Source organism: Bidens hawaiensis, unplaced genomic scaffold, assembly GCF_021521415.1.
Source record: "Bidens hawaiensis isolate Kalapana, Puna unplaced genomic scaffold, B.hawaiensis_p1.1 tig00058091_1, whole genome shotgun sequence".
Lineage (NCBI taxonomy): Eukaryota > Viridiplantae > Streptophyta > Magnoliopsida > Asterales > Asteraceae > Bidens > Bidens hawaiensis.
The window spans coordinates 1,002-73,090 of NW_027500495.1; the positions used below are offsets into that span (position 1 = coordinate 1,002).

General features: G+C 37.3%; 2 protein-coding genes and 5 pseudogenes across 7 annotated transcripts in view; 2 read left to right on the top strand and 5 right to left on the bottom strand.

Annotated features, from left to right (window-relative positions):
* Nucleotides 1-300: 300 nt before the first annotated feature.
* On the bottom strand, nucleotides 301-5,288 carry LOC143602175 (DNA replication licensing factor MCM4-like; annotated as a pseudogene). The gene is made up of 16 exons (XR_013147786.1): nucleotides 5,171-5,288; nucleotides 4,468-5,040; nucleotides 4,266-4,394; nucleotides 3,373-3,454; nucleotides 3,152-3,284; nucleotides 2,957-3,028; nucleotides 2,559-2,870; nucleotides 2,275-2,485; nucleotides 2,087-2,185; nucleotides 1,846-2,006; nucleotides 1,670-1,766; nucleotides 1,423-1,583; nucleotides 1,168-1,326; nucleotides 946-1,083; nucleotides 464-517; nucleotides 301-374 (listed from the first exon to the last, which is right to left on the bottom strand). The product of XR_013147786.1 is annotated as a DNA replication licensing factor MCM4-like (transcript).
* An 8,959-nt stretch (nucleotides 5,289-14,247) lies between these two features.
* On the top strand, nucleotides 14,248-17,205 carry LOC143602176 (nuclear transcription factor Y subunit A-5-like). Of its 2 annotated transcripts, XM_077079378.1 has the most exons (5): nucleotides 14,248-14,361; nucleotides 15,704-15,855; nucleotides 16,029-16,192; nucleotides 16,277-16,444; nucleotides 16,921-17,205. In XM_077079378.1, exons 2-5 carry the CDS (start codon nucleotides 15,711-15,713, stop codon nucleotides 17,143-17,145), a joined length of 702 nt encoding a protein of 233 aa, XP_076935493.1. In that variant the 5' UTR covers nucleotides 14,248-14,361; nucleotides 15,704-15,710; the 3' UTR covers nucleotides 17,146-17,205. The 2 variants fall into 2 exon arrangements, with proteins under 2 accessions (XP_076935493.1, XP_076935494.1); XM_077079379.1 differs by lacking the exon at nucleotides 14,248-14,361 and having other exon boundaries at nucleotides 15,668-15,855.
* A 331-nt stretch (nucleotides 17,206-17,536) lies between these two features.
* LOC143602171 (protein PLASTID MOVEMENT IMPAIRED 1-RELATED 1-like) lies at nucleotides 17,537-20,828 on the bottom strand (annotated as a pseudogene). The gene is made up of 2 exons (XR_013147784.1): nucleotides 18,835-20,828; nucleotides 17,537-18,681 (listed from the first exon to the last, which is right to left on the bottom strand). The product of XR_013147784.1 is annotated as a protein PLASTID MOVEMENT IMPAIRED 1-RELATED 1-like (transcript).
* A 3,029-nt stretch (nucleotides 20,829-23,857) lies between these two features.
* LOC143602172 (myosin-17-like) lies at nucleotides 23,858-34,008 on the bottom strand (annotated as a pseudogene). The gene is made up of 36 exons (XR_013147785.1): nucleotides 33,851-34,008; nucleotides 33,179-33,322; nucleotides 32,951-33,096; nucleotides 32,697-32,853; nucleotides 32,550-32,608; nucleotides 32,286-32,445; nucleotides 32,008-32,157; nucleotides 31,795-31,931; nucleotides 31,563-31,709; nucleotides 31,372-31,473; nucleotides 31,236-31,293; nucleotides 31,061-31,162; nucleotides 30,936-30,973; nucleotides 30,703-30,829; nucleotides 30,453-30,623; nucleotides 30,231-30,362; nucleotides 30,034-30,143; nucleotides 29,894-29,954; nucleotides 29,474-29,651; nucleotides 28,780-28,985; nucleotides 28,580-28,699; nucleotides 27,708-27,806; nucleotides 27,396-27,617; nucleotides 27,164-27,303; nucleotides 26,903-27,014; nucleotides 26,745-26,807; nucleotides 26,601-26,672; nucleotides 26,337-26,507; nucleotides 26,115-26,270; nucleotides 25,817-26,026; nucleotides 25,372-25,670; nucleotides 25,137-25,236; nucleotides 24,952-25,065; nucleotides 24,781-24,861; nucleotides 24,533-24,615; nucleotides 23,858-24,444 (listed from the first exon to the last, which is right to left on the bottom strand). The product of XR_013147785.1 is annotated as a myosin-17-like (transcript).
* A 3,911-nt stretch (nucleotides 34,009-37,919) lies between these two features.
* On the bottom strand, nucleotides 37,920-40,955 carry LOC143602178 (WD repeat-containing protein VIP3-like; annotated as a pseudogene). The gene is made up of 2 exons (XR_013147787.1): nucleotides 40,606-40,955; nucleotides 37,920-38,961 (listed from the first exon to the last, which is right to left on the bottom strand). The product of XR_013147787.1 is annotated as a WD repeat-containing protein VIP3-like (transcript).
* A 28,445-nt stretch (nucleotides 40,956-69,400) lies between these two features.
* Nucleotides 69,401-70,981, top strand: LOC143602173 (monolignol oxidoreductase AtBBE-like 15 pseudogene; annotated as a pseudogene).
* A 65-nt stretch (nucleotides 70,982-71,046) lies between these two features.
* Nucleotides 71,047-72,089, bottom strand: part of LOC143602174 (uncharacterized) — a 6,151-nt gene continuing 5,108 nt past the window's right edge. Inside the window, exons 13-14 of the mRNA XM_077079377.1 lie at nucleotides 71,917-72,089; nucleotides 71,047-71,850 (exon numbers count right to left, since the gene is read on the bottom strand). The exon at nucleotides 71,917-72,089 is cut by the window's right edge and continues 44 nt beyond it. Of these exons, the coding sequence (XP_076935492.1) occupies nucleotides 71,294-71,850; nucleotides 71,917-72,089 (730 nt within the window). The 3' untranslated portion in view covers nucleotides 71,047-71,293. The remainder of the gene's footprint in view (nucleotides 71,851-71,916) is intronic.

The following is a 72,089-nucleotide window of genomic DNA, read 5'->3' on the forward strand; positions in this document are numbered from 1 at the left end:
ATTTTTTATAAAATTCAAGGTGTTACAATACTACACCTTTAAAAAAACTGTCCTTGTAAACATACTGAGGTTAAACCGTGCCAGCAAATCCGAACACCTTTCATCTCATATAGAATCATTTCTAACTAGCATCACACATTAATAACATTTTTAACAAGAATTGCAGATGGTGCATAAAAAATTCACTAACATCACGCATATAACGTCAAAGCGTTCGTTCCGCATATATATAACCCAAAAGTACACAATGTCGCAATACTCAGTCTTGATGTTAATAAGCATACAATCTCTAAAATTTGCTCATACTCTCGTTACACTATCACCGCAAACATCCACAACAACTCGCTTGCAAGAGTACCAAGTGCATTTCGCAACTGACATCAAAAATAAAAATAAAATTAATAAAAAGCTTAAAAAAGATGTTCAAAATAGTTCAGGTAAAGAAAAAGGGAGGGAAACTTACATCGTTAAGATGTAACTCAGCAATCTTGCTACGCTGCTTCAACTCTTCAAGCAGCTGTAGAGTAATTATGGTTTTCATATTAATACTACTTAATAACAAAAATATGCTTAACTGAAATATAAATCAATCAATCAATCAATCATACCCAGTAAAATCCACCGACAGCAGAGCTATAGGTAGGGTCTGGGGAGGGTGGGATGTAGGCACACCGTACCTCTATCCAAAGGAATAAAGAGGTGGCTTCCAGAGAGACCCTGGCTCTAAGAACATGTGTATGTGAAAAAAAAAAAAAAAAAAAAAAAGTTTAACAGTTATATAAAAAAAAACTACTACTAATTTTAATAATATTAATAATAAGGTCGCAGTTTAAACCGCAATATAAAAGCTAATAATAATAATAATAAAATATTTAAGGGAATTACCATATGATGAACTGAAATATAAATACATATAAAAAATATAAAAAATAAAAAACCGCGCACCTCAACCATACGAATAGAGGGGACCTCCTTGTTGCAGCCTTTCCATAATAATGTTGCGAGCCAACGCAACCAAATTGTCCCTTTTCATTCTTTCGCTTGAAGAGACACCAGTAGTTATGAGGTCCATGTCAATGGTTCCTGTTAAGAAAACATATATATCAGTTATACTAACTAACTGACTGACTAATACGTATTTTGTTTATCTTGTTTGAATGCTTTTACCAGTGGCAGGATCGGTTGCAGACTGCTGCAATGCAACTTCCAGAAGCCTAAAGCCTCGACAACATCTTTTTTTTCAACCTCTTCTGAGAAGCGAATTCGGGCCAGGGCCTCACTGAGGCGCATAACACTCTCAAGTTGTCTAGGAGTAGCCGTAATCACCTGTTGATTCAAAGTTTAGCAAACTTTAACGACTTTTTATGATTCGGCCCGTTTTGAAAAAAAAGGATAAAGAAAACTGTAATAAAGTATAACAACCTTTTTACTACTTCCGGGAAAATTTCCTCTTCGTCTCATTGTAACATAGCCGTTTTCAACTCGTCAGAAGCTTCGTCAGACAACCGTGGATGTATGTTTTTTCTTGCGTAACTTAAATAAGCAATCAAAGTCGGAAGGTCAACGACAGTCTGCTCGGAACTCTGCAACCAAAAGTCCAAATTTCAGCACTCAATGATATTTACTTCACCATAATAATAATAATAATAATAATAATAATAAAAGAAACCTCTGGATCTTCAAAATGTAATGCAACTATTGTTTCGCAAGACGCCTATCAGTTCTGCTCGTCAGCTTTGTCAAGAATCAAATATATCAAATCGAACCTGGAATTTTAAACAGAAATCTAGTTATCACATAGTCATGTCATGCACATAAAATATTAAAATTACAAGTAGAACTAACCTAGAGAGCAACGTAGGAGGAAGATGTATGTTGTCGATCACAGACAAACGAGGATTATAACGAGAACCACTTGATTTGCACACGCCAAAACTGAAGTTCTTGCATTTAAAGAAGCAATAATCCCTGCTTTTTGCTATTGACACGGTTTGTTGTTCCATAACCTATAAAAGCCATTATACATAAAAAAATTAACATACATTAAAAGAACAAACTTGTTACTAGCGAGTGAATATAAAAATACCTCGTGTAGCATACTCCTTGCATTTTCGGACATTTTATCAAACTCATCGATACAACAGATGCCTCTGTCACTAAGAACCAAGGCCCCACTCTCCAAAACCTAACATAACAATCAACACATTAGTTTAAAAATTGTAGTAAAAATAATAGAGCTTATGTACCGAAACTCTGTTATTTATAAATACTTACGGTTTCACCAGTTTCGGGATCTTTGGCGACATAAGCAGTCAAACCAACAGCCGAGCTGCCCCTTCCACTGGTGTAGATACCACGGGTGCTAATTTGTGTATGTACTGAAGAAGCTGAGATTACTTGTACCGGGATCACCAACTAGAAGAATATTAATGTCTCCCCTGAAGGTAGCCCCGGATTCCAGTGTCAACGCACTCCCACCAAACAGCTACATTACACGTCAGTCAGTCGGTCAGTCACTGTTTTGTTAATACTGCCTAACATATTTTCAAACTAGTTACCTGACAAAGCAGTCCTCTCTTCACATCATCCAACTCCCATATGTTTGGTGCCAACGACCTCGTAAGTATGCCGTAAATATCAGGCTCTTCTGATAGTTTTTTCAATTTTTCCACCTGCAGTTGCATATAATGATATAAACATATGAGCAATATGCAAATCATAAATCAGCAGCAGCTAATAATAATATAATAAATAAATGCCTGCTCTTCATAGTCTATTGGTGTTTCTTGAGTATTTTCAGCGTCCATTGGATCTTCTACATTCATTCTTGACTTGTCCGTCTTCTTTATATGAAGACAATCGATGTAAGTCTGAAAAAAAGAAATAAACAAATAAGTTATCAAAAAAATAATATCGATTACATCAGGCTAAAATTCAAAAAACAAGAAAATTTTACCTTGAATAAAGATTTTACAGTCCTCTGAGTTTGACCAACTCTCACCGACATAGCTCTATATATCCCAGTAATCTTTTCAACAAAAACAATAAATAAATCAGTAATGACTAAACTACCCTTATAAACTTAAACGATTAACTCCAACAGTCACGATAGTTAAAAATTAAAATATTATGTCTTAATGCAAAAGCCTACCTCAACTCTGTCACCAGGTTTTGCTGCATCCACCAATTTGTCATGCATCAGCAAGCTCACGGTATGAGGCGTACCGCCTTCCGGGATTTCATCAGGTGTCTCCTGAACTCTTACAATTTGTTTGTCCACAAACCTGCATTATTAAAGTCTTGGCATAAATAAATAATATATATGCTTAAAAGTAACAGATGGTTGCAACATAAATAAATAGATGGATGTACCTGCATCTGTTGTGAACTAATGTCATTGAGTTCTTTGTTTTACATTCTTCCTTCAAACACATAGTCGGTTCATTAATTCGCCCTGGTAACAACAATTAATTTCAGATAATGCAGGTCATAAATAGTAATGTTAAGACCTCTAAATCAATAAATGTAGTTTTTTAATTTTTAAAAACTTAATATTGCTACCCAACCAACAAAGGTTAACGCGCTCTTTTGAGAAAAACACTGCTCTTTAAATTTTAAGAAGAGTTTATTGAATGATTAATGAAATTATTAAAAAAAACATTACACCCAAAACCACACACATATACATAGTGCGGTTTTGCATTTTTGAGAGCGTTATTTGTGTTTCAGAGTGTTGTGACTACCGAAAACAACCAATACCTATATATGCTAACATGTGGGGTTAAAATGGTCCAAACCGGTTCCTAAACTAAAACTCCAAATCTATGGTTACAAACCGGTTCGATTTTCAAGTCATTCGTTTAACCAGTTTTTCCCCTTTCTACACACAACTATACTAATTTATCAAACTTAGTACTGCTATCCAACAAAACGTTAACACGCTGTTTCAAGAAAAAACAGCTGCTCTATTACTTTCAAGTAGATCATTTTATTATATGATTAATAAAATTATTAAAAACATTACACCAAAAACATACGTAAATGAGTGCGGTTTTGCATTTTTTGAGAAACAACCAATACCTGTTTATACTAGCATATAGGGTTAAAATGGTCCGAAAAAGTGCCAAACTAAGTTCAAACGGTCATATAACTGTCAAAAATCGATTTCAACAGGGTTGATTTCCTAGCCCGATCGTTTAACCAGTTTTTTTACCATTTTTACAGAAAACTAAACTAATTTATCAAACAAAGAGCATTAACATTACCTCTGTCTACATCAATTGGATCCGAGAAATGCCCACACACATGGCATCTAAATATCGCTTCCCTAATTTCCGGGATAAGCGAACTGCATCGAATAACCATCCCTTTCAACGACACCATCTTCTCAATATCTAACAATGCACAAAAATAATGTTAAAAATGAATACTTTTTAACAACTATAAAATAAACTAAAAGCTACCCACCAGATGGATTCAAATTCCTCATTGAAGTCGAGTTCTTGAGATTAAAAATCCGAACTTGAACATGCTTATCGAACAATGGCGCGATTTTACCAACGACTTTCATAAGCACAATGTCAAAGATAGCTAAAACTTCTAAAGGGTACCTAACCATCTTAGCATACAAATCATTATCATACTCAAACACATCATTCGCATCGACATCCAACGACTCTCCGTCCATCTCAATCACAAGATTAATCGCCTTCATGTACTTCCCATCATCGTGAGACGGGTGGTCTCGAAAGTTTCGTAAGAACATTACGATTGCCGCGTTGACGTCTTGCACGCTGATGCTTGTGCCCCACACGAATGTCGATGGGCCGTCGGGTTCCCCGCCTTCGGACGATGAAGGCGGAGGCGAGGAAGGCGGTGGGGGGCTGGTGTTGGCGCCTCCGGGTGTCGAGGCGAAGCGGGAATGGGACTGAGGCGTGTCGACACGGCGACCGCGCTTTCGGGTGCTGCTGGGGACATTGTTTGGGGAGGAAAATGTGTTTCCGATTGGGGATGAAATTAAATCATCAGGAGATAATGGATCTGTAAAATTAACACAAACAAGAACGATATTATTATTATTATTAGGGTAAAATCATTGGTTGAAGAAATGATTAATCGCTAGTAAAAATTGGTACATGTAAAACCCTAGTTACAGAAATGGAAATTATACCTGCAGCGACAGGTGTAGTGGGAGTATTGCGGGTGCTGCGGCGAGGAGTATTAGCGGCGGCGGTGGGAGTATTCCGGCCGGAGGTGGGTGTATTAACCATCTTGATGCTGAGAGACTGTGTGTGTGGTGAACAGCAAGCAGATGGATTATTATTATTATTATTATTATGAGACAGACACAAGAGATCGTCTTTTGGCGGGTAAATGGGGTCTCCTTTTGGCGGGAAAGAGGGGTTGTAGTTGGCGCCAAACACACACACATATATAATGGGTTTGGCCCAACTTATTGTGTTGTTGTTAAACGTTAAACTGTCATGGGTTGGCCCAACTTAATCAGGAATGGCCGGTCGATCATGGGATTGGGGGTAGAGATGTTCAACGAAACCGGTTCCTGGAACCGAACCGGTGAACCTGAACCGGACCCGAACAGGTTCCTACCCGTTTTTTATAGGAACCGGACCCTATCTGATTCAACCCGATGATCCGTGACCGGTTCTTGCATTTCTGAGTGGGGACGGGTAGGAACCGGAACCGAACCGGAACCGGTTCTGGAACCGAACCATCAGGAACCGGTTCCTAACCGGTTCTAGCCGCTGGATCGAATATAGCCGTTGGAAATCGTTTTTTTTTGGCCGTTTTTTGACCGTTGGGGTCAAAAATAGCCGTTTTTGGCTCCCCCAAGCACCCCACTACTAGTATAAATAGGTATTTGGTGTCATGGGTTCATCACAACACTCAAAACGCAAACCCGAACGCAAAAAAATACAAAAAAACGCTATTACAACGTTTTGAGTTCTCTAATCTCTTGTTTTCTCTTCTTCTATATTCATATTTGTTGTTATGGCTGCCTCACAATCATCGGTTGGTCAAGGTTCCAACGCCGAACCAAGTTTCGTTCGTATTGTACCTCATAATCGTAATCAAGAGATTTGGTGCAATTGGGATTTGGTTGAATTTAGTGACCATTCATTGAAGGCTCGGTGCAAGTTTTGTGGGATTTATTTAAACCCACTTTCGAATTCAAATTTGAATAAACACATCGAAAAACCGTATTGCAAGGCGTTGAAAAAGAACGTCGATTCGCAACAAACGCAAATGGATAGTGAAGACGGAATATTTACATACCAAATTGATTCGAGAAGCTTTGCCGTTTAGCCACTTTGACAACCCTCGCTTAACCGCCATGATTCGAGATACGCTTCAACCACAATACACTCACGTAAGTCGTCATACTCTTAAACGTTATTGTTTAAAATTGTGGAAGAAGGCCAAAGAGGTACTAATTGCATATCTTGAAAATATAAATACGGGAATAAACTTAACTAGTGATGTTTGGTCGGCTCCACATGGTCTACCCGAATCTTATCTTTGTGTCACCGCTCATTGGGTAGACCCGTCATCGTGGGAAATGATGAAACGCACCATTGCTTTCGAACTCTTTGAGTATCCACATACGGGAGATAATTTGTTTGAAATTTTAGATTATGTTATAAAAACTTATAAACTAGAAAATAAAACGCCCCATTGCTTTCCCACTGATGAGTATTCCTCAGTGGCAGTCTTCAGTAGTTGTGATCAGTGGCAACATTCAGTAGTTGTCATCAGTGGCAACCTTCTGTAGTTATCATCAGTGGCAACCTTCAGTAGTTGTCAACTTGTCATCAGTGGCAACCTTCAGTAGTTGTCTTCAGTGGCAACCTTCAGTAGTTGTCTTCAGTGGCAAACATCTTCAGTAGTTGTCTTTTCTTCATCAGTTAATTGTTTATTTTTATGTTAATTGTTTTTTTTATTTTTCATGTTATACAAATACAAATCGTAGTTTAGAATCCAAATCGCAAACGAAAAACGAAAAAAAAAAAATTTACACTGTAACCGGTTACGGTACAGGAACCGGGTTAGGAACCGGTAAGAACCGGTTAAATAGGTTAGGGGTCCGAGGGTGGGAGAACCGGTTCGGTTCCCTAACCGGTTCGAGCCTGAAACCGGTTTAAAATGGGGTTTTGAATATAGGAACCGGTTAGGAACCGGTTCCGGTTCCTAGTCCCAAACCGTTTTGAACATGCCTAATTGGGGGTAGAGGTGCATAAATCGGGTTTTTTCTAATACCGGGTTCGGGTATGAACCAGTTCGGGTATTGAAAAATCGGGTATTGAGAGAAATTGGGTAGGACTCGGGTAGGGTATTGGGGAGAAAAACTCAACCCTATGTACCCGGGTAGGGTATGATCGGGTTCGGGTATTGAAACCGGGTACGACCGGGTATTAATACCAGGTTTTGAATTTATGGGTTTTGAATTTATAATTTTTTTATACATTTTTAAATTTGTTTAAAATTTAAATTTGCTTTGTAATTTATAAAAATAATTAAACTATATTACAAAAACCGTAAATCCACTTAAGTACAAATTATTTACTTAATAGTATGTATATTTAAAAAACTTAAATATAAAAGTTGTGAAGTAAACATAAATATATACTATAAAAACTCAGGTATTATTTCGGGTATTCGAAAATTGGTATCGGGTTTCGGGTATAACCAGGTATGGGTATAGGGTATGACCGGTTCCAGGTATTTACAGGTATAAATCGGGTATGGTTCCGGGTACGGGTATTGAACTCAAAATGCATACCCTATCATACCCTGCGGGTAGGGTCGGTTCTGGGTTCGGGTATAGAATACCCGGGTATTAAAATAACCGGTTCCGGGTATTTTTTTCGGGTCCGGTTCCGGGTACGGGTTTTTTGTGCACCTCTAATTGGGGGTGGACGATAGAGATGCACAAAAAACCTGAAAATAGTTTTTTTTTCCAATACCCGAAAATAGGGTATTCTAATACCCGGTTTTTGAATATCCGGTTTCATATCCAGACCCGAACCCAATCCGGATATTACCAATACCCGATTTTTCAATACCCGGTCATAACCGAACCCAATTTCATACCCGAAACCGGATATTTGAGAAACCCAATTTGTGCACCTCAGTTGGACGGACTGTAGTTGTAGACATGCACAAACCGGTTATTGGTCAACAATCAATTACCTGGTTAATCGGGTTGGGTACTATCCAATTTTCAACCACAAAAACCCTAACCACTATAACCTGTTTCGGATATAACCGAACCAGTTAATCGAAAATTAACCGAGTAAAAATAAACGTTTAAAAAAATAATAATTTAAAAACAGCAATTAGTAACCGGTTTTTCATTTGGACCGAGAACCGGTTAACAAACACAGTTTGGCACCGCTAGTGCCCCGTGTGACTACATCGTTCGTTTGATAGGGAGAAACGAGGTCAAGTGACTCGTTTTAAGAGTCTTACATATTCAATGATATGGCAAACAAATATTATATTGGTCGTATGAGGACCATATCGTACAACTTATGTGATTTTTTGTCATACAAGCATATGTGATCACTGACAAAGTGATACAAATCGTCAATTTTTTACACTATCATATTGTTCTTATAATATCATGTTGTTATATCATTGTCTACAAGATAAGAATGAAAAATTAGTTAGACAAAGCCACTTTAAAACAAGAAAGAAAGATTAAAGGATAAACACAATTTTCGACCTCCACTATGCCGCATTTGTATATTAAAGGATAAAATCATTTGGAACATTTGGAGCATTATAATAATGGAGCCAATGAATATTATTATTTAGGATTTCCCAATTTCTTTTTTAAATTACTCACATTTTTTTTCAAAGAAATGCAAAATTTAATAAAAAGTTTAATTACCCAATACTTCAACATTAATTAAGTTGTGCACTATAATCATTTTCATGACTTTTTCTTTAGTAGTGATTAGAAAAATAGACTGCCTTTAAATAAAATAATATAAACCATAGAAAAAAAAACAATGTGTTGCCATATAAAATTTTAACTTATAAAGTGAAGAGAGCAATGAATCGAATATGAGTAGGAAATAAGTTTCTTTAACTCCTCTTTTTTTAGAAAATTAAATGTATTTATGTTCCTCCAAATATGGAAACATTACATGATGTCAAAACACACACTTATAATTACATAAATATGTTCCTTCAAAAACACACCATTGTAAGTCAAGGCACTACACCATTGAGCGGGCCATTTTTAAGAACCCCTTAAAATTTTGGGACCTGAGACGAGTAAAAGACGGACCTTTAAAATCGCGTTCTCAATTATGTAATAGATAATTTGATTACCAATAAGACTGCCTTTAAAAAGACCAAAACAAATAATAATAAATATGTTGCTAAAATGATTCACACACACACACACACACACATATATAGGGGAGGGTTATACTAAAAAGAAGTAGTTTCCTATGAAGACTAGGAATAAATCATAGCCCTTGGATAATATCTGTAACATCCCGAAATTCTAAGAATAAATAACTAATATATTATTTATTTAAAATGGAAAAGTTTACTTGAGTTAATAGAAAAACAGTAAAATGATAAAGATGGAAGGACAAGTAGGCTAATTAGATATAATTAATTATGGACCAAAAAGGAAAGATGGGCCTAAGGTCCATGGGCTTAAGAGAGTATAAATACCCCTTAAAACCCTAATCCTTTCCATTTTCATTCATCTCTACACCATAGCCTACACCATCAAAACACACACTTAACCCAATTTCCGTTTTTGAGAAAACCACCCACAAAGACACAAAGATTCCCGAATATCTAGCCGACGGATCGGTCTCAAATTTTAACCGAGTGTTTATGGTATATAAATGAAGATTCCCACCGATTAGATCTTCGATCAAAGGTCGGGAAGTACGTCTTTTATTAGCAAAACCGTAGCAGCTCAACATGAAGATTTCCGGCCACTGTTTCACTATTACGGCGACTGTAGCGGCCGTTTCCGGCAAAGTTGAGCTGCTGGGTTTGTAGATCGGGACGAGACGATTCCGTGGCCGCTTGAATCACTCAAATCGGAGTTCGTTTGATATGGTTTTGGGCATCTCGAGTGATATTAGACAAAAACTTCAAATGTACGTTTTTGTTAAAAATGTTTACTTTTCATGACCGGATTTATAAGAAAATTGGTAGGATGATAGATCGGGTCTAGATAAATCGTAAAGTTACGAATTGAAGATTAAAATAGACTTAACGAACTCATGCTTATGAACGGATCGTTTAAACGTTTTAAGCTTAAAGATCCAAACTTTATGCGTTTTCGGGCCGAGTCTTATCCGAAAATGACCATGGGAATTATTAACATCGTATCAAAGGATTTCACGTTAAAACTGAGATGTTTATGGGTTCAAAACCAAACCCGAAACTGATACTGTACAACTTCGCCTGCAAGCAAGTTCGCTTGCAAGCAAGTTCGCCTACTGATCAACTTCGCAGTATAAGTTCGCTACTGTAGATAAGTTCGCTTTAATGATAAGTTCGCTTAAAGGATAAGTTCGCTTAATGTTAAGTTCGTTTAATGTTAAGTTCGCTTAACACTAAGTTCGCTTAATACTAAGTTCGCTTAATACTAAGTTCGCTTAAATGATAAGTTCGCTTAAAGGATAAGCTCGCTTAATGTTAAGTTCGTTTAATGTTAAGTTCGCTTAACACTAAGTTCGCTTAACACTAAGTTCGCTTAATACTAAGTTCGCTTAAAAGATAAGTTCGCTTAAATGATAAGTTCGCTTAAAGGATAAGTTCGCTTAATGTTAAGTTCGTTTAATGTTAAGTTCGTTTAATGTTAAGTTCGCTTAACACTAAGTTCGCTTAATACTAAGTTTGCTTAATACTAAGTTCGCTTAATACTAAGTTCGCTTAAAACTAAGTTAAAGTAATCTGATACGACAGGACGAGTTTTGATACGTATAACTTATATACAGTTAGCCGATCTCAGTTAAAGAAGGGGATAACGATTAACGGTGAACGCGACGGGATCCAGGTGAGTTTCTAGCCCCATTTATGTGTTATGTTTTCGGGGCTGTGTGCATACTCAATATGTTTGTTAATACGCTTATCCTAAGAGATAAGTGTATGCCTTATGTGAATAATGTGAAATGTATGAATGATTGCTTGATGGTACGTGAACGATCTTCGGATATTGCACGTACTGTCAGGTTGTAATGCTATGTATAAGGTAAGTATGATATGTATGCTTGTGTGTATGAACGTGATAAAGTTAATAAAAGAAGGAAATGATGGTTGTATGGTTACGAAAAGGGTACCGAGCCCTAATAATACTCGAGGTATGATGTATGGTTGTATGGTAACGAAGAGGGAATCGAACCCTACTAATATTCGAGAACTAGGGAACCGAACCCTACTAATACTCGAGGAAAGAGGGTACCGAGCCCTAATAATACTCGAGGAAGGAGGGTACCGAGCCCTAATAATACTCGAGGAATGTAGGGCGTAATGCTCTTTATAACGTAAGATACGAAAGTAAGTTAGTACAAAAGAAAGTATGAAAGTATGAAAGAATATAAGTTTATGGTATTGTATAATGTATGATTAACTAGAACTCACTCAGCGTAGCTGACTTTTAGTATGCACGCAGGTGAGTAGGATGAGGCAGCTCGCTTGAGGAAACACGTGCCACTGAATAAGAGGCTGGCATCGGAAGACTCAAGACGTTTAAGTCTAATGTTTTGTTTATTTTGAAAGACAATATGTTGTTTTAAGACAAGATGTGTTTTTTTATGAAAGCTTTTATATTCCGCGAATGTTTTAATTAACTCTGATATTTAGAACTGCGTTTATGAGTAAATCCAACACGAAAGTAGGGCTACCGGTAACGGGGTCTTACAATATCAATCAATGGTTGAGATTTAAAATTACTAAAAACCGTCATAGTTTCATAGAATTACTCTTTTACCACTATAACCGACATAGTTTATTATAATTGTTCTTTCACCATATGTTGTAATACCATTTGTCAAAAATCTATTGGTTCTTATCAATCATAGGAAACTCTTTCTTTTTATTAAATATATATATATATATATATATATATATATATATATATATATATATATATATATATATATATATATAAGAAGACTAATTGTGGGATTAAACTCAGTGACATTTGTTTCCATAGTCTATAACACTTTTTATTCAACAAAAGAATTGTTTTGTAGGCTTTTGGGTCCGTCGTTCTCCCTTGGACTGGGAATGCCCTTGAGCCCTCGAACTCCCGCTACGCTCACATCATCAACGCTCCACAGACCAACAAGATGATATGATTGGATGATGACAAAAGTTTATTTAATATCGGAGACATCAAAAGTATACTTAGTTATTACAACTTTGTAAACCGAACATCTCATATGATCATTTTTCACGTCCCAGTTTAAAAATACAAAATTACGAAATTATTCACCTCTTTAAAAGTCAGGTGCAAGTTAAAATTCTTGCAAGGGTTAGAGATTTTAGATAAAAAAAAATGTTATTAAAAGAAAATTAAATAAATAAATAGTTATATTAATGTTCGGACTTTGGTATTTATAAACTAGCTATGCACATTCTTGAAAAGGAAAAAGAAAAGGAAATGAAAAACATTGGGTATTTCATTTTTGGAGTTTATTTTGTTTTCTCCAACCACACATATGAATTCTTTCTTTTATTAAAAGTAAAAGTAACTTTCAAGGATGTTGAAATCTGAACCACCATGCTTAACTATAAAGTTGTAGTAGATAACACATTAAAAATTCTAATTCCTCACGTTTATTTTCATAATTTTAAAAATTACTTTAATATTTACGTCCTGATTAGACTGACTTTGAAAAGAAATTATGAGTCGAGCTATTAACTATTAACTATGGTGTTCATGTAAACTAAACCATACCAGCATAGTTGGCTGACGGACCAGCCAAAACTATCATTTCTAATGTTTTTAAGATAATTGAAGTTAAGCTTAAAAAAATACCAAAAAAAAAAACTAAGGACAAAAAAGTTGTTGAAATTAATAATATATACGCATTTTAATTAAAAGTACTTATAACGTATCATAATTGTTAGATTCATATATGTGAAAACTTTTATCTTAGTTTTATTATAAATATATAAACTTGAAATTTATTTATTAACATGTTAGACAGATTATTTTACATGTACTATTTCAAACCGTAAACCTTAAACCTTAAACCAAGTTATAAATTTAGTTACTTACTCCTATCTCCAAGATTTAGCTCTAGTTGAAGATGCGTTTTTATTTTTTGTTAAAGATATGTAAAGTGTAAACAACAATAATGTTGTTGTATTGTACACGACTGCTTGTCGTTATTATTACACAAAAGAATTGTGGTGGGACCACCCATAATGAGAAATGAGAATAGAAGCAAATTACAAAATGAGTAGAGTCAAGTGAAGGTGTTTGTCTTTATTTTTTTTTATAATTATTATTATGGTGTAAGTTTTTATTAATCCACATTTTCATCTTCTGGTCATTGTTGGCCCTGACTAATAAATTAGTTGATAACGATTACACCTTTAATCATAAACACACTATTATTATTGTTATTATAAACATGGTGTATTAGTTTTTATTAAATTCATCTAGCATCTTTTGATTGTTGTCAGTCATAACTAACAAATTGGCTGATAACAATCACACATTTTATTATTTTTGTTCCAAACAGTCCGTGACTAACATAATTCTAACGTCGTTAGTTGCACGTCGACGGAAAAACGTTTTTGGCTAGAAAACTCAATATTTTCATCCCAAACATATTTGTAACCTTAGATCGGACCTTTAGGAACCTGTTTCCAGTAAAATGCCCAATTATTGTGGTCAGTTGGTCACTTGAACCATAGAGCCATCTCCGGAATCAGTTGGTGTGCTCAAGTGGTGCTGGTTTGTTGGTAGTGAGTCAGTTGTGTTTAAGTGGTGTTTTTCGGAAAAAAAATGTGAGTTTTTCGGTCAAAAGCGTTCTTCCAGCGACCTGCAAGCTGTTAGTCACGAACCGAAGAGAACGAATTCGACAAAAAATGAGATCGTTATATACCAATTCGTTAGTTGAAAGTTTGAAACCGACAACGACCAAAAAATAATATTTCAAAATAATAAAACCAATACATCTTATTATTATTATTATTAAAAAGTAGCCAAAATGTGTTTTGGTAAAGTGAAAATAATAATATGATTTGAGAGTGAGTTTCAAGGGGGGAGACATACCCAATTTAACCCAACACCAAATCCTTTTGTTTCTTGCTTACTTCCTTATTCTTCAACCCAACACAACACAGGTCTGTTCTTTTACTTTAATCTTTACTATCTGTCTTTGGTTTGGTTTCTTTCTATATTATGTATGTATGTTTATTTTAACTTGTTTCTTGAGGTATGTTGGTTTATTATATTTTTCTTGTATCAAATCAATGCATGTTGCATTGAGTTAATAACTCTAGATTATATTTCTTGGGATTATTTTTCATGAGTTTATGTTTTGTTATTGATCTTGAAGAGGTAGGTCCCAGCAGAGCCCAGTTGGACCCACAGGACCCACCTTGAAGAGAGACGTCTGCGCAGAACCAACTGGATCCGCAGGACCCACCATGCTCAGAGACGTGACGTCCTTACGCGCAGTACGCAAGCTGTTCCCGCAGGAAATGCCTCCCAATGGTGAAGTACTCCGCCTGTTCCCGCAGCTGCGGATACAAGCCATCAGGGAAGGCCACCCGCGCAGCAAGGCTACACGCACAAGGCACTTAGCTCTCAATAATTCAGTAGTCACCTGAAGGAATGAGCAAAGCCGGGAACAATCCCGCACAAAGGCGGGAGGGGGAATACTCCCGCCCAAATGAGCCAGTCCGTACGATACTGGAAGATCTTTTGTACTGTACCTGACGAGGTATGGGCAAAAGATCTGACCAGAGATACGACAGCCCATTGACAACAGTATGGCGAGCAGCATGCTCTTGTACTGTATGTCACTATTAGCCGCTACCTACTCACCAACTCCTGTCATACCACGTGCATAGCCTGCAGTTGGTGGAAAAGGAATAGTACACAGCAGGCCTGGTCACTGTCAGCCGCTGCCTACCCACCAACTGCCAGCATGGCACGTGCATAGGCCACAGTTGGTAGAACAGGAATACTATTCAGCCGGCTATACCCTCTTGGAAACCTACCTTCGGCTATAAATACCCCAAATGGTATGATCATCTCACCTTATCTTGTATCTTACATCTTATACCTGATATATGCTCTAGCAATCTCTTAATATACATTTATATTCAAGAGCAATCTAGTCTGATTCTCACGCCGGATGGTGGTCACAAGGAGGTACCCCCCCCTTCTCAGTGACGAGCTCACGGTGTCTGTTTTGCAGGTTATCAGAAGAACCATCTTTGCCGGATCTAACCCCACGTGGGAAACATCTATTTAACCCCCAGATTATCCGTAATCTTCCCGGGGTAACGTAGTGTTTCTTCAGATCTGAATCTTGATATGTATTGGGGTCATGTTCATGGTATAGATTCATTGGACCAAACTTATGTTTCATTGCTTTATAATCTTGATTGATTTCTATAGTAATTTAGGAATAATAATAATAATAAAGATATTATTTTTTTCCCAAAAATTTTATAGTTTGAAGATGGTTCATGTACCTTATGTCTTTGAGGATGCAACCGAGCTGACTCGACAAATTCACAATGAAGATTCATCTACCTGTCTTTATAATGATGATACTGATATGGTTTCACAAGCAGTTGTTGACTCACAAAATCAGTGCATCTCAGGTAGTTGACTTTTCATCAAGATTTGACTTTTTCAACCAGTCATATGGCGAATTCGCCCGAATTTGACAAGTCTGATGTTGTCTTTTGACTTTCCATAAAAAAGTCAATGATAATATGATATGATGTTTTAATCTGAAATGTTAATATAATAATGCGTTTATAATATCTTGAAGATGAAAGCTACAAGCTTGAAGAAGCGGTTCAAATGAAGCCCATCTTATTCATGGGAAATTCAAGTTTCGGCGTCGGTAATCATCATCGAGTCGAAAAGAACAGCCCGATGGTTGCTGATCATTACTTAAATGGCCTTTATGCTGCATATGGATCACTCCCTATGGTAAGTTCCTCTATGCTTTGCTGCAACAAATCAGATACTGCCACGTGTCAATCAGGCTTATATGATGAAATTGTTATTGATCAGATACAACCTCATTTGGTACAAATAGCTCCTGCGCGAGTTCCCCTACCGCTTGATCTATCAGAAGACGGTCCTATTTACGTGAATGCAAAACAGTATCATGGTATTCTCAGAAGAAGACAAATCCGTGCTAAGCTTGAAGCTCAAAACAAACTGGTCAAAAACCGAAAGGTAGGTACTAGAATTTAAGCAAACGGACCCAGTATAATCCCACTCAATGCTTACTCATATTATGTCTCTAAGCTTGCGTCTCTAAGCTCTTACTCATATTATGTCTCTAAGCTTGCGTCTCTAAGCTCGTGGAAGCTTAGAGACATAATATGGCTGGGCCAGAGGATTTTGAATAATAATTTGGATGGGCCGGACTCAATACATATAATTTTTTCGTAAAAATTAAACTACTAAATGAAAATGCTAAGTGGGCTGCAGCCCGTCTTGGCCCGCACTAAGATCCGCCAATGCCACTCATAGCAGAGCTATTGATAGCATCTGGCGTCCAAAATTTTTTTATTTTTTTTATTATACTTTTTTTTTGTCGTTTTCTTATTGTGTAAAATATAGTAGCGTATAATATAGTATAGTATGGTATAGAATCTAATTTTGATAAATGAAGTGTGGTGGTGATGTTTGTATGTGTGAATTTGCAGCCTTACCTTCATGAATCTCGACATAAGCATGCGTTGAACCGAGTTAGAGGGTCTGGCGGGCGATTTATTCCAACTAAAAAAACACAGCGGTCAAAAGCTAACTGTCGCTTCTTGAACTCGCATTGTTGTTCAGATTCTCATTCATCTGGAAATGAGCATATGATGATGAATCATGGATTCCCGTGGGGGATAAGAGGGTTCGGGGATCATAATCGTGGCCAGTGAGAAATGTGTTCTTATTCGGCGGGCAACTCATCCTTGGCTTTGTTACTGGTTAAGTTTCGGTGTTCGATTCATGTTCATGGAGCTTACATTTTTACCATTTCTGTTTTCTAAATAATGTATGTTGCTTTACTTTTGACTTGCATAAATTGTTGGTATGCTTTTGGAGTTTTAATTTAAAATTATGATGAAACTTTATTAAAACTATCATTTTAAATAGCCTTATTAATTCTTAACTTGAATCACAAACATAAGAATATCTTTAAAATATATATAAATTAGTTTCTTGGAGAAAAAAAAAATACATCACACACATTAACAATTGCCTTTAAAACCTTTTCAACATCATATTATAATTTCTGCACATTAAACTATCAAAAGGTTCATTCATTCATGGTATTCAGTCTTCATTCTTCAACATCGCTTTATATGAAACCCGCCCCGCTTAACAACTTAACTGTTTCATTCGGAATAATAACATTCGGGTTCCTTACGGGTGGATCCACTTTCCCCTTATTACCCTTTAATGAAATACTCCACAAACTACCAGAAGACTTATCACCACCAGCTTTTGACTTCATAAGTGGATGTTTTGCATTCTTCTTTCCCATTCCGTTCGCAACCAACCACCGCGACCCCGACTGCTGCTGTTTACTGTTTGAACCCCAAAACCCCTTCTTGTTTGACCCCGGTTCAGGTTCGGTTTTCACACCTGCAACATGAACCTCTGTGATCTTGAACTGAGGGACCAAAACACTCTCTTCAACTTCTTTTTCTTCAATAAGAGTTTCTTTCTTTTCGTCCGGTTTTTCTTTGTGCGCCTCTTCTTTTTCTTCGGGTTTATTCCAAAATGAATAAACCGAGCTGTAAACTTTCGGTTTTGGCGGGACGAAAACCCGTTCGACTTGCACAAGAGCAAGCATCGGAGTACCAACGGGTTCAAAGTTTCTTAACGGGTCACGAAGCTGAACCATTAACGCCACAGTGAAGTTATTCCCTAAAAGCCCACCTTTTCTTGACCCCTTTTTACCTATTCTAGCACGCATTAAATCACTCGCGTGATGTGCAGCAAGAATTTTCGAAGTTCTTTCACTGATTTCATCTCCATCGTCGATTTCACCAGAATCCAATCTCATCCATTCATCAAGAGTAACAGATAAGCCCATTATTCCATCAACATCATCATCCTTACTACCACCATCATTCCTGTTCTTAACATTCAACAACTGCAATCCTCCGGTTCCTTCCAAACCCAAAGAGCCGTCAAAATTTACTCTTTTACCCTCGAGCGCCGAGATTTCACCAATGGACTGCGGGCTTATATTTGAAGGTGCTTCCTTGTCAGACATGCCAGACTGTATTCTTAACCCCTCAACCGATAAAGCTTCAATCTTGTTCATTGCCAATGGAGCAAGATCCTCCAATGATACATATTCTTGGTCCACCTCACCCAAATCATATTTCTTTGACCCGCGACCCGTTTTTCGTTCATTCGAGTGATCCACTCCAAGAATCGGTTCTTGCTGTATCGAATCTTGCCTGCACAACAGAAATTTAATGAATAACATGTGCAAGTTGGATAAAGGGTCCAAATTGGTACTTTTTGTTACTTATTGTCTTCAAATCTTTATCCTTTATTTTTGTAACATAAGAATCGAAAAACGTCATTTTATATGAAAATTTGTGAAATACCTGTATGAGGCCTCCAAAGACGGTGTGGAGTCCCAAGCTATTTGTTGAATGGTTTTTCCAGATATATCTTCTAAAGGCATGAGTTTATTTGCTTGCATTGAAAGCTTTTCGATACCAACCGAAGCCAAACACTGTAAAACATCCATTATTCCCGAACCCATTTCTGCAGGTACAACAACTGGACTAGAAACCTGCATAATCAAGTTCCCGCCACTTTTAGCATTGTTAAAAATCTCAGGGTTCATGGACCGTAAGAACCCTCCATTACTGGTCTGGACAAACGGGCCTAACCCTTCGCCAAATGGAGGAAGTTCAACCGGTCCTTCAAGAGACGGGTCAACCGGACCACCCGGCCCATTTGATGGTGAACCCTGAAAAACGTTCTCGTTTAGACCCCACTCGCTCATCAAAGATTTTATTTCCATTTCTTCCAAGATTGATGCTTTTGATATGTTATGTGGTGGTTCTTCAGGCGTGTGACCTAACAACATATCAACATCGTCATCATCAAGATTGAAGTTAAACAACGAAGAACCGTTAGCCATGGAATCCTTCTCGAATTGTCTTAGTAACCGCTCACGTGGCGAGTTTGACTCGCTTTCAGAAGTCAAACTAAAGGGACTGTGTTCTATCCCAAGCATGTTTAAAAAATCATCAGCGACAACCTCGGTAGCATAATCTAATTTGATTGATTTTCCTTTCGCTTTATAACAGGTTTCAACCTCAAAGCTTTCAGTTTCTTTTAAGCATTCACTTTCTTCTTGAGAATCAGATTCTTCTTTCAAGTCAACCACATTATTCAAGGCTAACTCCAACTCTTGCAAGAGTAACTCTTTATCGTCAAATTCTTGTTCTTTGGTATTGCTTTCAGTTACAACACATTCTTCTGTTTGACTTTCAGATTCTTTGACCACAAAAGATTCAAAAACCATCAAAACCTTTTAAAACAATTTCTTTATCTTGTTCTTCATTTTCTTTTGCGGCAACTTCAATTCCCTTCTCCATGACAGAAAACTCACTGATAATATTATCATAATCTTGCGTTGGGGCTTCGGGAGGTGTAGTTTGAACGTCTCGTTTAGTTTCATAGTCAACGGAAATAATTGACTTTTCTTCTTCGAATTTCTTATACAACATACTAACCGATGCAGAGAGTTCTGACTTCGACACTGGTAAAACCTCATGAAGGTCCTTTACGTCATCCACAGAATGAGAATTAACAGGAAGAATTTCACCTCGTTTGAGTTGACTTTGACCGGACGAACTGACCGAAGATCTGGCCGTCTCAGCACCATTGCCAACTACTGAATAACCAAAACTGACATTCATAGTTGCGCCTTTTGCCTTTCCCGACAACCTATAAGTAGTAGTCCATTTTCCCGAGCTTTTTTCGTCCTCTAGCTCCTCCAACGTAAGCGGGAGCAACCTGGTGAGGTCAACCCTGTGTTTTCCTAAGTCAACCTCAGGGACACCAAACAGAGATGCATACAACAGAAAGTGTTTGGCCTCGTACTTCGCCGAGTGATGGGGCCCACTTCTACTACCATAAACCAAGCAAGTATTGGTCAAAAGCTCCTCAAATTCAGCCACACCTTGCAGAACCACCGCGGGTCGAGTGGTCAACTCACCGTCCCGTCTTTTCCACTTCACGCAGAGTGTAAGATTATCGAAACTCGGAGGCAACCCTTCAATTGAATGGACTTGAAGGGAAAAACAACAGTTGAACCGTTTGTTTCGAACATGTGTAAAAGATTTCAAAGTGTTCCAACTCCAAATCGACTTTTTGTCCTTTAGGAACCGGTCTTCGTTACTGTTGACTTTGGATTTTGACTTCGTGTCAGGAAACAGTGGCTTTATGACTGCTTTTGATCGACTACTAGCCGTAGAATTCACGATTCTCGGCTGCGTTTTATCATCATATAAAGCTTTAGTCAAGGCATCTATATCATTCAAAAACACCCCCTTTCCACCTGTCTTCTTGGACATCCTCTTCACAGTCTAAACAATTTAAGAAATGTCAAAATTAGGCAAGTATAACACTAGGGCTGTCAACATCAGACACGGACCTATTAACACGACACGAAATGACAAGTTTTGTATGTGTTTGTGCAATTTCTGGCATGGACCTGTTGATTTAAACACAAAATGAGACGGAGTTAAACAAGTTTGGATTTGGACTTAACAGGTCGACATGTTTAAGACCCGCTTAAATTTGTGTCTAAACAGGTTATACTTGTTTAATGACCTGCTTATATTTTTAAACTTTTTTTTAAGAAAATAGAATGTATATGCCATACTTAGTGAATGTTATGATTTAACTTAAAACTTTTATGGATTTTTGTTTCAAATATGTTAATAATTACGCATAAATATATGAACTTTTAACAGCTTCTGTTTCACTGCATCGCGTCCTTAAACAGGTCGCTAAACAGTTAATGGAATGGAATTTGAAAATTAGACAAACGCTAACAGTAGGGCTGCCAATTTATGACACGGACATGTTAACACGACAAGAAACGGCACCTAAGAATCCTAGGTGGAAGTAATTATAATTAGATTAACAAGAAGACACAATGAACATCCAATTCGCTTAAATCTGAAATACAAATACAAGACAAGTTATTCCAAAACACGTACTGATTGTAGATTCAAATAATATGTGAAGTAATTAAATAAGTAGTAGTAATATTATATAAAAATGAAGGAAGAAGATGAAATGAATGAACAAGTAGAGTAGAGTACAGTTAAGTTAGTTACCTCGGTTAATCCGTCAAAACCCTAGCTAGACTGAAACTTGAACAAGATTGCTTTCTTGTAATAATAATAATATTATTGCATGTGTTGTGTTGTGTTGTGTTGTGAGAGAAGATTGAATTTGTTAGCTACCGATTTCTGAAACGCAAACCCTATCTATTTCTACGAGTTGACATTTTTATTATTATTATTCATTTCAAAATTCAAAACATGATGAAAGACAACATGTCTGAAACACATTTGTCTTCTCTGTCACTTGGTAAATTATTATTTACATACACTACAATTTCCTTCTTCTACTCTCAACCTTATTACATTATTAGCATTATTATTAACTACCGACGATGTGTTCGTCGTGCAGACACGACTAGGCATGTACGCCTTCTTTCCCGTTGAGGTCGTGCCCGATGAAGTCCGGGACGAGCCAACCAATCCAAACGTTTCAACACAAATCAAACATCTCGATCTTCAAATATTTGGTCTGTGACATTAGGCTCGTTAAACTTTCTTCTTTTTTTTTAAAACAAAAAAAAAACTTAGAAAAATAATCAAAAATACACATAAATGAATTAATAAGTTACAAACAAGCCGAACTTGGGCTTGAAATTGAAAAAGCAATTCAAGCCAAACTCAAGCTTTAGAAAAAGAGATCGAGATTCCGTAAAGTAAAAACAGGACGAGTTTGAGCTCGATTTGGCTCGTTTACACTCCTATTTAATAAGGACTTCACCTGAACAAACACCTTCAAAAAATCATTGGCTATAGTAAATGAATGTATATTAGTTTAGATGAATGATTATGAACAATCATCTATATTGTTTTCTCTCAGCCTCACACATATATATACAAACACACGAGATCTACCGGTTCATGTATGCTCACTAAGCCTTAAACCGTGTTTGTGCCACTTTTCAGAAAATATAACTCAAAAGTTAGATACCGTTAAAGGGTTGTAGATAATTCATAATTGAGACGAAATTGAAACCATAGTAACTAGAAAAATCAAATTAACTTCTATACTAGAAAAGTAATTTTAGACAGATCATAGGGACTGAAACTGTACTTATTTTATTAAAATATTATCACACCAATTGTGACCTCAACATCAAACCATAAGCCCAAATATGGCCCACTTTGTAAATATTTAAATTTAGAGCGCACAATAATTTTGCGAGGTGGGTTGCTTGATAAAATAAAAAACTATTATTTTATATTATTTAATTATTCACGTGACACGTAAAAGTTAGATACGTTAAATATGTCAACATATTTCATTATCTTCTTTTCAAAAGATAAAAAAATAGGCACACAAGCTAATAGTGATATACTCATTTGTGTATTAAATATATTCACATTTGCATTCTTTTCGCATGCGAATAATGTTACAATGTTACATTCAGATGGTATCATGTACGATACTGAAACTGGGTACCATCGATTTCGACTCGGTACCAACTATTTAAGATCGAGAAATTCAAAATCGGTCCTAACCTCATCACTAATGTCTAATGTATAGATATATTTCTTCAAGTATGAATTAAATTGTGTATATTTAAATTCAAGAAAATCACACATTTGCTCAATATTGGGCCTTTGTTTTAATCAATGACTGTTTCCTTTTATTCCTAAGTTTAAATGATTCTTCAAACAAAATTGTTATCAAAATATAATAGTAAACTTTTCTTCTAAGTTTTTAGGCGTGTTTTAGTTTTTAAGAAAAAACTAAATATTTTGAAACAAGTGCTAAAAATTATTTACTAGTTCATCAATTATTTTAGTTATTATTATATTAAATAGTTTAAAAAAAGCCCAATAAATAGTTGCAAACACGAGCCCACCCGGCCCAATGGTAGGAGGCTTAGGTTTTTCAATAAAGACCCAAGTTTGATTCCTACTTGTGACACGATAGATATTGACAATGAAGGATTTAAACTAGGTTTTGCAAGGTTGTCAGTTCGAATCCCGAGCCCACTCGGGTTCTAGTCCCACCGTGTGTTACGCGTGTTACGCTTGAGAGTTATGTTTTTGTGTTTACGATTGTCAAGTAAACAGCCGACGGTATGATTTCATGAGAGAACACTCAAGCCAAACTCCGAAGCCAACGTAGACCCGATTAAAACAACATAGTCTACCCAGAGCGGGACAATAGAGCTCTCCAAATTGGAGAGTTTGGTGGGTTAACACACAAGAAAGTCGCCGTTTAAAAAAAATAATAAGAAAAAATATAGTTGCAAACCACCATACATATATAAAAACTGCTTCTCTAAAGCATGAAAAAATCAGCCCATGTTAAATTTCACATGAATATAACATGCTTTCTAGTAGTAAAAAAATAAGAAATAAGAATATGACAATGTAAATTTAACACAAAAGTAGACATTTAAGGGAAGGTGTCATATACAGTATACAAAATGCAGCTATACAGTTTTCTTGACACTACCACAAATTGTAACCTAACAATTTGCAACTAAACATACAACCCTTAAATCCACCCTCCCTAATATTACTTACCATAATTCTTTTCAACAACATCACACTTTTGGCAATATATTATCATTTGCCAACTGACAGACATCTAATGAATAAAAATCACCCCTTTTTAAACCAACCCGAAGGCTCAAAACGGGGCACAAAATAAACTGCACACCGACGTAAATAAAACAAAAAAAAATATTGTATTCACAGGTATGCATGCAGCCGTAACGGCATCAAAAGAAACTTCTTTTCTTCTATCATTCTGTCCGTTGATGTAAAAATACGAAACCTGAGTTTTCACGGATCAGCGGTGGAGGTTCGATATCACTTATTTCCACTTGTGGCATAGATTTCGATATATCATCCACAGAGAACGGTATGCTGCATTAATAATTCAAATAGATTTTATATAACAAACTTTAATGTGAATATTGATATTGTGAAAAAAAAAACTGATCTCAAAATTTACCTGGAGTCGTCATCCAACAAAAACGAACTGCTGACGGCATTATTCGAGTCCTCTGTCATCATAACTCTCATACTTGAAATAACCTAATTACAAAAATAACCCTTAGAGAAGGATGCTAGAATAATAATAATAATAATAATAATAATAATAATAATAATAATAATAATAATAATAATAATAATAATTAGCTCAACAACAAAGAAAATAAAAGACCAATAAAATAAAGATTCTCGAGCAAAGCAACTTACTTCTGAAGAAACACTGTGTGTACCGTATTTGTCATCCCAATACATGGTGCTAATTCTGTATAACTGTTGTATGCTAAGCACCTACACAAACCAAACACGAGGTTTTAAAATAACAGAAGAAAGAAAAATTAGCTATTTACTTGAAATATAGAAAGTTAAATATTTTCTTACAGGACAAAGCTCATTGGTTATTTCATTCAAGGTCTTCTTGGGCTTTTGATGAATAACTAAAAATCCAACAGCTTGTCGAATATGCTTCAATTCGTCCCAAGCAGTGCCTGCATACTAAATCAAAGTATATTTTAGTAAAAATAACTCAATATGATATTAAATTTCCACTCGGGATAATTGCTTACTTCCTCAGTTGCATAGCAACACCATTGTTCAAGCTCAGCCAACCCTGATTTTACATATTCACCGTTACTGAATGAGCAGCACTCACGTCTCAACAGAAGACTTTCATCAAACATAAAAAAAATGTTAGCAAGGATAATCTTAAAATGAGGTTGAGTACTAAAATAAAAGTAATAAACTCTGTATCTGTATGTTGGTTTCTATTTTACATGGTGATTTAATGTTCACTTAATTTACCTGTTAAATAACTGAACATTGATAAAGGAGAAAATCTGTGTGAATACTTTGCGCACCAAAAATGGAGGCACCTATAAGTATACACAAGACATAAATATGTTTCCAAGAATAAACAAGTGTAAGGATACTATTGTTTTTAATTTTTAGGGTTTAAAGCTTACATAATTTGCTTTCATCGTCTTCAAGTAATTATCAAGGCTTTTAACAATACTCTGCCAATGAGCAATCAATGCTTGTTGAGCAACAGCATTAGCTTGTGAACGGCCTTTAACTAAACTTGCACGAGATGTCCTTGGAGCCTGCATTAAGTAGACTTGCATACATTAGGCCCAAAAACATAACTAATAGTCTGCTACTATTATTATTATTATTATTATTATTATTATCTGATAATATTTTTTGGATGAATAATTAAACACAAATCACATAAAAATGAAGAATTTACCTGAATACATAATCCAAGCAATGGAGATATTTCCTTCTTCAAATTGTCACGTATCATTCCGTATATCTTCTCAAGAAACGCAGTAAGTTGTTGTTTAAACAACAAAGCCGGATATTTAGCCTCCACCTGGCGTAAGTCATCAAGTTTACCAAGAACTCTACCATTAAGAAACGAAAGGCCACCCGCACTTTGAGGAGATGCCCGTAACCCCTGAAATTTATATGAGTTTTAAACTTTATTATAAAAGAAATATTATCAACCATATTGAAATAAGTATTATATATTTTAGTCGTCATACTTGGGACATCCTTCCAAAAAGAGAAGCTGACGATGACCGTCGCCTTTGCGGTGTCATATGAGCTGCTCCACTTGCTTTAAGTGTGTGTTGAAGTAATGTCAGTAATGTGGATGTGTTACATAACCAGTAGCCTAACACATCATTACTATCTTGGACCTTTATCACACAAAATTCAAAATCAGTTCCAAACCACAATTTGGTAAAAATATAAAAAATATTCACCTCTATAGCTGAAGCAATGGTTTGGATTATACGATCAAAAACGGTAGTCCTTTCTACTTCAAATGACCTCCAATGAAGAAGACTTTTGTATATCAAAACAGCTGCAACAGGTTTGCCACTTGAAAACCCTAGATCTTGAGTGATGCACTTGATAAGTACATCCTGGTTTTCCTGAAGACAAAAATTAAGAAATCAAGTCGTTAGAAAACATAATAATATTAAAAGAGCATAAATGTTGCATAATCCATGATCATAGTCACTTACTTGTTGCTTTTCATTAAGGGACTTTTGCGGTTTCTCCTCAGACTCGGGCTCTCTTGAAACATGATTTGTCTCCTGAAAAACATAACAAAACATAAACGAATATTCAATTTTTTGCAATTTATTATTTTCAAGCAAATTAAATACCCTTACAGGTGTAGCCACCACCCTTGTTTCTCCATTTTGAATGTTTCCATTTTCTGGAGTTCTCTGTAGATTGATAAAAAAAATTAATAATGCCCATAAATCGAGCAAACTGAAAAGGTAAACTTGAAATTTGTATTCAAATTTGTTACGTGTGTTACCAGAATAATCACTGTTCTTGACCTTGCAGATTTTCCGGTAGGTGACATGGTCAATGCTTGCTGGCGAAGTACTTGATTTTCAGATTCGATATTCAAAAGCTTCTCTTCAAGCCTAAATAAAAATATTGTCTCATTACCAACAATCAAGCGTGTCAATTGCACAAAATTCAAACGCACATTAAAAATGAAACCTTTATTCTTATTCATGAAAGTGTAAACTTAAAATCCACTTTAAATATCAATACTATTATGATCACAAACCTTTGATTAGATTCTTGAAGCTGATATGCTCGTTTCTCCGCATCTTCAAACCTTTTCATTAAATCATTATTCCTAGAATTAGCTTCTACCAAAGACTTTCTAGCCTCTTCAATCTCCTGTTTTTGATTTAGCATCAAGGCCTGCACAAATTTACAGATCAAGTCAGCCACCACCACTGAAATAATTATTATCATTGTTTTATTCACGTTTTACTACAATCTAAAAAATCTACCTTAAAACTTTCCACCTCAGCAGTCAAGGTGTCAATCTTTTTGGTGTCTTGAATCATGACAGGTGTCTCCTTAACAACTGGAGGAGCTTCTTCAATGGCTTTCCGTGCTGCCTCGCGCTCTTTAACTACTTTAGCATTTGCTTCATCTATTTGGATTTGCATCAAACGTAAAGCCTCCTGAAACTTCGCAGTTTCTTGAGCTTTTGTCTCTTCTAATTCAGTCTGTTTGTTAAGTCAGGGTTTTAATTAGAAAAAATACTAATTTATGAAAGCAAGGGCAAGAAGACCGATTAAGTAAAAATATTAAATTACCCTTAGACGTTTCTCCAGCTGTAGACGCCATGTAAGTTCTTCGACACGCTTTTCAAGTTTGTCCTTCGCCTCTTTAAGAGCACCTGTTTCCCTTGCAGCCTGAAAAGTATATCAATTAGTCACCAACTGTAAATAAATAAATAAATATATATATATATATAGGGTTTGGATCAAATACAAATGAAATTAACGTGCTAAATGTGAGAATCAAGTAGAGTAATTATATATACAAGTAGAGTAAACATAATTACTCTACTTGTATATATAATTATTCTACTTGATTCTCATGTTTAGGACGTTAATTTCATTTATACGTTAACCTTCCCCTATATATATATATATATATATATATGTTGAGCAAAATTGCATAAAACAGGAAAAAAAACATGTTTTCCCCAAATTTAGCAACAATCTTTAAAGTAGGCCCGTAAACTTCGAATTGCATTTTATCACCAATTTAGGAACCAACCTCATTTTAACTGACTATGTGGCACTGGTTGATGCCATGCAGCCGCCAAATCAGATGTCACATACGCAAAAAATGCTTATTTAAAAGCTAGTTAAAAATAAATGAATTTACACGGTTGAGAAAATGATCTTTTAACATGTTTACATAAAAATGACTACTAAATGTGACATCCGATGCCATATCGCATAATAGATTAATTAAAAAAAAAAGATGCCACGTTAGAAACTTTCGGAAAATAAATAAAATGATGCTACTATGTGTTGAACATGTCATTCATTTGCTACAATCAATAATAATATGTAAGTTGTCTAGCTAAAATCCGTAATAAACTGAAAGTTGGTTTCCATTTTGCGCCTATTTTTTATACCAGAAAAGATAAGCTTTTCATTAAGGAATTAAATACCAATTTGAGTTCCCGAAGCTCTTTCCTAGCAACTCTTCGCCTCCAACCACACTGAGTATACAAAGCAGCCTTTTTAAGACTCTTGTAATAAGAATGTGCTTTGTAACAACGATAGTGAGCCTGCAAATGCCATCATAAATAAACTTCAAATCCATAATATCATTAGTAATAAATTATAAAAACCATGCTGATAATGAAACCTGTATATGTATTGCAGCCTTGGTTTGCTTGCGGTGTCTAAATTCATCTCTAGCAGTCATTGCTCTTAATCCTGTTTGTAGTTTAACTGCAGATGCCCTAAGAGCTTGGTACGAGTCTTTAGCAACAAAACACCTGAAATCCTTTTGAATCTTTACTGCTGCTGCTTCTCTTCTCAATAGTTCGAATTGTTTACAAGCTGATAAAGCTGAAGAGATCAAAGAAAAGATCAATCAAACTCTGATACAACTTCAGGATAAATTTTTTTTTAAAAAAATGAGAGCAATTTCGTATATATCCCTCTAAATTATATAAGCACATAATATAATCAGTTAACTAATGATACTTTGTTTCACTGACTAAATTAAGAGAACATTACAGCTTGATGATTCACAGCATCATGTTGAAAACCTATTTGTTTATCTAGTGAAATAGACTGTTATAAGTAACTGGTGTTATTTTATTTATTATGGAATTCAAGTAAATATGATACTTTAGTGTTCTGTAAGGATATATATGATAATGATGAAATCTAGGAATATCTATATGCATAAAATATATGTGTGTGCATGAAATTTTGAAGTTTTAAAATATATATATATACATATGTATATATAGATATGTGTGTACAAATATATATACATATATAAATGTGTGTGTGTGTGTCATACACATTTTGTTGTGAATAAGAGATACCTCGCCAGCAAGCCTGCAACTGAATAGCAGCTTTGCGTATTGATATATATTCCTTGCGTGCAATATAAGTACGCATTTGCCTTTGAATGATTCTAGCTGCATTCCCAAGAACCTCAGCCCTCCTAGCATCCAGCTCAGCCATTTGCCCAGCACGTAAAAACACCTTTGTTTTTCCGATCTGCAAAGATAGTTACAATTAGAAAACAATGCAAATTAAAAACACCAATTGTTGCCGTATATTAGTCATTGTACTTCTTTTATGAGCATTTGAGGCAATAAAAATGGCATCTTGTCCTGTTTTTGTCCCATATATGGTCACATGAAAATACCGTATAACAACCCTAATAGGCTAATAGGATAAATACAATGACTAAAACATGACACAAGTGAGAGTATGTTATAATAGGGTGAAGCTGTTACCTGGTAGCCCTTTAACCCCATTTTATCCAACAACATCTGGCATGCAACTTTCTCATCATAGCTACATGATAAAAAATGTTTAGAAATCATAACTGGAAAATGAAATTAAACAAAACAAAAAAAAACCTATAAAGCCATACTTTCCATCCAGGACATCCGGATAAAGAACACCAAAACGAAGAAGAAACTCATCAAATGTTCGCCTCGTGGGATAACCAGCACAACTGATCCTAATCGCCTCAAGTACACCCTACATTAAAAAGTACAATTTAACCGATAACTAAATTCATATAAAATTTTACTTGAAGATTAAGCACAAACAATCTTGAAAACTTACACCACACCGTAATTGTTGCATAATGTTTAAATTCTCAAAAATAGCAGGCTTGAGAACACTGTTCGGTTTCACACATCTAATGTAATGAGGTTCCATTGTACTCAAGGTTTCCATTAAAGACTGAAGTTGCAGCTGCAATTAGTAGACACACATTCATCTTTCATCAGATGCCTACTATGCAAGTGTTAAATTCGCAAACAAAGATCAAAACGCAAATTATACCTTAAATCGAGAACCAATGGAGGAAAATTTGGATGATTTGGACGACTCTACAGGAAGTGGAGGAAATAAACCAACAACAAAAGGGCATTTTGAAGCAGTTAATAAATCTTGATGTTCAGCCACCACATAATCCTTGTTTTTGTCTAAAAATTGGTCAGCTAAATAAGTCACCTACATAGAGAACACTTGCATATTAGGTGGCATTTGGTTTAGTTTGTTATCACTGAAAATTAAAAATTAAGCAACATACCTCCCCTGCATAATGAGATATTGTAAAACCAGTGCGCGAAAGTTAAGGCTTGATGAAGCGTTTGTTTTTTGGAAATGTTTGGTACAGCTTCTGAGCAAATGTTTCATGAGTAGACTTTGGAAACATGCTGCATTATTGTAAGAACACATTTTTTATTTCTGTATATAACCTTTGTTTTAATTTCTAACTATATAAAAACAGTAGAAAAATGATATAAAAATATAAGGTCATACCAGGCTTCATCCAGAAGTGAGATAATTCCTCCGGGTTTCTGCGATAAATTTTCTTAGTTTTATTTTCATTACAAGTATTTATGTATAAATGACGAGTATATATGAACAAGGATGATGTACAACACCTTCTCAATAAGATCCAACACATCTTGGTTGTCAACAAACTCTATATAACTCCAGTTTATCGCTTCCTTTGTGTACTCTTCTTGTTCCATTTTGAACACATGCTGCAACATAAATCAACATAAAATAAGCGTAAATTTCTTATGTAATTCACTAGTGTGATCTATAATATCTAACCTGGTTGAAATGTTGTTGCAGTTTTTCATTTGTGAAGTTGATGCAGAACTGCTCAAAACTATATCAAACAAACCTATCATCAGCATTAAAACATTCAAAATTCCAAGCCTTAGGTTTAACTGAATCCAATACCTACCTGTTATGCTTAAAACTCTCAAACCCATATATATCAAGAACGCCAATTAGTGATTCTGAGTTCGGATCTTGACCAATTGAACTGTTTATTTTCTCCACAATCCTACAAGATTTAGATTACAGAGCTAAATATTATATTCTTAGAAAGTAAATAAAAAATCCATGTAATAACATATAATGATCCATTTTTACCAGTCAAACAAACGAGAGTAGATTGTTTTAGCTAAAGCATCCCTACTACCAAGTGCAGCTTCAGGATCAAGAGTTCTTGTAATCACTTCTTCCGGCGTCACCATTACACGTTTAATCAAGGCATCCTCTAAACTTTTAGCATCACACCTTTTCACAGAGGATGGTAAATTCAAATTCAATTTGCAAGAAATTATGAGCTAATATATCATTAAAAAATCAAAATTAAACCCACATAAGCAATTCAGTTGTCACATTCAGATGAAACCTAGATTTCTCATCTTTAAGCACCGAAGAGTCAATTTCCTTTCCTTTTGCAAACTCAATATTACCAAGATGAAGAATTGCAGCCACAACCCTAAAAATTGCATCCTGAAAGATTCTAGAAATGTAAGAAACCGAAAACATAATAATAATAAATCAATATTTTCTTAGAAAAAGCATTAACTTGTTCTTCTTCACCGATTCCAACAATGTCCATCGCCCTTCTTGTAGCAAGATACTCATGAGCATCACTAACACCTTCAAGCTCGAATGATTTTGACTGGTTCAAGTAATGGTATGATTGTGGGCTTTCTAATTTAAACTTCTCTCTGTCCTGCAAATATAATAAAAATGCTCCAGTAAGCATCAAGTTCTTGAATTTAATGAACTGTGGGGAGCATTTTCGTAATTTCGCCAAACCACTAGGACCATGACCATCTATGTAATTTACTCATAGTATACCTCAGGTGGTGCTGCACAAAGAAGATAAAAACAATAGTAGTTTCTTTCAGGATCTGATATCTGGCAAACACGGGATCTCTCGAGCAGATAAGTTCTAATAGCTGCCCCTGATATCCTCCCACTTTTATCAAACTGTATCTCCACAAATTTACCAAAACGACTATTTTGCACATGCCAAAGTCAACACAGTCAAAGTTAGTTTCATAAAAATAAATATTTGAATATTACAACACAACATTTGGAAGTTGTAGAGCAATCATGCACCTCGAATTGTTGTTCCTGACAGTTTTTGCATTGCCAAACGCTTCTAGTACCGGATTCGACTGCAAAGTAATACATTGGTATTTGTTCATAACATTTCAAGAACCAGACTCAAGATGTCAAGGGTAAAAAAGTAAATTTAAATCTTACTTCCAAGACTTGCTGTTCAACCGTGCGTCCTTCCACACCAGATCTACCACCTAAATGTGCAAGATATCTCATGAGCATCTTTGTTGTCTCAGTTTTACCAGCACCACTTTCTCCACTGACCAATATCGAATTACTTTTTCCTTCATTTATCATCGCCCTATATAGTAAAAATGAAATATATTAGCTCTGGCAAGAGTTAAAGGAACATTGAGTAAACTAAATTAGATAATAATAATAGTAATAATAATAGATACCTATATGCAACATCTGCTACAGCAAAAACATGGGGACTAAGTTCACCAAATCCTGCGCCTTTATATTGCTCCATCATGTGTGTATCATACAAGTGCGTCAATCTTTGAAATGGATTTATAGCAATCAGAATATTTCCAGTATACGTCTACAAAAGGTAAACTACTGTTAGCAATCCAACAATTCTTCTTTTTCAAGATAAATTTTTTATTTTAAGTGTGAAATCTCACATAGATCTCGTTAAGCTCATATCTGGTTGCCAAATTTTGTAAAACTCCTGGTTCATGTAAATATGAAAGGCGTGTCATGTCATCTACACCTCCAGGGGAAGCTTCAGTATCTTTTGGGAACACTTTTGAAACATTTGTAACAATCTGCAATCAAATTAAGTCAAGCCCAAGTCAATTAAGTCCAAAAGACGTAAAAACCACTATAATTATGATTGATTACGTACATATACATAGAAATTAAGACAGAACAAAAACCAACTTATGCATCTTGAACGACCTTAGAACCAAAGTTGCATTTGATGTGACATAGCTTATCATTTTAGTGTATACGTATATGCCATGTGGTATCTGATTTGGCATTTATTATTTAGTTCCAGATGTAAGTTTTTAAAAGTAGAAAAGTAACTTACAAAGACGTAATACATAAATTTTCTAAATATGTTTCACACAAGCATTTGTTGCATATGTGTCAATGGATGTTGCAGCAGGATCAGCTAAAATAAGGTTGGTTGCTAAAACTGATACTAACGTGTAACTAAGTTCATATTTTGCACCCAACTTAAAGTTGGTTAGTAAAATAAATAAAACTACGTAAATTTCTTTTCTACTTCATGAAGTTTGCTCTGGCTATAATGTAAATAAACTTCTAAGTTTTTATCACAAGAAACTCACCGTCTTTCCCTTGGTTGTAAGTACATGAAGCTCTTGCCCATTAATACGGGTCACTTCCCCATCAATCCATGCTAAAACAGGGTCCTCAACCCATACATGTGACCCCACAATAATATTAACCGGTGCCGCCTGCAAGTATTTTATTTCATTTCGTTACAAACAAAAAAGAATGTTATAGTAATTTAAGTACAACACTTGTAGTTAACCATTGTTAAAAAAACATTCATGTAATTTAAACAATCCCTACGAATTTTGAGTCAAATCAGCTTAATTGACTTTCAAAGTCAAAACACTAGAATATGATGGAATGTATGAAATATGAATAGTATCTTCCAAATTCCAATGTAGTAAATAGTTGTAGTAATGTAATATATCATTTAGTAAAGGTAAGTATGTAACCTTAGTTCCCTAAACAAACTTTGTGGTATATTCAATTTCATAAGAAAATGTGCAGACAATGTTAATTTCTTCTCATCGGTGACTTGTTGATTCATTGTTTCACCAATAACGGAGAAAATAATAATAAGTTGCAAGCCAGATAACTATTATGCCCAAATTAAGCTCCCTAAACATAGGCATGACCAATTAACTACATCAAATAAGTATGTTCCATGGTTACATTTTAACCTATATAACTAAGATAATACCTAGGGTTTATGTCAGATAATAATTATGTTCAATGATTAAAGTTAACCTACATAACTTTGCAATATATTGAATAATTTCAGAAGACAGAGTTGATGTGCTACAAAACCCTAGATTCATTCATTCTACTTCAACTAGCCCCTCAAGCTAATCTCTAAACAAACATCAACTATAATTAGCAGCAAATTACTTTTAACTTAAATCCAAACCTAATTTAACAGCGAAGAAACAAAAGATTCAAACAAACATGTTGAAACTCTGTTGAACAGATTTGACTTCAAATTCAAACAAACAAAATGAGCTAACTAACGATTTAATTTAATAATAAGAAAAAAGTGCAGACAATGTTAACTTCATCTCATCGGTGACTTGTCGATTATTTATTTCACCAATAACAGAGAAATAATAATAATTATTAAGGTTCGTAAACATAGGCATGACCAATTTACTAGATGAAATAATTAACCTATACAAGTAAGGCAACATAACATCTAGGGTTTATATGAAATTATAATGATGTTGAATGGTTAAAGAAAGTTAAGCTACTACATAATAAGTAATAAGAAGTATCTGGTATATATATATATTGAAACATAATTAGAATGAGGTAGAATAGAAAACCCTAGATGTCATTCATTCATTCATTCATTCATTCTACTTCAATTTCAATTAGCTAGCTAGCCTCTAAGGTAACCTAAGCTCTAAACAAACATCAAATTCTAAAATCAACAGCAAATTATTATTATTAAAAGTAAAATAAATGGAGAAGCTAAGTTAACCTAATTAAGAGCGAAGAAAGCAAAGATGCTGAAACTTGGTTGAACAGATTTGACTTCAATAACAAACAAACAAATAAATAACAAAACGAAGTAACTAACCATTAATCAATTAATAACGATGAATAGAGAGCTGAATCGATCTCCTTCTCATCAATAACCAGGAGACCAAACCACACGCCGGCCGCTAACGCAGATCGGAAAATAATAATAATAATAATAATAATAATAATAATAATAATAATAATAATAATAATCAACAACAACTAGAGTATGAATATGATGTTGTAATAATGACTGATTTGTAGTAGCTGTAGTTTTTGGATGGAATATATATCTTCTGTCTATCTATATGTGTCTGTGTCTCTGAAATGAGGTGAGGTAGGAAATAGGAATGAATTAAATAATTTTCAGTTAGTATGCAAGTATCTCCAAATGTGTATTTATTGGCCATTACTCGTGTCTTGTGATTCTCAACCATGAACTCCTCGTATACATAGAGGGCCATCCATAGGCAAAAGGTTATGGTGGCAGATATGTATCGAACTAGATTGGCACCGCATGACATTCTTAATGGTATAAAGGCGAATAACAATGCAAATTCATCATCGCTAAGGACCATGTACAACTTATTTATTAGTTACAAGTTTGCCCACTAATGTTTTTTTTTTACTTTTTACCTAGGGTGAAAAGTTTCAAATCACTCTACTTCAACTTACTTACAAAAGTGTTTTTGTTACAACTTATTAGTTAGCCGCAACCGATAAACATCCCGCCGTGTACACACCGCAACGCGCGAGAGCTTTTCGAGTATGTAATGGCTATAGGTAAAATAACCAAAACTGCCTGTTGGTTTTTCTTAAAATTTAAGATTTTCTTCAAAGGTGATTTACTTTTTATGTGAATTACTGTTTCATACTTTCATGTGTATAGTATAAAAGGTAACCTTGATGTTACAAAATGCTTTTGATATTTGACCTAACCAGTTTCAACATATTTGCTATATTAGAAAATTACCACCTACATACCATTACTTTGAATACTTGTTGGTGTTGCATTTATGACTTAATGTAATCCAGAAGTTCATCATGAACCAGAAATTGGCATAATTTATAATATCATCATCATCATCATCATCATCGTACTCAGTATATCCCACCAATAGCAAAGCTATGGTAGGGTCTGAGGAGGGTAAGATGTAGGCAGCCTTACCTCTACCCCATAGGGATAGAGAGGCTGCTTCCGGTGAGACCCCCGGCTCGATAGTAGTTTTGCATCAAGCCTTGGACATACGGCACATAGCACTCAATCATCGGGACACCAGCTGATCGGTGCATGTACCCTTATCTTTCAGCTATCAACGCCACTACATGATGCCTGATTAACCGTCCGTCACTTTTAACGTTATTTTCACGAGATTAGTAAAATAACGTCAAAATTAGTGCAATTTCACTTTTGCCCACCCGAGGGTTCACACATATATACATCATATGTGCTCATATGATGTATATATGTGTGAACCCTCGGGTGGGCAAAAGTGAAATTGCACTAATTTTGACGTTATTTTACTAATCTCGTGAAAATAACGTTAAAAGTGACGGACGGTTAATCAGGCATCATGTAGTGGCGTTGATAGCTGAAAGATAAGGGTACATGCACCGATCAGCTGGTGTCCTCAAGATGTAGTGGCATAATTTATAATATCTACCTATCAAATCCTCAAGATGTTGTAATAATGACTGATTTGTGGTGTGATGATTTCCTCAAGATGTCCTCAAGATGTATTTCCTACCTCACCTCATTTCAGAGACACAGACACATATAGATAGACAGAAGATATATATTCCATCCAAAAACTACAGCTACTACAAATCAGTCATTATTACAACATCATATTCATACTCTAGTGGCACCGATCATGTAGTGGCATAATTTATAATATCTACCTATCAAATCCTCAAGATGTTAGTTGCCATTATTTATGCCCAAAGAAGAGCAAATTGGGCCGGGCCTATTTGGGTTCGCCCTGTTGTAGACCACACCAATTGAGTATATAAAAAACTCAATTCATTTCGATACAATTAAATAAATGCTCTAGGAGCGTCATATTCTAGAAGCTCAAACTATGTGAAAGTGTTAACTAATTAATAGTTACCCAAAAAAAAGAACTTTCTTTTTTTGACAAAAAGTCATGCAGAGATGGAATTTGAACCCGTGGCCTCAAGGTTACGAGCCTTGCGAGCTACCAAGCTAGTCTACCCTGCACAGAACAGAAGAGAAGAACTAGAAACTAACATACAAGCAAGGTTGAACGCACCGGCAAATTTACAGGTCTAAGTTGGCCGCCCCAAAAATAAGTCGAAACTTGTTAGTTGTTTTATAAGCATTTTCATTTTCAATCCTGAACAAACATATAACATATGTTCATTTAGTACAACTAAGTACATCAGTACACGAGAAGCGCATTACTGCCATCACAAGTCGCAACAAGGTATCTTAGTTTTCTTGAACACACAATGGTTTACTTTAACCAAAGCACCATGCCCTTTAAAGCAAGTTTTCGTAACCAAAGCAAGTATGCATCATGTCCTTTAACCAAAGCAAGTTTTTCGTAACACATTATTTTGTAACCTCATTGTCCTTGATGAAATTTGCTGCATCATAATCAACAACCGTCCACTAATATCAAGGCGCATTTTGAGTTGCACAACCTTCACACGGTATCTTTAACCGGTTATCTTTACATAGTAAGAAGATGATACTTGTTTACAAGTACAACTACTTGAGAATCATCACACCACATGTCAACGACTCTACCACCATCATTTACAGGGTATGTTTAAATCGTCAAATATATACATGGCAAATCACAGACGACACAATTGGCATAATTAATAACATTTACTAAAACATCAAGATGTTTCCCATTAAATCCCAAGATGTTTACACTATTCATAGAAAACAACGGTATTCATACAGTTTCCCATTAAATCTCCGGTAACATTTTCCAGCTCACAACAAAAAAGAAAAAAATAGAACAAAGATTAAATATAGAAATACTAACCATTTAAGAATAATTGTATAACGAGATGCTTTTATCATCCGATACACTCGCAAGCAGACTCCCTCTAGTTCCACCACCACCAGCTTCAAACTTCACCCCCCAAACCTGGTCCGTATAATTCGTCATGGTCTGAACCGCTGCCCTCATTTTAGGGTCCCACAGCTTCACGGTCCTGTCACTCGACCCTGATGCAATCGCTGCACCATCTGGACTCACATCAACGCTCAAAACCCAACTAGAATGACCCGACATTGATGAAAACAATGTTTTTCCTTCCGCGTCATACATGTTGATGCACTCATCGTCTGAGCCTGAAACAAGAACTCTCGGGTCTAGAGGCGAATATGCAAGAGACCGAACAGGCATTGTGTGGCCTTCAAGGTGGTGAAGGAACTTGGCACGTTGCACATCAAATACAGATATTGAACCGTCCATGGACCCACACGCCAGCTGTCTTCACTTGGGCTCCATGCAACAGAGAGAACAAACTTCTTGCTGTTTCCCTTATCAGAGGGCTTCGAGCCTTCGGGCCGAGGAATTGATAAAGTTGATATCAGTTTCCATTCAGCAGTATCCCATAGTTTGATTGATACACTGCTTCCTCCAGCAACAGCAAGAGTTGTACCCTGTCATACACAATTAATTATATTTAAGTGAACCATGCGATTATTGTTGATAATGATATGAAACAAGCCACCATCAAGATGAAACTATATTGGTATTACAGAATTTGAGTTAGTTATGTCAAATAAGATTGAAATGTATGTTCCAAACGTTATTTAATCTCAAGATACAATAGATACAGTGAAACTCAGATAAATAAACCGACAAACATATGAATGTTTATCAGATAATTAGTAGCCAAAAAGGGTTTCAATTATTAGAGCACAAAGCAAACAGTTAAGATCAAATTATTAGGGAAAACTTCTAAAATAGTCATTTCATCAAACAAATATCCAAAATAGTCATAAAATTTTTCACTTTCAAAACTAGACATTACCAAATATGCTAATCTCATATGAGCACATAAGCTGGTTAGGCTTTATTAAGCACCATTTGGGCCGACACTGGAAAAAAAATGTAAGACTAATGTAGCAGAACCATTATGTCACACGTATCCTGAACTACAGAAGACACTAGAGAGAAATGATTAGGCTAGGAAGGTGCCAAATCATGCTTCTGCCAAAGTGGAGTTGTTCCTTCAGCATTTTGGTGCCAAACACTTCTTCCAAAGATATACAGGGAATCATACTTCAACTAAAGTGGAGCCACTCCACCAGCCTTTAGGCTAAATTTTGACCATAGCTGTTAATATCAATCATAGCACGCCCTATAGCGAATAGTGAAGCGAAGCGCCAATAAGTCGCAATCTAATTTTGGCGCCTCCATAGCGGGAAAATAGCGGATTTAGACTCTTTTTCTTGGATAAATTAGATAGCTATTGAAACGGAATCGTATGTAGGGTTTTTGTTTCAGGATAGAAAAAAAGCACTTTTTCTTCCATATTTAGCGAATTTTTTATAAAATATACATGTAAAGAATTTCTAAATTTTTCTTCTAGTGTATCGCTGAATTTATCGCTACATAGCTTATAGGTAGCTTGTCGCTACCGACAACTATAATTCTGATAATGACAAGTTACGAAAGACACAATTCTATGCCTATTTTGAAAATCTCTTTAATAAAAAATAACTATTTTAGAAAATTTCCCTGATTACTCTGGCATTAATCATGAAGAAACCGAGAAACATTAACAAAAGAAAATAAACAAACGTTCCTGAACATAAATGAGCGAACACAACGTGTGTATGTGTTCGTTTACTAAATAAACGAACATTCCGCCAAACCATTGATAAACGTTCGTTTCATTTACATTCCTATGGACAAGACCTTATTCGGTTCGGTTCAATTACAGCCCTGGGTATACAAACTCTTAAGTAAATACTAACCCCAAACCTAACAAGTTAATAACCAGTAGCCACAGCATTTGCCAGACTTCAAATAAACGGACGTTCGTGAACATAAATGAACAAACAAAACGTGTTCTTTGTTTCGTGTTCATTTATTAAATAAATAAACATAAACATAAACGAACTTTCTGCAAAACGTCCGTTTCATTAACATTCCTACGAACAAAACCTCATGCTGCTCAGTTCATTTATAGCCCTAGGTATACATACAACTAAACCTAACAAATTAACAACACAATGTCACAACATAATAATAACATAATAATCAATAATAATAATAATAATAAACCATAAGCATACCCTAGGATCAAACTGCATCTGCCAGACTTCGGACGGCGGCGCCTCAAGCGTGGCAATCGTAACATTCGACTCCAAATCAAACACTCGAATAAAGCTATCCAACGACGCCGACGCCGCGATCTTCCCGGAGGGATGCGCGGCCACGGACACAACGCCTAAACAGTGACCGGTGTTGGTACGGACGAGCGATAGATCGTCCGGATTCCAGAGCTTGACGGACTCGTCGAGAGATCCGGTGAGTAGGAGGTTGGTGGACGGGAGCCACGTGCAGGTCCAGACGCAGTCGGCGTGTGCGGTTTCGAGTGATCGGAGCCATGCGAGCTGCATGGTTCAGTGCAGTGCGGGTTCGAATAATAAAGTAAACCTTAACGAACGAAATGCAGGAAGATGAGTTTGGGTTTTGATGGGTTGACTCACAATTACTATTTGGGGTTTTAATCATTAAATACTATTAAATCAATACAATGTGTACATATGGCTTTCAACTAGACTGTTCACATGTGCATCCAGTCATCAAATTATTATTTTCAGAAGCTCTAATATTGTGTCATGTATCATGTTGACCAAACATCAAAAAAACCTATTTAAAGCTTAATATTTTCCATCAAAATCATTTTAATCTCTCTCTCTCTCGACTTACTAACTCCACCATCCACCATCTTCTAATGTAGATCGGGATTAATCGTTTTCCAGTAAGGTTATATATTATACTCTAATAGCCAACAATGTTATTTGATTTTCCGGCAAGGTAATATCTTTTTCCGGTAAGGTTTTCCGATATGATTTTATAATTATTTTAATTGTTATATGTTTTTGTAATAATCTTTTTAGGTTGTATATCAAAATCCAATATTGAATTTATATTTTGAAGTTATTACGGTTTTCCGGTAAGATTTTCCGGTCAAAATTTTGTTTTTCATTTTTGTTTGTATTTAAACTCTATCTCTCTCTCCTTATCTCTCTCGGCTTACTAACTCCACCATCCACTATCTTCTATAGACCGGAAATGCAGATCGAGATTAATCGTTTTATGGTAAGGTTATATATTATAATCTAGTGGCCAACAATGTTATATGATTTTCCGGCAACATCATATTTTCTTCTGATTATTGTAGATCTAACCTTTTTATCTTTGTTTTCATTGTTAACTGATTTTTTTAAAAATCAGTTTAGGTTCTAAATCAAAAACGGCGATAAAGCTAATATTTCTACGTTTTTACGTTATTCCGGTAAGTTTCTACGTTTTGAACCACGATCTGATTCAATTGAAACCGTGAACGCCAATTTGGAGTAAGAATTTGGAAGGTTACGACGTTTCTATAAATACAATTAATTGGCCCTGTAATTACGGTTTCCAAAATCCAATTGGTTTACGCCATAATTACGAATTCTGGAAGAAAAAGAAAAGCTAAAATTATATTTGTTAATTCTACCATTTATTTATGGTTAAAAATTTATTTAATTAAACAGAACAATTGATTTTGCATTAATTGAATTTATTATTAATTAGGAACGTTAATTGATTGACGCCATAATTGCATTAATTATATTTGTTTTTTTTCTTTCGTTTTTTTTTATTTCTAAAACGATTAAAATTTCGAATTTTAAATTCCAAATTTAAGTTAAAGTTGAAATTTGTAAATGGTTGGTTAATATTCCTTAACGTCTAAACTTACCATCATTACAATTTATTATTTTCTAAAACTATTTGATTAAAAAAGTTTAAATTTCCAAATTTAAATTTAAGTTGATTTTTTTATTTAATTGTTGATCAAACGTTTAAGTTGGTCAAACATTTTTAAATTGTCTGGTCAAACATTAAAGTTAATTTTAACTTTAAGTAGAACTTTTTAAATGGGTGATTAAACAAACATTCATAATTTCTAAAATTATCATCACTAAAATTTATTATTTCTAAAACGATGCAATTTAAAATTTATATATTTCCAAATTTAAATTAAAGTTGAATTTTATGAATTATTGGGTAAATTTTTCATAACATGTAACATTACCACGATTAAAATTTATTATTTGTAAAACGAATATTAATATTTAATTTTCTCATTTCAGGTTATGTTCCCAAGTTGATATAGCTAATTTCATGGGTTGAAGATTTGTTAATAAGATATCTTATTTTTTCGTTTAATATTGATGTATATTTTTGTTATTATTCATGTATCTATGTATTTTTCACAATTCATGTAATTTATTTGATTTTTATATAATCAATCATATATAGTTGTTGGTTTTGTTCATTTAATATATTTTAATCAGAACCAATGTATTAAAGAAAATTTTATTTTTGTATAAATTCAATTAATTGGCCCTGTAATTACGGTTTCCAAAAATCCAATTGTTTGACGCCATAATTACGAATTCTGGAATAAAAAGAAAAAGCTAAAATTATATTTGTTAATTCTACCATTTATTTATGGTTAAATATTTATTTAATTAAACAGAACAATTGATGTTGCATTAATTGAGTTTATTATTAATTAGGAACATTAATTGATTGACGCCATAATTGCATTAATTATATTTGTTTTTTTCTTTCACTTTTTTTCCATTTTTAAAACGATTACAATTTCGAATTTTAAATTCCAAATTTAAGTTAAAGTTGAAATTTTTAAATGGTTGGTCAATATTCCATAACGTCTAAACTTACCATAATTACAATTTATTATTTTCTAAAACTATTTGATTAAAAAAGTTTAAATTTCCAAATTTAAATTTAAGTTGATTTTTTATTTAATTGCTGGTCAAACGTTTAAGTTGGTCAAACATTTTTAAATTGTCTGGTCAAACATTAAAGTTGATTTTAACTTTAAGTTGAACTTTTTAAAAGGGTGATTAAAGGAACATTAATATTAAAAATGACAAGTTTTCATAAAATATTAATGTCACTTTCTATTTCAAAAATTAAATTAATCACATATTAATTTGTTATTGTTATTTTGTAGTAGATTCAATTGATTATGATATTCCACACCCGAAACATAAGTTTCTTTTTTATATTCACCGTTTTAAATTTGGTTATGTATGTTTAATATATATATATTTTTTGAATTTGTGTTCACAAAATATTAATGTCACTAAATTTTTCAATAATATATAATAAACACGTATTATATTTTTATCCATTTTAACTAAAAAGTTTTTTAAACATAGTATAAATATTATAATTATAACATCCAAACAATTTGATAGCCTAAGTCTTCATAATGTTTTCAAATAATATTAAAAATATTTGATAATTTAGTGACAAAACGTTTATATTTTGTTTTCATTGATTTTCCATCATATTTTTTCACGTTTAATTATTTTCAAAGTCAACATAAAAATTTTTAATCTTTTCAAAGTTATTTGAAAATTCATTTATTGTAAAATGTTTTCAAGTTTTCGAATTTTAACAAAATATTAATGTCAGTGATCATTTAAAAGTTTGTTGAAAGATTGGTCAAAAATCAAACAAAATTTCATAATTTTTTAAAGTTGACCAATTCCAATTTTTTTATATTTTGTAACTATTTTGAAAATATTTCAAAACAGGTTGTTTTAGAAGAGTATAAAATTTGTTAAGTATAAAATGACGGCCAAAAAAGGTATTTATATTTCAATATATTTATTGACAAGTTATTCCACCCGCTTGTCACGCGGGCCTATACCCTAGTTAAATAACAAAAAAATTACATTTTTATAAGGGAAAATTTTTAAAATAGTCTAGGTGGGAATCACTTGGGCTAGCTCAAGTGGCCAGCCAAATGATGGGTAAGAGTTTGATGCCGGTTGGCCCCTCAAGTTCGAATCTTGATGGCGACACGAGTTTTCTATTAGAGTGTCTCTTCCCAGAGAGCTTGCTCTTGTGGGCGGACAACTCCTGTCAAGTGGCAGGGGCCTCGAAATTTTCTCGTGGAATGCCTAGCCAAACTCGGATGCTAAGCGTGGGCCCAGTTAAGACAACATAGTCTTGGCCCGAGTGGGCGGTTGGGGCTCTCTCCGAGAGCTGTGGCTGAATATTCAACCACTATGAAAGTCACCGTTCGAAAAAAAAATAGCCTAGGTGTAACACCCCGACCGATGGCGGATTATACATCGGGGCGCCACGTATTGTTACATTACTCGCGACACTATTTGGGTGTCAATATTTAATAAATACATTTCGTTGCGCACGCGCAGAACATGACATAAAGTAACATAAATCATATTATAACTTAAAATATTCAAATAACATAATATATCTTGTTACATTTTAATCTAGGTCCAAACAAAAGAAAAACATCCTACGCGTCCAAGAGATTCCCAAAAGCAGCTACAGCGAACCTGAACATGTGTTAAAATAAAACGTCAACACTTGCGTGTCGGTGAGAAATCAAGTGTAATACATATAAATAGATAGCAATATTTGCGCGCATCATGTGTATAACTGGTGTTCAACAAGGGTGTAATCAGATCGTGATCAAGCCTTAGATCATAGCTCATAGTTCAATCCGTGCTCCCAATTGAGCACAAAAACAAGAAAACTGTGCAAGTGTAAACAAAAGAGAAATCATAAACGATAGTTCTCCCGTGTTCATCTAATGGATCCATGAAAACTGCGGAATAGGCCGACAAGACGGTTAATGATCCACACATACAAATAAACAGCCAAGTCTACGTCCATAACACATGGGGTTTTGCGCGACAAAAGTTCATAAACAAGTTTAAGACTCAAGTTTGTACGAACACATGAACATCCCAAAACATTAAAAATAAAAAGGGATTAGGTACGAGATTACTCACCTGAAAAGGTGTGTTGAAAGATAATGCAAGAAACAAGCACAAGTTAACCTATAAATAAGAAGTTATTGGTTTAATGATTTGTTTTATGCCTTGAATATATGTTAGCATAGTAATATGTATCTTTAACAAATTATTATATATTATATATTACCGGAAATCTGGGCAGGACGAGGGAAAAGACGAAGGCAGAGAGAGGAGGCGGCTGAGGAACAACGGCAGAGGGCAAGGAGAAGAGAGCAGAGGGGAGTTTAAGTGTTTGTGTGTGTAGTGTTAAATAAAAGAAAATAGTATTATATATAGGGAAACCCTAGGGAACACAATCCCTTAAAAAGAGGAAAAAGATCTTCTCAAATCAGACAAAAGATATTAAAAAGTACAAGAAGCCAAAAGCAAAAGATATTAAAAGATATGCCGGCAGCTGCAGGGGATGGAAAAGCTGACAGGTTACAGGATAAAGCATGGGAGGCGTCAGAGAAAACACTGTTCAAGGCATGCAAAAGAAGATTTCAAAAGATAGTGTCAGTCACTTTTTCTGTCAACCAATAGGATTGGTGCGCATGCTGCGCCGAAAGTGGCTTTTCGGACAGATGTTGGAACTGACCTAAGGATCTCAAAAGATAAGATAAGATCTCAAAAGAATACAGGCTGACCTAAACAGAAGAAAAGACTTAAGGTCTAGCGCGAGAAGATTCGAGCGCACGCGCGAGGGCGAAGGCAGACAGAACAAACCTTCGCGCGCCGCGGGAAGAACTTAGATCCTTAGCGCGCCGCTGGAAGACTACCATTCTTAGCGCGCTGCGAGAAGAACTACAATTCTTAGCGCGTCGCGGGAAGAACTACCGTTCTTAGCGCGCCGCGAGAAGAACTACAATCCTTAGTGCGTCGCGGGAAGAACTACCGTTCTTAGCGCGCTGCGAGAAGAACTACAATTCTTAGCGCGCTGCGAGAACAATTCGCCTCGCGTATCGCAGGAACAACTGGTCTTCACGCAGGCTTCCTTGTAAAGAGTCTGGCGCGTGGAGCTGCGCAGACATCCTTAGGCGGGAAGAACCAAATGACAAGCAAAGAGAGAAAAGGGGTTCAGACTCAAGGGTTAAGAAAAAGGGGCGGGACGGCGACAAAGGAGAAAAGGAGGCGGGTCGGCGACAAGAGAGAGGAAGAGGCGGGACGGCGACAAGAGAGAAAAGAGGCGGGACGGCGGAGAGAAGGAAGAAAGGGACGGGTCGGCGGAAAAGAAATTATTATTATTAGTAAGTAATATAGAAATATATATATATAATTTATTAAATGTTAAATTTTACAAAGATTAATAAACAAATTTTAAAATCATAAAAAGAAGAATCGGATTCGAAAACGGGTACCTGGGTCGGGTCGGATTGGGCAGTTGTCACAGTCTCCCCTACTTTAAGAAATTTCGTCCCGAAATTTATCTCGAAGTAGGTTGCGCAGAGAAAATGTGCGGGTACTTGATCTTCATCTGATCTTCCCTTTCCCAAGTGAACTCGGCTCCGCGCTTGGACTGCCAACGAACTTTAACAATAGGGATTCGACTGCGCTTGGTTTGCTTTACCTCGCGATCCATAATCTCAACAGGCTTCTCAACGAAATGCATAGACTCATCAACTTGAACTTCATCAAGTGGTATGCGGAGGTTCTCGTCAGCTAAACATTTCTTGAGATTGGATACATGGAAAGTTGGATGCACATTGCTGAGCGCGGGCGGTAGGTCAAGCTTGTAGGCAACTTTTCCCACCCTCGCAAGAATCTTGAATGGTCCAACATAACGAGGTGCAAGCTTACCTTTCTTCCCAAAGCGGACAACACCCTTCCAGGGCGACACTTTGAGGAGAACAAGATCACCAACTAGAAATTCGAGAGGCTTCCGCCTGCGATCTGCGTAACTCTTCTGTCGGCTTTTGGCAGTCAGCAGATGATCACGAATCTTGGCGATTTTATCGGTTGTCTCTTGAACTAGTTCGGGTCCTGTGATTTGAACTTCACCCACTTCGCTCAAACAAATCGGTGAGCGGCACTTTCGACCGTAAAGTGCTTCAAATGGGGCCATACCGATACTGGAATGATAGCTGTTATTATAAGAGAACTCGATCAGAGGTAGGTGTGAATCCCAATTACCTCCAAAATCAAGAACACAAGATCGAAGCATATCCTCAAGGGTTTGAATGGTTCGCTCAGACTGTCCGTCAGTCTGAGGATGATATGCAGTACTCATGTCCAAACGAGTTCCTAACGCAGATTGGAGAGATTTCCAAAAGCGAGATATAAAACGGCCATCGCGATCGGATATGATGCTCAAAGGAGTACCATGACGGCAGACAATTTCCTTGACATAAAGATGCGCAAGTTGTTCAACACGGTAGGTTTCACGAATGGGCAGAAAGTGGGCAGACTTGGTCAATCGATCCACTATTACCCAAATGCTATCATGTTTGCTTGCGGTCAAGGGTAACTTGGTGATAAAGTCCATTGCTATACTTTCCCATTTCCACGTAGGAATTTCAGGTTGTTCGAGCAAACCAGATGGGCGTTGATGTTCAGCTTTTACCTTAGAACAAGTTAAGCATTTAGTGTCACACCCGGCCCTGAGCGGCGGAAACAGCCGGGCGCGCGCGAGTGGGGATTGATAATTAAGCACGGGCCATTGCAAACATTCAAAGATTTTCATTGCGTAAGAAATGTTTAATCCATTACATTACATTGTTTAAAAGTTACATAAAAACATCCAAGTATAAACTGTTGAAGATTTCCACGCCATATCCCCTTTGCGCGGCGGGTACAACCACGCGCATCGAAGGGATAGAACTAAAATCTTCCAAAAAGCTAGTTTTAGATGTCAGCGTGAGGTGCTCTAAGTGTGACTCCATGCGCTACCTAGTTATCTCCTGAAAGACACGTAAAAACATTTGAATCAGTATAAACTGAGTGAGTTCACAAGTTTTAGTAACTTGATAAATCGTATTGCATCATAATCATTCTGAAACATAATTCTGTTAGCATCATTAAAACACATGCTTGGTAAAACATAGTTCTATCAACATATTCTGATAAAATCGTTCCGCGGGTTACGCGCGAACATTTCTGGGAACTGTGCTCGTCTGTGTAAGTGGCGCTGCCACTACGAGCTAAAATAACGTAATATCGTCCCGCGGGTTACGCGCGAACACTTCTGGAAAACTGTGCTCGTCTGTGTAAGTGGCGCTGCCACTACGAGCGAATATATGCTGTAATACCGTCCCGCGGGTTACGCGCGGACGTTGTGCCGGAAAACAAGGCGCTCGTCTGCGTAAGAGGAGCGACCTCTACGAGCGGGCTCAAACCCATAGTACTGCCCCATGACCATACTAGGCACTCGTCTGTGTAAGAGGTGCGACCCCTACGAGTGGGCGGATCAGACCAGCAGTCCCTACCCTTAGAGTTCCAATGGTAAAGTGATCACTTACTCGAATCTGGTGCACTATCATCGAAAAACCATAGATAACTGTTCGCATTGCTCATCATGAAACATAACTTAAACACGTAATCGTTTGCTTAGCTTGTAAGTATACCATGATAAAACATTATTTAAGTACGTGTCCCTCGCCCCGAAAACAGTTTAAAATAGTGAAAACAGTGAAAATGGGGCTGTGAGACTCACCTGTGGTTCTTTGTTAAGAGATTAATCGAGATTCGGGTTTTCTTGGTGTTGGCCTCGGAATCGAAGGTCTAGAATACGATTAAATAACAAGAAATCTATATTAAGATCAAGATATATGGGTTGGAAAGTAGATCTTAAGGTTATAATCTCGGCTTACCTAGTAACAGGATCGGAGCTGGAAACAACGGATGCTTGGGAGAGGATTAGTGCAAGTTTGTAGTTCTTTGAAGTGTGTTTTGGGTGATAATTTAGGCTACAAATTTATAGGCAAACTCAAGGGAACATAATCCCTTGCTTTAGGGAATTGTAATCTTTTGAAATGATGATAAAGTATGGAAATTATTATTATTTATTAAAAAGAGTAGAAAAGTAGATTAAAGATTCTGATTTGATATGGACAGGACATGCAGGGCTGTGGTTGGTGAGAGTGGGTGGCTGGCAGTTGACTTTTACAGTTTGCTTTTTCAGTGCTTTAGACAGTGTACAGTAAAAAGTAGAAGTTTTCTGAAACACACAACCGCCCTCTTTTGGGCGGGAACAATTTCCTTAAATCTGATCATTTGACTAAGTGTTCTGCGCGTATAACTTGGTGCGCATAGCTTTCTGCGTGTAGAACATTTCTTTGCTGCGGGTAGGTGCGTAACCTTCTCGCAGTTAGGGACATTTGAGTTTCATTTGTAGATTCTCCAGGTGGTCTTGGTATTTCAACATAGTGATCAGTCATGTTGAAGTCAATTCCATCCTGGAGCTTCAGACAAACTAGCTCTCAACGTTCCCCGCCATGCGGGTAGGTTAGTTCCCTTCCGCACGCGCATAAACGATGTAGGATGCACCCGCCTTAGCTTCATGCGGGATGGTCAACCCATAGACAACATAACGTTTTAAGTTACATGAAAACATAAAGCCAAATCATTCACGCATGGCGCATATAATATATGCCCACGCAGGTTCTTAACATGGTGCGCTCGCGCAGGGCGCACATAACACATGTACGCGCTGACTAACATGGCGCGCTCGCGCAGGGCAAACATAAATGCCCGCGCTGATTCTAACATATGCTCGCGCCGGGCGCACATAATGTGCCCGCGCTGATTCTTAACATAGCGCGCTCGCGCAGGGCGCACATAACAAATGCACGCGCTGACTATCATGGCGCGCATGATATTTACAATCACCTAATTATTAGGTTGATTACTTAGTTTAAGGGGTTGGGAATTTACCGGGTGTCACATTCTCCCCTCGTTAAAACGAATTTCGTCCCGAAATTTAGGAGACGTTGCTGGCAGAAGCCATGTTCTGAAAGAGGTGTGGGTATTTTATGCGCATCTGATCTTCTCTTTCCCAAGTGAATTCAGGCCCACGCCTTGAGTTCCATTGAACTTTTACCAACTTGATTCTGCTTCTGCGCAACCTTTGTTCTTTCCAATCGGTTACTGCTATAGGTTCTTCTACGAAGTGCAGCTGTTTGTCAATATGAATTTCTTCCACCGGTAAAATCAACGTTTCGTCAGATAGACATTTCTTGAGGTTGGATACATGAAACGTATCATGAACTCCACTGAGTTCGGCGGGTAGACGGAGTTTATAAGCAACTGGACCGATCCTCTCCAGGATCTCAAAAGGTCCTATGTAGCGCGGATTTAGCTTTCCTCGCTTACCGAAACGGGGGACTCCCTTCCATGGAGAGACTTTCAAAAGTACTTTATCCCCTACTTGAAACTCCAACGGTTTCCTTCTCATATCAGCATAACTTTTCTGTCTGTCGCGTGCTGCCTTAAGGCGATCCCTTATCTGAAAAATCTTGTCTGTTGTTTCTTGGATCACTTCTGGACCAGTCATTTGCTTGTCGCCCACTTCAGCCCAACACAGTGGGGATCTACACTTGCGCCCATATAAAGCTTCGAACGGCGCAGCCTTAATGCTTGTGTGATAACTGTTATTGTAAGAAAATTCAACCAACGGGAGGTGGGTATCCCAACTACCTCCAAAATCGATCGCGCACGCGCGCAGCATATCTTCCAATGTCTGGATTGTTCGCTCGCTTTGCCCATCCGTTTGAGGATGATAAGCTGTACTCATATCAAGGCGAGTACCTAACCCCTCTTGTAATGATCTCCAAAACCTTGAGGTGAACCGACTATCTCTATCAGAAATGATGGACACTGGGACTCCATGTTTTGAAACTACTTCTCGAATATATAGTCGGGCTAGCTTTTCCATCTTATCGGTTTCCTTGATCGGCAGGAAGTGTGCTGACTTAGTTAGCCGATCTACAATAACCCATATCGTGTCATAACCCCCAGGTGTCCTTGGTAGTTTGGTGATGAAGTCCATAGAGATTTGTTCCCACTTCCACATGGGAATTTCTGGCTGCTGAAGCAACCCCGATGGTTTCTGGTATTCAGCCTTTACTTTTGAACACGTCAGGCACTTACTGACATACATCGCGATGGCGCCTTTAAGATTGGGCCACCAATACAGCGTTTTAACATCTTGGTACATCTTGTCTGCGCCAGGATGTACGGAATATCGCGTCTTGTGAGCTTCGTTTAAAACTTGCTCGCGCAATCCTCCCTTGAGAGGGACCCATATGCGGTTGGCAAAATATCGAGTGTTCCCTTTAAGTTCCAAATTCTTAATCATACCCCCAAGGCATTCGTTTTTAACAAACTCTGGTTTCAAGGCTTCTTGCTGAGCGTCTCGGATGCGCGTAGAGAGCTCTGCGTGAATGGTCAACCTTAGAGCCTTGACTCGTAGCGTTTTTATTCGCTCCTTTCTGCTTAGCGCGTCTGCTACCACATTCGCTTTCCCCGGATGATACTTGATCTCGCAATCATAGTCATTCAACAATTCAACCCATCTTCGTTGCCTCATGTTTAATTCCTTCTGATCGAATATATGTTGGAGGCTCTTATGATCCGTAAAGATTACACATTTCGTACCGTAGAGGTAATGGCGCCAAATCTTTAGCGCGAAGACAACAGCTCCAAGTTCTAAATCATGCGTTGTGTAGTTCTTCTCATTGGTCTTAAGTTGGCGCGAGGCATACGCTATAACTTTGTCTCGCTGCATAAGGACACATCCGAGTCCCTGGTGTGAAGCGTCGCAGTAAACAACGATGTCATCTGTCCCCTCGGGCAGGGATAAGATTGGCGCACTACATAACTTCTGTTTCAACATTTGAAATGCCGCTTCCTGATTTTCGCCCCAAATAAACGCCTTGTCTTTCTGAGTTAGCGCGGTCAGAGGTAGAGCTATCTTGGAGAAGTTCTCAATGAAGCGTCGATAGTAGCCAGCTAGTCCTAGGAATTGCCTCACCTCAGTTGGGGTTTTTGGCGCTTCCCAGTTTTCGATGGCTTTAACCTTAGAAGGATCGACGTGTATTCCTTTCTCGTTTACAACGTGACCGAGAAAATGAACTTCTCTAAGCCAAAACTCGCACTTGGAAAACTTCGCATACAACTTTTCTTTCCTCAACAATTCCAAAATCGATCTCAGGTGTTGCTCATGCTCGGCCTTGGTTCGAGAGTAAATCAAAATGTCATCTATAAACACAATCACAAACTTGTCCAAATATGGTTTGCACACGCGGTTCATCAGATCCATGAATATAGCCGGCGCATTAGTTAGCCCGAAAGGCATCACTAAGAACTCATAATGGCCATATCTGGTTCGGAAGGCTGTCTTTGGCGCGTCTTCCTCATGGACCCTAAGTTGGTGGTATCCTGACCGTAGATCTATCTTCGAATAATAACTGGATCCCTGCAACTGGTCAAATAAGTCGTCAATCCTCGGTAAGGGGTACCGATTTTTGACTGTCAGCTTGTTCAGCTCCCTGTAGTCAATACACATCCGGAACGAACCATCCTTCTTCTTTACAAACAGTACTGGAGCTCCCCAAGGTGAAAAGCTTGGGCGTATGAAACCCTTATCCAATAGTTCTTGTAACTGATTGGATAGCTCTTGCATCTCAGATGGAGCTAAGCGATAAGGCGCTCGAGCTACTGGCGCAGCTCCTGGGACCAAATCAATACGAAACTCGACTTGTCGCGGCGGCGGTAACCCGGGCAATTCTTCAGGAAAAACTTCTGGAAATTCGCGCACTACTGGTAAGTCTTCAATTCTTCGCTCATCTCCTTTCTCTACTACATGCGCCAGGAAGGCGTAGCACCCTTTCCTTAGGCACTTACGCGCCTTTAGGCACGAAATCAGTTTCGTCGCAACTCCCCTCCTTTCCCCTTGAATCATCAAAATTTCTCCGTTCAACAGTGGAATCCGAACCTGCTTCTCATGACAAACAATTTCCGCGAGATTCTCGACCAACCAATCCATACCTACCACAATATCGAAACTTCCCAAATCTATTGGCAACAAGTTAATATTGAACTCATGACCTCCCATGACTAATACACATTGCTCAGTCCTTTCATTCGCGCATAACTGCCTACCATTGGCTAGTTCTATAGTATAAGGTTTGTCTAGCCTACTGGTCGCTAAGCCCAGGGAGTTTTTAAACTCATGGGATATAAAACTTAGGTCAGCGCCGGTATCAAATAAGATAGATGCATAATGACCGTTAAGCAAAAACGTACCGGTTACCACATTCGGCTCTTCCTTTGCTTCACCCGCGCCGATCACAAAAGCTCTCCCGCGAGCTTGGTTTCCTTTCTGCGGGCAATCCCGACTGAAGTGTCCAGGCTTCCCGCATGCGTAGCAGTTGTCATTGGCTCCAGCTTCTTTAGCACGGCAATTCACCGTCTTGTGTCCTGGTCTGCCACATTTGGCGCACGTGACGTTCGCGCATTCGCCTTCGTGGTGGTACTTGCATTTGTTGCACCATGGGTAAGGCCCGCTGTATCCTTTCCTTGATGGTTCCGCGGCTTGAATCGCGTAAACCCTTGTGCTTTCCTGCTTCTTGGGCGGTGGCTGCTTGAAGTCTGATCCTCGGTGGGAGTTCCATTTCCTCTTGGAGTCAGAGGTTCGCTGCTCGTTCAAGCGAGCAGTCAACATACCCGCACGAACCGTATCCCTTGTAAGGGTGATGGCTCGCGCAACCGCTTCGTCAAAGGTCGGAGGTGCGGCGGCGTTGAGCGGGACTCTAACGACAGGAGGTAACCCAAAGATGTACCTCTCGATTTTCTTTTCTTCTGTGTTTGCCATGTCTGGCACCAGCTGGCAAAGCTCGTTGAAACGATTGGTGTAGGCATCGATATCCGTTCCTACCATGGTGTGGTTCCAGAATTCTTGTTGCAAGCTCTGAATTTCTGCGCGAGAGCAGAACTTTCTCATCAACATTTCTTTCAATTCTTCCCAGGTCTTGTGAAGAGCAACTTCTCGCCCCAAAGTCTTTACTTGGAGCTTCCACCAAGACGAAGCTGCTTCTTGGAACATGCAGGTCGCGTAAAGGACCTTCTGGTTTTCACTACATCCGCTGATGGAGAGAACTGTCTCCATCTTGTCAATCCAATTGTAGAGCCCAATGGCTCCTTCGGTGCCTTTGAACGGCCAAGGCCTACAGGCCATGAATGTTTTATAGGAGCATCCTTTGTCCAAGGCTCCTGATTCGGGTTCTGGGGTCTCGTTCTCTTGGCGACCCTGACTAGATTCGGCCTTGCTGGCCTCATGCGTTGCAATCGCCTGCGCGATTATTTCTGCGAGCTCCTCGGGTGTCATGGTAATTCCCTTGGCTCTGGTTGGAGGCATTCTTTTCATAAAAAGAAAATACAACAAACTTAGCGCATGTACTCAGAGCACATAATGTTCTTATCTCTAGACACTGTGACCCGTGTTCCTAAGTGCGTGTGTGATTTTTCTTTTGAAAATATTCTATGAAAAATATTTCATGCGATTCCCCAAAGGTTATAGTCTAGGTTAAAAACTTCTTTTCCTAGTTCGCTATAACCAGTGCTCTGATACCAATCTGTCACACCCGGCCCTGAGCGGCGGAAACAGCCGGGCGCGCGCGAGTGGGGATTGATAATTAAGCACGGGCCATTGCAAACATTCAAAGATTTTCATTGCGTAAGAAATGTTTAATCCATTACATTACATTGTTTAAAAGTTACATAAAAACATCCAAGTATAAACTGTTGAAGATTTCCACGCCATATCCCCTTTGCGCGGCGGGTACAACCACGCGCATCGAAGGGATAGAACTAAAATCTTCCAAAAAGCTAGTTTTAGATGTCAGCGTGAGGTGCTCTAAGTGTGACTCCATGCGCTACCTAGTTATCTCCTGAAAGACACGTAAAAACATTTGAATCAGTATAAACTGAGTGAGTTCACAAGTTTTAGTAACTTGATAAATCGTATTGCATCATAATCATTCTGAAACATAATTCTGTTAGCATCATTAAAACACATGCTTGGTAAAACATAGTTCTATCAACATATTCTGATAAAATCGTTCCGCGGGTTACGCGCGAACATTTCTGGGAACTGTGCTCGTCTGTGTAAGTGGCGCTGCCACTACGAGCTAAAATAACGTAATATCGTCCCGCGGGTTACGCGCGAACACTTCTGGAAAACTGTGCTCGTCTGTGTAAGTGGCGCTGCCACTACGAGCGAATATATGCTGTAATACCGTCCCGCGGGTTACGCGCGGACGTTGTGCCGGAAAACAAGGCGCTCGTCTGCGTAAGAGGAGCGACCTCTACGAGCGGGCTCAAACCCATAGTACTGCCCCATGACCATACTAGGCACTCGTCTGTGTAAGAGGTGCGACCCCTACGAGTGGGCGGATCAGACCAGCAGTCCCTACCCTTAGAGTTCCAATGGTAAAGTGATCACTTACTCGAATCTGGTGCACTATCATCGAAAAACCATAGATAACTGTTCGCATTGCTCATCATGAAACATAACTTAAACACGTAATCGTTTGCTTAGCTTGTAAGTATACCATGATAAAACATTATTTAAGTACGTGTCCCTCGCCCCGAAAACAGTTTAAAATAGTGAAAACAGTGAAAATGGGGCTGTGAGACTCACCTGTGGTTCTTTGTTAAGAGATTAATCGAGATTCGGGTTTTCTTGGTGTTGGCCTCGGAATCGAAGGTCTAGAATACGATTAAATAACAAGAAATCTATATTAAGATCAAGATATATGGGTTGGAAAGTAGATCTTAAGGTTATAATCTCGGCTTACCTAGTAACAGGATCGGAGCTGGAAACAACGGATGCTTGGGAGAGGATTAGTGCAAGTTTGTAGTTCTTTGAAGTGTGTTTTGGGTGATAATTTAGGCTACAAATTTATAGGCAAACTCAAGGGAACATAATCCCTTGCTTTAGGGAATTGTAATCTTTTGAAATGATGATAAAGTATGGAAATTATTATTATTTATTAAAAAGAGTAGAAAAGTAGATTAAAGATTCTGATTTGATATGGACAGGACATGCAGGGCTGTGGTTGGTGAGAGTGGGTGGCTGGCAGTTGACTTTTACAGTTTGCTTTTTCAGTGCTTTAGACAGTGTACAGTAAAAAGTAGAAGTTTTCTGAAACACACAACCGCCCTCTTTTGGGCGGGAACAATTTCCTTAAATCTGATCATTTGACTAAGTGTTCTGCGCGTATAACTTGGTGCGCATAGCTTTCTGCGTGTAGAACATTTCTTTGCTGCGGGTAGGTGCGTAACCTTCTCGCAGTTAGGGACATTTGAGTTTCATTTGTAGATTCTCCAGGTGGTCTTGGTATTTCAACATAGTGATCAGTCATGTTGAAGTCAATTCCATCCTGGAGCTTCAGACAAACTAGCTCTCAACGTTCCCGCCATGCGGGTAGGTTAGTTCCCTTCCGCACGCGCATAAACGATGTAGGATGCACCCGCCTTAGCTTCATGCGGGATGGTCAACCCATAGACAACATAACGTTTTAAGTTACATGAAAACATAAAGCCAAATCATTCACGCATGGCGCATATAATATATGCCCACGCAGGTTCTTAACATGGTGCGCTCGCGCAGGGCGCACATAACACATGTACGCGCTGACTAACATGGCGCGCTCGCGCAGGGCAAACATAAATGCCCGCGCTGATTCTAACATATGCTCGCGCCGGGCGCACATAATGTGCCCGCGCTGATTCTTAACATAGCGCGCTCGCGCAGGGCGCACATAACAAATGCACGCGCTGACTATCATGGCGCGCATGATATTTACAATCACCTAATTATTAGGTTGATTACTTAGTTTAAGGGGTTGGGAATTTACCGGGTGTCACATTTAGCTACGAACACAGCAATATCCTTTTTCATACCAGGCCACCAAAAAGAAAGGCGCAAATCTTTGTACATTTTGTCAGCACCAGGATGAACGGAATACCGAGATTTGTGCGCTTCACACAGTAGGACAGTGCGAAGATTCTCATCATTGGGAATCCAGATGCGATTGAGATAACAAAGAATTCCACTCAGATTAGGGACAAAATGCGCTTCCGCGCCACACGCTAACTCGGCGCGAAGGTTGCCATTGCTGATGGATGCGCGCTGCGCGTCACGAATGCGTGATTCAAGATTGCTTTGAATCGGCGCGAAGTGAAGCTGCGTGCGCGGCAAGATACAGTTAAGTTGGCTGGGTTTCCGGCTGAGCGCATCGGCTACCACATTAGCCTTACCAGGGTGATACCGGATCTCACAATCGTAATCGCTGATGAGTTCGCTCCATCGGCGTTGTCTCATGTTAAGTTCCTTTTGATCAAAAATGTGCTGAAGGCTTTTATGGTCGGTGTAGATGATGCACTTAGTCCCATAGAGATAGTGTCTCCAGATTTTTAAGGCAAATACAACTGCACCAAGTTCGAGGTCGTGAGTCGTATAATTCTTTTCGTGAATTTTGAGTTGCCTTGACGCGTAAGCGATAACCTTGCCTCGTTGCATAAGTACACAACCGAGACCTTGGTTGGAGGCATCACAATAAACGACAAAGTCGTCAGTACCCTCAGGTAACGCTAGAACAGGAGCTTCGCACAACAATCGCTTGAGCTCCAGAAAGGCTTCTTCTTGCTTCGAGCCCCAAATATACGGTTTGCCTTTGTGCGTTAAAGCTGTTAAAGGCAAAGCGATCTTTGAGAAGTTCGAAATAAATCGCCGGTAGTAACCAACTAAGCCCAAAAAAGAACGGATTTCGGTAGGAGTGGATGGCGTAATCCAGTTCTTGATTGCTTCAATTTTGGATGGGTCAACATGAATACCCATCTTGTTTACAACATGACCAAGAAACTGTACTTCATCCGACCAGAATTCACACTTGGAGAGTTTGGCAAAGAGTTGCTCGGTTCGAAGCTTTTGCAACACCAACCGAAGATGTTGCTCATGCTCGGCCTTGGTTTTAGAATACACCAGAACATCATCGATAAACACGATCACGAATTTATCCAAGAACGGTCTACACACCCGGTTCATTAGATCCATGAAAACAGCGGGTGCGTTGGTTAAACCGAAGGGCATGACCAAGAATTCAAAATGACCATAGCGGGTTCGAAAAGCAGTCTTGGGAATATCCTCTTCGCGGATACGCAACTGGTGATAGCCCGAACGGAGATCGATTTTGGAGAAACAAGAGGCACCTTGGAGTTGGTCGAAGAGGTCGTCAATACGCGGTAAGGGATACCGGTTCTTAATGGTGAGCTTGTTCAGCTCGCGGTAATCGATACACATGCGAAACGAACCGTCTTTCTTTTTGACGAACAACACCGGAGCACCCCATGGCGAAGAGCTAGGGCGAATGAATCCTTTATCGGTCAACTCTTGAAGTTGACTTGCTAATTCTTGCATTTCAGCGGGTGCAAGTCGATAAGGAGATTTGGCTACGGGGGAAGCACCAGGGACAAGATCAACACGAAACTCGACTTCCCGAGCGGGAGGTAAACCAGAAAGATCATCGGGAAAGACATCAGGAAAGTCACGCACGATGGGGATTTCAGAAAGTTTCTTCTTTCCTTCATCGGGTTTGACCACATGGGCTAAGAAAGCGACACATTTCTTCCGCAAAAGTCTCCGGGCTTCAGAGCATGACATTAGTTTAAGACCGTTAGATGGTTTCTCGCCGTAGATATGAAGATTTCCACCATTTTCCCGAGGAATGCGAATCAACTTCTTGGCGCAGATTACTTCGGCGCGATTTTGCGAGAGCCAGTCCATACCGATAATAACATCAAAGCTTCCAAGCGGCATAGGAATGAGGTCGATTAGAAAATCATGTTCATTAAGGTTAAGCGTGCAATCTTTGATTACGGAGTTTATTAAAATAGTTTCACCATTAGCCAATTCAACTGAAAAGTTTTCGTTTAAGTTTACTCGCGGTCGCGCGAGTTTTTGTTCAAATGCGCGAGAAATAAAGCTTCTATCGGCGCCAGTATCAAAAAGTATGGATGCATATTGTCCGTTAAGTAAAAATGTACCATTAACCACATCATTATTCGCTTGCGCTTGGTGCGCGGTTATATTAAAAGCTCGGCCGCGCGCCACTTGGTTTGAAATTTGGTTAACCGGATTAGCTTGCGTAATCTGAACTTGTAGTCTCGGGCACGCGTTCCGGAAATGACTGGGATCACCGCAGTTATAGCACGACCTGGGTCGTGGATTAGGGTATGTTGGTTGTGGGTTCTGCAGGTAGGTTGGTGGTGTTTGTGCAATTGGGTTGGAGGGAAGGACTCTACAGTTTTCCGCATTGTGACCAGCGCGTCCACATCGGTGACAAAGTCGACACGGGACTTGAGGTGGGTGGTGAAGTCTACAGGTTGGGCAAAAGGGTTGGTTTCCTGTGTAGGGTTTCTTAGTTGGCGGGGCAGGGAGTGCTGGATTGGTTAAGGCATAGTTGTGGACTACAGGAGGTGTTGGGTAGGTTGACAGTGGGTTAGGAGCGTGTACTGGAGGTTGGTAGACGGGTTGCTGGACAATGGGTGGGTTGGTAAGCGCATAGGCTTTGCGCCTGCGCTTGAGGTTGTTACGGTTTGAGGGTTCTGGCTTGGTTTCTGTTGGTTCTGTGACAGTCTTGGTGGGTTTGGTCTTCTCAGCTCCCCGCAGGAACAGGGTTCCTGCCCTGACATGGTTGTCGCTGAGCATAGCGGCCAACTCTATGGCGTCAGAGAGGGTTGCTGGGTTCCTGGCCCATACAGAATCTTGAATTTCCATGGGGAGACCCCCAAGAAACTTCTCGATGGCTCGACGGGAAGGGGTAACTAGGTGCGGGACAAGCAAGCTTAATTCATGGAAGCGCATAGCGTACTCGCGCGCTTCGCCACTGTACTGCTTCAAGTTCCAAAATTCCTCCTCAAGGCGCTTTATTTCGTTGGGAGGGCAGAATTCTCTAGTCAAGAGTTCCTTGAATTCCTCCCAGAGCATGCTATAAGCAGCCTCTGCGCCACGCGCATGAGCTACTCCATTCCACCAAGTAAGCGCCCTTGATTCTAGGACACTTGAGGCGTATAAGGTTCGTCGGTCTGGAGGGCATTGGGTATGGAGGAAGGTGTTCTCAATCTTCTCGAGCCATTGGAGCATAACGGTGGCTCCTTCAAGTCTTGTGAATTTCGGAGCGTTACCCGCATTAAAGGATTTAATATTGTATCCGGAGGGGTTGGGATTATTTTGGTTTAAGGCTTGGGCTATCGCGGCGGCCATTTCCTGGGAACGTTGCTGCCTACGTCTGCGCGAGGCTTCTCTCCTCTGAAATCGGCGAGATAGCGGAGGCATTCTATAAAAGTTTTAATTTTTGTTAATATCTTGGTATGGGAAATCGTTTTAGCGCAAGTTATATCGTCGTAAAGCTTGTTTCGCGGAGTTAAATGCTATCAAATTTTGAAGTAAAAGATAAATTTAAATGCAAACTTAATACAGGTAATGAATTCGAATTGAAAATCGACAATTCATGCATCACCATGACTTTCCGAATTCTCAATTTAAAATATCGAGTAAACGAGCATTGAAGGTTGACAATTCATGTATCACCATGACTTTTCAAATCTTCAATTTAAAACATAAAGTTAATGGTAATTGAAAATCAACTATTCATGTACCACCATGACTTCTCGGATTTTCAATCCCCACAACAAACGAATATGTAAGTAAAGAAACGAATGGAAATTTAACAATAAAAATCGAAAAATCGCGAAATAAACATGAAATCATGCGCTGCGTAAGCGCAAGCATACTTTATAAATATCGAGTAATTAACAATTAGCGCGCAAACATGAGATATTTCTCATGCGCGAGAAGAGACTCTTAGGTATTCTAGGTCGTTACGTCTAACCACCTATCCTAAAGTCACGGAGCTCTGATACCAATCTGTAACACCCCGACCGATGGCGGATTATACATCGGGGCGCCACGTATTGTTACATTACTCGCGACACTATTTGGGTGTCAATATTTAATAAATACATTTCGTTGCGCACGCGCAGAACATGACATAAAGTAACATAAATCATATTATAACTTAAAATATTCAAATAACATAATATATCTTGTTACATTTTAATCTAGGTCCAAACAAAAGAAAAACATCCTACGCGTCCAAGAGATTCCCAAAAGCAGCTACAGCGAACCTGAACATGTGTTAAAATAAAACGTCAACACTTGCGTGTCGGTGAGAAATCAAGTGTAATACATATAAATAGATAACAATATCTGCGCGCATCATGTGTATAACTGGTGTTCAACAAGGGTGTAATCAGATCGTGATCAAGCCTTAGATCATAGCTCATAGTTCAATCCGTGCTCCCAATTGAGCACAAAAACAAGAAAACTGTGCAAGTGTAAACAAAAGAGAAATCATAAACGATAGTTCTCCCGTGTTCATCTAATGGATCCATGAAAACTGCAGAATAGGCCGACAAGACGGTTAATGATCCACACATACAAATAAACAGCCAAGTCTACGTCCATAACACATGGGGTTTTGCGCGACAAAAGTTCATAAACAAGTTTAAGACTCAAGTTTGTACGAACACATGAACATCCCAAAACATTAAAAATAAAAAGGGATTAGGTACGAGATTACTCACCTGAAAAGGTGTGTTGAAAGATAATGCAAGAAACAAGCACAAGTTAACCTATAAATAAGAAGTTATTGGTTTAATGATTTGTTTTATGCCTTGAATATATGTTAGCATAGTAATATGTATCTTTAACAAATTATTATATATTATATATTACCGGAAATCTGGGCAGGACGAGGGAAAAGACGAAGGCAGAGAGAGGAGGCGGCTGAGGAACAACGGCAGAGGGCAAGGAGAAGAGAGCAGAGGGGAGTTTAAGTGTTTGTGTGTGTAGTGTTAAATAAAAGAAAATAGTATTATATATAGGGAAACCCTAGGGAACACAATCCCTTAAAAAGAGGAAAAAGATCTTCTCAAATCAGACAAAAGATATTAAAAAGTACAAGAAGCCAAAAGCAAAAGATATTAAAAGATATGCCGGCAGCTGCAGGGGATGGAAAAGCTGACAGGTTACAGGATAAAGCATGGGAGGCGTCAGAGAAAACACTGTTCAAGGCATGCAAAAGAAGATTTCAAAAGATAGTGTCAGTCACTTTTTCTGTCAACCAATAGGATTGGTGCGCATGCTGCGCCGAAAGTGGCTTTTCGGACAGATGTTGGAACTGACCTAAGGAGCTCAAAAGATAAGATAAGATCTCAAAAGAATACAGGCTGACCTAAACAGAAGAAAAGACTTAAGGTCTAGCGCGAGAAGATTCGAGCGCACGCGCGAGGGCGAAGGCAGACAGAACAAACCTTCGCGCGCCGCGGGAAGAACTTAGATCCTTAGCGCGCCGCTGGAAGAACTACCATTCTTAGCGCGCTGCGAGAAGAACTACAATTCTTAGCGCGTCGCGGGAAGAACTACCGTTCTTAGCGCGCCGCGAGAAGAACTACAATCCTTAGTGCGTCGCGGGAAGAACTACCGTTCTTAGCGCGCTGCGAGAAGAACTACAATTCTTAGCGCGCTGCGAGAACAATTCGCCTCGCGTATCGCAGGAACAACTGGTCTTCACGCAGGCTTCCTTGTAAAGAGTCTGGCGCGTGGAGCTGCGCAGACATCCTTAGGCGGGAAGAACCAAAGGACAAGCAAAGAGAGAAAAGGGGTTCAGACTCAAGGGTTAAGAAAAAGGGGCGGGACGGCGACAAAGGAGAAAAGGAGGCGGGTCGGCGACAAGAGAGAGGAAGAGGCGGGACGGCGACAAGAGAGAAAAGAGGCGGGACGGCGGAGAGAAGGAAGAAAGGGACGGGTCGGCGGAAAAGAAATTATTATTATTAGTAAGTAATATAGAAATATATATATATATAATTTATTAAATGTTAAATTTTACAAAGATTAATAAACAAATTTTAAAATCATAAAAAGAAGAATCGGATTCGAAAACGGGTACCTGGGTCGGGTCGGATTGGGCAGTTGTCACCCTAGGTGGGAAAAAGAACCGGCTCGAATAATGAATTGAAACGCAACTGTTTTGAAATTGATTATGTAGAAATCAGATTTGAACCGATTGAAACCGTAGGGTTGGAACGAGTTTATAATTTTCTGGAATCGGTTAATAGGGGTGAGCAGAAAACCGAATAACCGAAGCATTAAGCGACGGTTAATTTTTTAGTTTTTCAGAAAACCAATTTTTGGGTTTAGGTTCGGTATTCATTTTAAAATAATTGAAAAAAAACGAACCGATTAATCGAACCTATATTTTCTACGTGTTTTTTTAAGATGTTATGACCGGAAACATAAAGCAAAAGAATCTACCACTAACGGTGATGAAGATTATGAAGATGATAAAGATTGAGTCTAAACTTTGAATATGAATAAGATAATGAATGAATATTTGGACCAAACTTTTAGTGTTTTTTCGATTAAGAACTTTGTTGAATTTTAAATTCTGCTACTCAATTAACTTTTATTTGTTTGGTTCCACTTAACATGTGCCTATCTTTGTATTTTGAATTCAATATACACGAGATACTTTATTTTTTTGAATTTTTTTTTGTAATGTCTACTCACAATAAAAAAACTGAAAATAACCGAAATCGAATAACCGAAACCGGTCAATTGGTATTCTAAAATAACTGATAACTTCGGTTTTGGTTTGAGTTTCACCCAATAATCAAACCGAACCGTGCTCACCCCTACCAGTTAATCTGAACCGAAATTATTTGTAACCTGGTCAACAAACTGGTTTCAACCCGAACCGAAACCAAATTCTAAACAAGGTTTGATTTTTAAACCGTTTTGTGCACCTCTTGTTTTGATGATTTGACTCGTGATTGATTCTTTCTTCAAGATCAACCAATGTAGTCTTTTAGAGATTGAGTTTTGCAGTTTAAAATGGGGCAGCGACGCAACTTGTTGCCCGTTTTTCTTCTGTTTTGATGTAATTACTAATTTTCAGTTTTAAAGTTTCAATTGATTTTTTATAGCTGATTTTCTTTAAAATAGTCTATTTAATGAGAGAAAATTTTAAAATAGTTTATATTCTTATAGATTCCATAAATGTCCATCCAAAACCGTCGGTTGAGACAAGTTTTGAATCAAATCTATCTTCACTGATGGGTTTGTTTGAGCCAATTAAAAATAGTCATCTCCGACAACTTTTAAGAAACGGCCATCGTTTTTGAAATCCGTCGAGGACCAAGTTTTGAAATTTTGTTTTTAATTTAAATTTAGTTATTATAATCAATATTACTCATATTTAACTTTTCTTTTATTACTTTAAAAATATAAGATATTAAAAATTTTCGATTGAGAAGAGCTTATTTTTATATACGCGCCGATTTAGATTTTACTCAAAAACTTGACCCGACCCGACTCGATTTTGAATAAGAATAAAATTTATGGCGACATGTAGATAAAAATAAGTACGTCTTAACGGTATATTCAAAATTGTAATAAAATTTTATATTTTAAATGCTATTCAACATTTAATATAATTAGTGGAATCATCAAGAGTTTGGAAATGAAGTTTGATTTATCCCCTCGTCAGAAAGCGGTGTTTGAGTGTCTTCGGGCTCCTCGGGCTCAAGATTTCTTAAATGCTCTCCCTATTGAAGGATTGGGCCAACATATGTCGGCTTTGGAGTACCGGGCCATCCTGAAGTATCGGTTAATGATCCCTTTGTTTCCGGTAGATGAGCCGTGCCCGGTTTGCCGTAAATTTGTTTGGATTCTTTTGGCGAGCATGCGGTTTATTGCAAAGAGTTGCCTGGGTTTAAGTACAGGCATGATTTGGTGAGCGATGTTCTATGCGATGTTCTTAAACGAGCCAGAGTTTCGGCTAAAAAGGAAACCCCGAAAACTTTCTTACGGATCCTCAAGAAGGAAGATCTACATTACGACCGGCCGATACTCTTGTTTTTGGGTGGGTAGGGCGAAAACACGCTTGTGTCGACCTCACAGGAGTGTCCCCTCTTGTTGGGATTAGGGACAATGGGTTTGTAGCAGGGCAGGCAGCATTGAAAGCGGCATCGGGCAAGGTTGCTAAACACGAGAGAGCTTGTTTGGAGAATCAACACGTATTTGTCCCCTTCGCCTTTGACAATTTTGGTTTCTTAGCTCCGGATGCCGTGGACCTTTTGAATAGGGTTCAGAAAGTTGTGTATAGTAACGTATCAGCCCATAAGAATCGAAACTTTGTTTTTAGTCGGATTAGGTTTGCTATCCAAAAGGAGGTTGCGGCGCAGCTTGTTGCCTGCTTACTTGCCACTTCATTGTAAATCGTTTGGATGTTTCTATGATATTTACGGTTTTTAAGTCGAAAAAAATTACTGGGCTTAGATTAATTAGATTCATTGTTCATTCGGTAACATGTGTCTTGTTAAGCAAGCATATTTATTAGAGCACTTTAATATTACACTTTTATTCAATACTGATTTTTATCCTCCGTATTACCGGGATTGTTTTATATTATTTGTTTCTAATATTTATTTATATTTTGAATTTTTATCTTTTTTTATTGTATGAAAGTTAATAATATACTTATGGTTTGATGATAAATTGTTTTACAAACAAATGATATGTTATAACCCGGTTTAAAAACTATATGGGTTTGATGAGACCAAAGACCCGTTTATTTTTTTTCTACAAATTGGTTTTTTAATTATAAATAATATATATATATATATATATTAAATAAATCATATATTTTTTTTAGTATATTCCGACTTTATAGGATTATTATATCAAATATTTGATAAGATTAGTTTTTAATTTAATGAGATGTTATAACCCGTTTAAGAAATATATGGGTTTGATAAGACCCATACCCGTGAATGCGGGTCAAATGCATGAGAAGCCTCCATTTAAAAATAAAGCAAATCTGATGACTCCAAAAAAGGGGGAGTGACCACATCGCGACACCTAGGACTTTTGGGTTTTCGTTTATATATATTATTATAGATAGTGCATTTATCATATACAGATCTCAACATCTCATGATTAGGAAGTTTATTGAGCCCGATTATATCAAGAGCCCAATACAATCAAAGTATCAAATCAAAATGTCTAAAATCTCTTATCTTGATTCTTGATCATTCATTCATTCATTCCTACTACTCTTGATTCAAAGTACAACTTCACATGCTCAAGTCTTTTTGACAGACTCGTAACATGTTTTAAAAGACTCGTGTTAAACAAAAGTCTCTGGTCACCATTTACTTATTCTTCACATGTTCTTCCATTATACTCGATTTTTCTATAACTTTTTTTTTTCTTTTCTTTATTTTCTTTATTGTAATTCGTTAAAATCGGTATATCTTTATTATTTTACGAACGTTTCTTCTACTACCCATACATATATGGGCTATTGTGACGAGTCTTAAGCAGTCCCGTCCTTCAGACTATTGCAAATAAACACATAGGTTCGTTAGTCATGACACATACTCACACGTGTCCCGGGCACTACTAATGAGTTTCATAAACTATTCGTAATTATCTTGACCAACACGGTATCAACCACAACCTAAATCGAACATGTATAACAGTTGAACGGATTGCCAACCCATTATATATCCTACACAACCCGACGTGGCCATCAATGCAAACAACCACTTGACTCGCGCTTACAAAACTCGACGTAACCATCATGCTTAAGAACCAAATTTGGGGGGATTGGTTTGTTTTCCCATAACTATACAGGGGATGGGATGCAACGATGTTTTTTATATTTTTAGTCTCTCTCTCTCTCTCTCTTTTTTTTTAATTTAAGAATGAAGTTATGAATAGAGGATGAGATGTGAATGTTCTTAGTCATGTATCTATAATTTGCATGTTATATGTTAAACAAACCATTCAATTACGTAATTAAGATTCAATGAACGTGGTAAAGTTAGGCATTGGTGACAACCATTAGCATGTTAACATAGTGTTATTCAATTATTGATATGGTTTTATAAACATCGTTTAATAATTAAATGTTAGCTTAGGTAAGTAAAGTCAACACATATCTTAGCTTATTGCTTAAATTTGGCAGTAATAAGTGTTTTTATATTTCAAGTTGAAGTGTATCAATTTGTCTAAAACAAATAAATGACCGACACTAATTTAAAATACAAAAAATTAATTATTTCAATCTATTGAATTCATTTTTTAAAGCTAACATACACCTAATATCTATACATTTTGTCTTGCATGTGACTTGAACTTCAACCACATAAGAACACTTACAAGATATATAAAATATGAATATGTTGATTGAAGAATTGGTCTACTAACAATTATTATTAATTGTACTAAAAGGTTTTGTTTATAATAAAGCAAACCCCAGGAATCAAGCCATATGAAAGAAGTCGAAATTTAATGTTATGTTACTAATCTCAAGTAAGAAGTCCAACTTTGTAACTTACTCATTTGTCGTGTATAATATATTTTTATTCTAATATGTTAAAAGTTATACGTAATCTTTCATACATATGATAATAGCTAAACCAAAGGATAAAAGAACGGTTAGTTCTATTATATTTTATATCTTATATTGCTTGCACATGTTATATTTTTACGTTGATTCGAGGATAAAATATCATTCATGAACCATGGTGACGGACGGTTATAACACGCGCTAGCCTACACCCCTTTTTGACATAAATTTTGCTTGTCTTTCCTCTAGGCAAAGTTTTTTCCTTTGGGCAAAAAAATGTTTATTTTTGGTTTCACAATGGTGTATATTTATGTTTAACTATATTATGAATATAATTTTTTTTCTTTTTTTTGATTTAGAACTTTTAATACTATGTTTTAGTGTAAATTTCAAGTTAATTATATTGTTCTAACTTTACAAGTTCAAGATGTATAAAAATGTTTATATAATATTATATAAGAAATTTATTTTCTAAAATTTTGTAAAACAATCGCGTGATATTTTGTTAACGTGCATTTGAAGTTTTCTTAGTTAATTCAATGTTAATGCACATGAGTATGTTATTATTATTGATGGTTATAGACAAATATAATAGAGATGGAAGACAACTTTAAAACCTTATTATTGTTATTATGAGAAAGAAATTTAGAAACTTATTATGATTTTTTATCTAGTATGTTTTATCTAGTATCACTTACTGATTAATTAAAAAAATAATAAAAAGGCAACTGATACGCTACGTAATACATATATTTAATTTAATCATCTCTACCTACAAGAGTTGTTAGATAGCTAATCTTTTCTATGTTGACTTACAAATATATGCGATGATGATAATAACTGCATTTTACCTATAATTAAGGTAATCGAGTCAATTAAATTATAAATAAATCTATACACGTCATGTGTTAGACCTAAACAACTTTATATATATGTTAGACGTAAACAATTTGAATATACCATGATAATGTTAGTCGGTTGTGATGGATATAGACATTACTATATCATGGTGGTACACACCATTTGTCATTTATCAACTCTTTTAAAAGCATTGATTTTCAAATATATCAATATATATCAAACTCTTTTAAAAGCATTGATTTTTAAATATATCACTCTTTTAAAGCATTGATTTTTAAATACATTATTATACTTAAGTTAAATAAAATAAAATTTTATTATGACTTAAATAAAAAGAACTTAACATTCACTTGTGATTCGTTTTCGCCCTTTTAACTACTTTTTGTTCTTTATTGGTTACAATTTTACTATTTCTCAATCTTAATCATTAGACAATATTTGTAAAACCCAACTTACAAATAAATCAATTTATTATATGTATACAGTTATACATCACACCATAATGTTATAACTATCTTTCGTATTATCTGTTTATTTTGTAAATAAAATAAATTGCTTAAAATAATCACTCTTTAACTAATCACATTTTTTAATTAATACATCATGTGCATAGATATGTGTTGATATATAATCTATCAACTTCTCAAAAACTTACTAAAACAAAGCCTTCCATAATAATGGCTTATTTTCTTCTTACAACTTTTCTTTAGATACTATCTTCACTTGCTCAATTTTCATCATCAAACCAAATTCAATACACCTTTCAACAATGCCTTTCTACCATCCAAACTCCCAACACATTTTTCACCCCTCAAACTCCTAACTACACACTAACTCTCAACTCTGACCGCGGAAAATCTTCGTTGCATAACCCTTTCCAATCCCAAACCCAAGGTTATTTTCACCCCGTTGAACGAAAATCATATTCAAACCGCGGTTATTTGTGCCAAGAAGCTCAACATTCAACTTCGGTTTAGAAGTGGAGGCCATGATTATGAAGGGATATCTTACACGTCCGCTATGGACCCTCCGTTCGTTCTTATTGACTTGTCGAAGATGCGCGCCATTAACGTTGATCTTGATGATAGTTCCGTTTGGGTCGAGGCTGGTGCTACGATTGGTGAACTTTATTATAGAGTTGCCGAGAAAAGCAAAACACACGCAGTTGTGGGAGGGCTTTGCACGAGCCTAGGCGTTGGTGGGCATTTCACGGGAGATGCGTACGGCTCCATGATGAGAAAATACAGGCTAGGAGTTGATAATGCGCTTGACGCTAAAATCATCAACGCCAAAGGAGAAATCTTGGATAGAGAATCCATGGGCGAAGATGTGTTCTGGGCCATCCGAGGCGGTGGAGGAGGGAGTTACGGAGTTATAGTCTCGTGGAAACTAAAACTTGTCCCTGTCCCCAAGACTGTCACAGTTTTCAGTGTTACAAGAACACTGGAACAGGGCGCCACAGAGATTCTTTACATGTGGCAGCACGTGGCTCCACTCATCGACGACGACCTTTTCATGAGAGTCTTTATCCAAAACGCCAAGCTACCAAACACAACTAGAAAAACCATAAGTACAACTTACAACGCGCTCTTCCTCGGGGGAGTTGACCGCCTCTTAGAGATCACAAACCAAAGTTTTCCCGAGTTGGGTTTGGGGAAAACCGACTGTTTAGAAATGAGTTGGATCGAATCCATCATGTACATCGCGGGTTTCCCAAAACCGTCCCGACCGACTTTCTCCTCACCGGGAAACCCGCTTTCTTGAACTACTTCAAAGCGAAATCGGATTTCGTCAAAACCCCGATCCCGGAATCCGGAATGAAAGGGATTTGGAAAAGATTCTTCCAAGAAGAAATCCCATTAATGATATGGAATCCATATGGAGGAATGATGGGAAGAATCCCAGAATCAGAAACACCATTTCCTCATAGAAATGATGTTCTTTTCAAGATTCAGTATGTCAACAGTTGGACTGTGGATGATAAACAAGCAATGAAAAGACATTATAAGTGGATCAGGAAGCTTTACAGGTACATGGGTCAGTATGTTTCAAAGGGTCCAAGAGAAGCTTATGTCAACTACAGAGATCTCGATCTCGGAATGAACGACAAAAATGGCGATAACACGAGTTTTGCGAAGGCGAGTTCGTGGGGAAGAAGGTATTTCAAAGATAATTTCATGAGGTTGGTGAAGGTGAAGACCGAGTTTGATCCGGATAACTTTTTCAAGCACGAACAGAGCATTCCGTTAGGCTTGTAATCTTGTAATCGCTTGTTTTCATGCCCGTTTTCGTCTTTATGAGAAAATAAATCAAATACAATATTCATATGAACCAATTAGTCTTATTAGAAACTTAATGTTCATGTACAAACTGGCTATATTAGGTAGCAAAAACGATTTTTACAACCTAAACACACTATCTTAAACTGCGGACAAAACCTAAAACACTCGTTTTTCTTCTTGGAAAAAGAATCGTAGCCTAATTACCGAGACTGTAATGTCACCTGAGCATGACACGTGCCGTCTTGTAAGTGAGTATACTGAACATGTCCTATACAACATAACAAAATTTTAAACCATCATATTTAAGTCTGTTAAATCATCCATTGGAATCTCGAGTCCCATGAAATCATCATCGTGCGCGAAAGCATCATCTTCGATGTTTAACCATGACCCTATGTCTTCCCCTTGACCGCCAAAGTCAACCATTTCAGGTAGCTGCAGGTGAGACAAATCAAGCGGTTCCTCTTCCGTTAACATAGACTCATCCTTTTCTTCGACAGTGGGCTTTGTGTCAAAAGACGATTTTGCCCTTGGTTGACCTGGAAATTTGCCATTAACAGGCGAAGATAATTGAGTTGTTTTTTGTTTCGGTTTTGCTTTAGTCTTTGCGGGTCGTCCAACTTTAGGACCTCCGTTTCTGGGCTCCCGTTCACTTCTCTTTCCTTTTACGCTATTTATAATTACTCTTCCTACCCCTGATGGAGATGTACAAGTCGTACCAGCAGTGACATCATCAAGGTACAACTCTTTCTTCTTACTCCTGCTTGACCATACGTTATCTTTGCCAATAGTTTGCTCAGACGGATGCATGTCGTGGTTGTTCAACATGGAGCTTAATTGTGTACCTAATTTATTTGAAAAAAAATATATATAATAACTACAGAGCTACAGAAAGCACTTGAATAAAGTACCTGGTGAATTTTCCGTCAAAATTCCGTTGATGACATCATCAACTTCTGTATGATTTAACTGTGATAATCCCGAGTGGAACATATCCTTAAACAAGGACTCAGAAAAGCAGCTTTTGCCAGTTGTTTGAAATTCATGGCATCGGTTTAACGTCCGCTTGACAAAATCCAAAGCA

Bases quoted from the DNA above. Each gene is read 5' to 3' on its own strand.
- LOC143602176 (XM_077079378.1), top strand. From the start codon at position 15,711: ATGGTTCATGTACCTTATGTCTTTGAGGATGCAACCGAGCTGACTCGA. The intron at 15,856-16,028 runs GTAGTTGACTTT...AATATCTTGAAG, and splicing joins ACAAAATCAGTGCATCTCAG to ATGAAAGCTACAAGCTTGAA. The intron at 16,445-16,920 runs GTAGGTACTAGA...GTGAATTTGCAG, and splicing joins AACTGGTCAAAAACCGAAAG to CCTTACCTTCATGAATCTCG.